At 41.3% G+C, this 61008-nt stretch overlaps 1 protein-coding gene across 3 annotated transcripts; it reads right to left on the minus strand.

Moving 5' to 3' along the window:
* Window positions 1–27735: 27735 nt before the first annotated feature.
* cxxc4 (CXXC finger 4) lies at window positions 27736–60496 on the minus strand. Of its 3 annotated transcripts, XM_085163297.1 has the most exons (3): window positions 59895–60490; window positions 56980–57918; window positions 27736–31691 (listed from the first exon to the last, which is right to left on the minus strand). In XM_085163297.1, the coding sequence occupies exons 2-3, from the start codon at window positions 57802–57804 to the stop codon at window positions 31647–31649; spliced, it is 870 nt and encodes a 289-aa protein (XP_085019423.1). In that variant the 5' UTR covers window positions 57805–57918; window positions 59895–60490; the 3' UTR covers window positions 27736–31646. The 3 variants fall into 3 exon arrangements, with proteins under 3 accessions (XP_085019423.1, XP_085019421.1, XP_085019422.1); XM_085163295.1 differs by lacking the exon at window positions 27736–31691 and having other exon boundaries at window positions 52316–57918; window positions 59895–60496; XM_085163296.1 differs by lacking the exons at window positions 27736–31691; window positions 59895–60490 and adding an exon at window positions 59572–59883 and having other exon boundaries at window positions 52316–57918.
* Between the last annotated feature and the right edge of the window lie 512 nt (window positions 60497–61008).

Below are 61008 nucleotides of genomic sequence, written 5' to 3' on the forward strand. Positions count from 1 at the left end.
TATTGTCTGAGGGCATTAAAAGACCAGGCGATAAAGTAGTAGCTTTATCCAGGGGTTAAACAATCTGTAATGAACTCCGACACCTCCAGGTAATGAGCATTCAAATCTGATACGCAGATTAATGCATATTACTGTGGAATGGGTTAATTTCTTTGTGTGCTGCATCCTGCCACTGCTTCCAGTGAGGACACAGAGACACATGCTCAGTAATGAGAGAATAATGACATCCCACACCTCCAACACCATTCTTTTTCCTTCATAGTCCTGTGACCTGTTCATGGTGCAGGTGTAAAAAAAAAAAATTCAGCATCTAGCTAACACTGCAGATGAGCGGCAACCATAAACAGAGTAGCTTTTTTAAAAGTGGCAGGTAATTTCAAATGCAACTTTTCAAACAGCTCATCAAATATCACCAAGCACACAAACAGTTACTGTTCAGTTTGTCAGACAACGTGTCTGCGACCTACGACATGTGACGCTCTCATAGACGGAGGAAGATGGAAGGAAAACAGGGCAGAAGTGAAAGAGAAGAGATTGTTTTCAAAGGTAAACTTATTAGCTCAAGTGACATTGTATAAACTGGAAATTTAAATCTTACATGCAACGTCCTCATTAGTTTTACAGCTTTTTAATCAGCTCTGCTGAATTGTATTTTGCCAAGCGTCTGAAGTACTTTGACTTTGTGTTGTTGCACAAAAGGTTGCATGAAAATATTAGACAGCTTAGTGCAGGCTAAAGCAGTTTAGTTAGTAGTAATGTGGTGAAGTTTACAGTAATGATGTATGCTGGATTGATACAGAGCAGGCTGTTTGTGCTTAGTGTTAGGTAAAATCAAGGTTATAATATATAAATATATTATGTATACATCATCAGTTACTATATTTAAGATATTTTAGGTGATGCTGCTGATCAGATCCACCTTCTGGATGTGATTCTTTCCCCCGTGCTACACCATCACAACCACTTCCCAGATCCCACTTTTAACCCCTGCTTTTGCCAATGCAGATTTTTCTCACAGTCTGTGTGCAAAATGGTTAAGGGGGGAATATAGGAGAGCAACAGAAGGGAAAAAATGTAAAAGCCTCATAGATCGGATTAAGAAAAAACCTCACAAACTTAATTTTTTGCATAAGGAGCAGGATGGGTGTGGCAGCTTAATCTAACCTCTGGGGCTAAAGTGCTGATATACCCCTTCACTGCGCAACACTCAGGGAGGATTTATTTAAGTTATAATCTTTAAAAAATGTAAGTGAACACAAGTAAACTCCAAGACTGTTCACACAAAACATTTCTACAGACAAAAATAATCAAATCAATCAAACAAAAAATAATAATATTAAACTAGGCCAATAAATCAAACGCACAAATGTCTCACATGATAAACAGGCTGTTACAGACGAATCTTATAGCCTCCTGACAGGCAGCACATCTCTCAATAATTATGCATCATATTTGTGTAACCATTAATATGAGCTCTTACCCAATGGGGCGATAATTGCAGTTGCAGCATAGAGTGTAAGTCGCAGCATTCACTCGTTACACAATCTTCTCACAACAGACATTTTCACTTGTCATAAAGCACAGGTGTTACTAATAACATTAACAATAGCTCTGTTCTATTACAAATAATCCGTGACAGCGAGCCAGCATGAACAACGCTAAAACCTTGAAACTGCAGCACCTAGTCTGATATCATCAATTTTATAATTTACACCTGTCTTTTGTGCGTCTTACATGAAAAGGCCCATTCAGTTTCACTTACAACTCTTTGTAGGATGTGCTCTGTGTGGCTCGTGGGATTGCTGGCAGGCAACACTGGACGAACAATGAGTGGCTGCAGAAACGCAGTGAAAATGAACAGTGTTGGATTAATGATAAAAGTTAGAGAGTGGATTTAGGCAAAAGAGCTCCTACTTTCAGATTACAAATTAATATGAACGTGGTTAAGTGAAGACAACATGGGTTGTTTGCAGTCACATGCTTTTGCTCACACAATTTCTGCTACTGACCTTTCATTCAGTGCATTTAAAGATGGTCTTTCCAGCCTGTGTACTAGATTCCCAAATTACAGCACTGTTTCCCAGAGAGTTGGAAAACATCATCAGACGCCTGCAACGCATTTGCAAAACTTGTGACAAGGGTGGATAAACATGTAGTGTTCTGTAATGCTGAAAACAGCTCAGAATTTTAAAATTCTGAATTTTACATCCCAAAAAACTTATTGTTTATTAGTGAAATGTTAAACAGCTTAGATATAGTAAATAACCAAATAATTGGTCTCCTTGGGAAATGTTTCAAAAAAACAAACATTTTCATATATTTCGTATCATATATTTAGTTATTGTAAGATGTATATTAGGCTTCAAATGATCTGAAATCATTGCAACCTGTTGTTATTTATGCTTTAAAGCATTCAAACTTCATCAGCAAACCGGTTTCCTGATCGAAAATATTTTGTCCTTTCCAACAATAGAAATCATACCAACAAAAATATAAACGCTGTTTAATTGCTGATGCGGAAGGTGTTAATATAGTTGACAGACCTGCAAGCACGTGTCCATGAACAGTGCACTCATTTCCACCATCCTTGTTTTCTCTGGTGTTATTTCTAGCTGTGAGCTGCAGAGGCCCCAAACTCCACAACACAGACACACACATTAAGGCTCCCAGTACAGGATAGGAGGATTATTCTGTTATCCATGGTTGCTGCTGGGAGAGGGTGAGGGATAGAAGCAAGGAAGGAAAAAAAACAGAGGGAGGGAGGGAGAAACAGAGGGAAGGGGAAAAGATCGGTGAAAGTGCAGTGGGAGGCAAGTGGGTGAAGATCTGGTTCAGCCTGAGTGCTTCACTCGTGCAGCCGGAAATGCTGAGGAGGTCAGTCACCATATCCCCCCCCCAACACACACACAGACCTACACACATACACAATCTGCACTCCTTCCACCTCTCCCTGTCATTCAAACCTCCTCTAACCTCTTTTCTCCTTTCCTCCCCTCTCCTCTTATCTTTTGCCGGTATTTCCCTTTCCTGTGCAGCCACGTGCCATTTTGACAAAACAGATTTATTGGTTACGTCATATTTCTTCCCTGTTTTAATCAAATGCCGTGGCGGCGGGCCTGACTCGTGCTCAGATTAATATCGCCATTGATCAGATTGGATGGAGGTGTCCTCACACCCGCTCCAAACACCCCCCCCCCCAACCCCCAAACACACCACACACACACACACACACACACACACATACACACACACACACACACACACACACACACACACACACACACTCCCTCACTCTTTCATTGCAGGGAATAGGGCTTTGCACTCTGAGAATTCCAGTAATGCGCCTTTCCGCCATGCAGCTGTGATTTGAAGCACACGTGCGCAATTCATATTTATGTGCGTGTGTGTATGTGTTGGCTTTCACTGTATTTTGGCATGTGCAAAAGTGCCTGCAAGCTCGCCTGCGTGTCTCACCTCTTTGGTTTTATTCATGAACACTTCTTCTTCATGTTGTTTTTTTCCTGCTGCTCTTTTGAAATGTACTGCAAAAGGTCCTGCAAATGTGCCGCTGAGCCGGGGTCTCAACTTACAGAATTTACGGTCATTTGCAAAGTACCGCGGTGCTTGACAGAGATGCAGAGGGAGAGAGTGTGAAGCTGTGGAGGCTGTGGGAAGAGGAGAGCAGGTGCGGTGGCAAGCTGGTGACAATACTGCACGAGGAAGTCATTTTAACAACCACAACGTAGCGGCTGGGGCCAGTGGCAGCGATCAGCTCTGCTCCTTCCCCCGCCAGCCACCTCCTCCTCATGCACACACACACATAAACACACACCACCCAACCCTCTGCCCCACCGCTGTCATCTCCCGGCCTGCCTGTCACGCAGCTGCACCACACCAATCCCCCACCTCATGTCGATCATGCATGACATGGAGGTCAGGAGCAACCAGCGGTGAGGCGAAGTGCCTCTGTGGACGCCTCCTTCCATCGGCCCCTGGGGTGCGACTGGCCCGGCGGTCTGCTGCGTGCTTTGGGAAATTACCACACATCTTTTGTTGCTAAGTGCACGGGTGAGTGATGAACAGAAGCGGCCTTTGGCAGGTGCTAACTGCAGAGGTGTAGAAGGAGGTTGGAGGGGTTTGTGTGGTGGTGCTGGTGGTGGGTGGGGTGCAACAAGTAAATAAATAAATGCAAATTTTTAAAAAACAGGAAAAGGAAGGAGAGAGTGGTGGGAGGAAAGTGGTGGCTGCTGGTGAAAGGATAGAAAGAAGGAGGGGAGGATGGGGTGATGAGGAGGCTAGAGGGAGGAGGCACAGAAGCGTGGGGAGCCGCAGCCTTCTGATTAAGGGCGAACGACTGCCGGCTGAGGTGGTGGGGGCGGAGGAGGAGGAGGAGAAGGAAGAGAAGGAAGAGAGGGAGGAGGGATACAGAGAACCAGAGTGAGGGAGAGTGAGAGGAAAAAGGGGAAAGAGAAAAAGGAGACAAGAGAGGAAGGGGAGGGGCAGAAGGGACAATTTAACGAAGCTCAAAGGCTCTGCCATCTCTGAAAAACAGCAAGAAAGGAGACAGGCAGACGTTGAGGAGGATTGGGACGAGCTCGTGGCTGGTGTTAACAGCCTGTTAGCTCTGCACTTGCTTCTCTCGCTCTTCTGCCTCTTTGTTTGTGATTGGGCGTTGAGTTAAATTTTGGCTGTAGGCTCTGAAAACAGAACTAGAACTTGTTGATCATCCACTTCAAGCACATTAAAAAGACAATAATAAAAGTCTTAATCGCCTTAAAGAAGTTTGAAAATATGTCAGTATGTCTTGGTGCAAGAATTTTCACCAAAAAGTGTCATTTCTCTTGCTTTTTAGGCCAAAATCTTCATCTGCTTTCACACAATTTTTTTTGCATAAAAATAATCTTACTAAATTATAAGTGTTTACAAGCAGGTGCAAAAACCTTATTGTTTTCCTGGACTATGTCGTTTTTCTTGACGTAGAAGAAGGAAGAGCACAAACAAGCCCAAAGCTAAAGACAAAAGAAAACTCAGACCAGATCAGGATGTTCTGAGTAAATATATATATATGTATATATAGTGTAACAAATTCATGCTGAACTTAGAACAAGTGCCATTTAACATTATTGAGGAGAGGGTGCAAAACCCACGATCACTGGATGAGAGAGAGACAGAGAAGGAGAAAGAGAGCACCTGTGTCATTGTTATGCCTGTTGCCTGGTAACAACATTCTTCGCTGTGCGGCGAATGGAAGCCATGCATGAAGAAAGCTTCATCTGAGGGGAAAAAAAAGAATTCCATATTTCATGGAGGTTTTTGAAGATGGCCTTTCTGTTTGGGATCTATCGCTTCTGTGAGGATTTCAGCATAAACAGGTGTTGACAATGAAATTAGCTTAGAGTCACCCACAGCGTACCACAGCCTCAATATCTCAGTTGGCAGAGGCATTTCAAATGACTGGTTTTACCTGCTTGTGAAGACGCAGAGACACAAAAACGTGCATGCATTTTTACTGTGCTGAGGTGTAAATACATTCTTACAGTTTATTTTGACTCTGTGTCACATAGGGTCGCATATGCAACTGCACTGTTCTCTGTAGGAGCCTCTCAAAGTCAGCGGAGGTTCCTGAATGGCTGCATTTCAAAAGGTTTCTGAGGTCCAGGATCCTTTGGAGTCTACCAAAGGCTGTGGGTTCATTCAAATATATTTTTAGGATGTCTGTTTTTAATCTCCAGTGGCACGGTGGTGTGTTGGTTACCCCTGGGTCCTGGGTTTGAATCCACTGACTGGCTGAGGTCTTTCTGCGTAACGTTTATATATTCCGAGTACTCCAGCTTCCTTTCACAATCCACTGACACACAACTTACACACAACTGGTGATCCTAAAACTGGCTCTAGCTGTGAGCGTGAATGTTTGTCTCTCTGTTATAGGCCTGTGATGGCTGGAATGGGCTTCAGCTACGGTGCATATAAATAGAGATACTTTATCTGCCTCAGGATGAAGTTCAGGATGTGACCAAACCTTATACACTTCCTATATATGTACAACTATAAATGCCTGCCTGTTTTTTCTTGTTTCCATGACCCACCTCCCTTCATCTATCTTTGTCACCCTCTGTCATTGGTCCTAAGAAGGATCTGCCCACTCTGGGGGCCATTTCTGATCCTCAGTGAGGCACAAACCAGAGTCTTAGGCCTAGATTACTGCTTACCTTCCATCTGTCTTATCAGAAATTATGTTTGATGTTTTGTTGTCACCTTTAGATGGGGCAGAAGTTGGCTCTCTAAGCTGTTTAACACTGTGGAAAGGTTTATTCAAAAAATCATGAGCATTGTCCCTAACCCTAATCTCTCAACAGAAAGGTCACACAATTTTTAGTCTCTGACCAGACTCTTGCTGAAAAGTGAGATGTATGCAAACCTCCAAATCTACCCCCTGATATAGATTTTGCACCTGTTTTAAGGTGAAACCTCTCCTATATAGTACATAATTTCAGAAATCCTTGTATTGATTCTTTAAGATAGTCGGTAAAAACAATTATGGTTATCGTCTTCAAAGATACAAAATCCAACCGTCTTCACTATGATGCTTATATAAACATACTTTCCTCGATCTGATACTATCACAGGTACAAATTCTATCATTTCTGCTTTTGTCCAAACTAAAATCCACTGTGTCTTTATTAGCAAGCTTGGTATGGTGCGACAACAATATTAATCATTTCCTGTAAATACTGTGACGACCCTTTTCACCCCTGCTTCCAGTCTGCCTGTCCAGCTCTTTTCTGCAGGTACTGCAGAGGAGGCATGGTCTGTCCACAGTCGCCAGCAGTGGCAACACCTGAGCCCAGTGTGCAGTCCTCTATAAAAGTCCTTAAAGCTCAGTTGCTTGGTGGTTTGTTTCTTCAATTTAAATAAAATGTCTCTTAATTGCCAGTTGTTTGCGCATCTCCCTTGTCAGTACTGCTGTGTGTCAAATGTGTGTATATTCCTCGGAATAAAATCTGACTATAAAGACTGCATCAGCCTGTGGTGCGAGGCACGTCTTTCCAAAAAGTAAGATGCAAAACAACTTATCACATTTCACCTGTGTGACATTTCCTTTACAATATACATTTAACTCATTTTTTGTTTAGGACGGCTGCACATGAAGATTGAATTGGCGTGTTGCCTTTAGGCAATCATTTTGACAAAAGTAAAAATACTCTATATTGGCAAAAATATTCACTCACCCATACAAATCATTGAATTCAGGTGTTCCAATCACTTTAATGGCCACAGGTGTATAAAATCAAGCACCTAGGCATGCAGACTGGTTCTACAAACATCTGCGAAAGAACGGGTTTGTCTGAACTGGTGTTGTGATAGGATGCCACCTGTGCAATAAGCCCAGTTGTGAAATTTCCTTGCTACTAAATATTCCACAGTGAGCTGTAAATGGTATTATAACAAAGTGGAAGTTATTGGAAACAACAGCCATGAAGTGTTAGGCCATGTAAAATCATAGATCGGGGTCAGCGGATGCTGAAGTGCATAGTGCGCAAAGGTCTTCAACTTTCTGCAGAGTCCATTGTTACAGACCTCCAAACTTAATGTGGCCTTCAGATTAGCTCAAGAGGAGTGTGTACAGAGCTTTGCGGAACAGGTTTTCATGGGTGAGCAACACCAAGCACAATGCTATGGTGTAAAGCATGCCCCCACTGGACTCTAGAGCAATGCAGACATGTTCTCTGGAGTGACGACTCACGCTTCTCCATCTGGCAATCTGATTGATGAGTCTGTGTTTGGTGGTTGCCATGAGAACCGCACTTATCTAACTACTGTGCCAAGTTTAAATATTGGTGGAGGGGAGACCAAGGTATGGGGTTGTTTTTCAGGATTTGGGCTCAGCCCCATATTTCCAGTGAAAGGAACTCTCAGTGCTTCGGCATACCAAGACATCTTCAGCAGTTTCATATTTCCAACTTTGTGGGAACAGTTTTTGGCTCCTTCCTCATCCAACATGACTGTGCACCAGTGCATGAAGTAAGGTCCATAAAGACATGGATGAGCAAGTTTGGTGTGGAAGAACTTGACTGGCCTGCACAGAGTCCTGACCCCAAACCCACAGAACACACTCGGGATGACTTAGAGCAGAGACGGCAAGCCTGATGTTCTTGTCCGACATCAGAGTCTGATCTCACAAATGCACGTCATGAAGAATGGTCAAAAATTCCCATAAACGCACTTCTAAGCCTTCCCAGAAGAGTTGAAGCTGTTGTAGCTGCAAAGGGTGGCCTACATTTCTTAAATCTGAGACAGTTTTCTAGTGGTTGTGTTCTCTTTGATGCTATAACAGGACAACACATGGACATGACTTATCAACCAACTAACCAACCAACCAACCAACCAACCAACCAACCAAATGAACAATTCACTTAAAGCTGTGCTAGAATCAGAAACAAATGCTTTCTTGGACCACAGCAGATCTTTATTTAGCATCGAGTTAAATGATACTCGACAAAGATGTCTGGTACTTCTGTATTTATCATCTGTAAAACGTCATTGTGTATATTTGAACCATAAATATGTTTCATTTCTACACCTGTCAAATGAACTGTCAAAGTCTTTTATGAGTTCAGACATTTTCACTTTATTGGGATCATGTTTAATGGGCAGAAAAGCCTTTAAGGTCCTGTTCATGCTGTATACAGAACACTTTCACCCAGAATTATACCCAGTGGGTCTGTTTCAGATTAGAGTGAAACCATGTAGCCGTAGAAATATGTAGATTTGTCAAAAGTATATTGTCCAAGGATTTTATCACTCAACATATAATTTCTAACCTTTGCAGCTGATTCTAATGGGGTTTCTTCCATCTTTCCTTTAGCCAAATCAGGATATGAGCATTTCTCAAGTGTAATGAAAGATCAGAAAGACCAGAAATTCTTTGATTTAACACCAAACAAACAAAAGATCTACAGTGAGTTTTTTTTTAAATAATTTCAACAGTTCAGGTTATATTTCCACATAACTCTCTTCCAGATTTTGTCTGACAGTGGTTTTACAATCTTTTTCTGTCTTCAGTGTGGAGGGTACAATGTGTCCGTCTTTGCTACACTGCTCCTCGGGGACCTTCCACTGTAAGCCTTGCTCGTGAAGTATGAAAGCTGGCCCTTGCTGCAGCTTCTTTCAGTCCCATGACACACCCCCATCTTTGATGGCTGTTTGTACCAGAAATCTCTTCCTACCCCCACCACCACCAGCCCCTATCTACAGTAATGTGCAGTCAGTCAACAGTGGAAAGACCTTTTTGATTTTCAAGGGATAAATAGGTTAAGCAAATTTACAAGCTGACCCTGCTCTCAAAAGCATGTTTTTACAATTTTATTTTACTGGTATATGTTGCACTCGTTTATGTTCCTATTTTTCCTGTCAGTTTTATACTGCAAATACATATCAGTGGCAGTGTTGTTGCCTAATATTTTCACATGTAAATACAGTAAAATTAGCCCTTAAGATATTTTGTGGTGTTTTGCCTTCATTGCACCACTTACTGTCAAGCCACGGGTAATTTGACAGAGAGAAATGATACCATAAATGTCATCACTATATTCCACCAATTTTTAAAATTACCTTCATTGCCCAAAGGATGCTTTTGCAATTACAGGTCACGGATCGACATATTTGTCACTGTTTTGCCTTGAACAAATCTCCATTAATAGAGGTTAAAGTGGTAACTTTATGTTGCTCAGGTCCTGCAGTGCACAGCACTACCTGACACTACTTAAGAAACATTGATATATGACATTTTCCAATCAATTTGTTTTCTTCAAAACAAAAAGATGAAAAAAGCATGGAAACGCTCACATGAAACTGACAAACAGAAGATTGTACAACAAGACAGTCTCCTTGGATGGTGGTGCGCTGAAATAAAGCCCTGCAATTTCTGTCATCCCGTGTCTGAAGGGAAATTGAATGAAATGCTCTGCAGAGGAGGTGGTGGGTAACACATACAAGCCTCAGTGTGAGAGTGCTGTCTCTGTGGACCAGGTTTCACTTTACCCTCTCTGGGGTCAGATTTCACATGCTCTTCACCGGCTGCTCGACATTGCAGTGGAGGTCAGTCCTCTAATGGTGCATGCAGAGACAAACCCGGGTGACATGTTGAAAGAAATCTGGCCTGGTGTAAAATTTTGCATTTGGTCTTATTTAAAAACAGCATATTTATTCTGTTATAAATATGAGTGTATGTGAGGCAGGGTTGTATTAAAGCTAAACTTTTATTTCCGGATCTTTCTGTTTGATGAAAATAACTGAACATGGACACAAATCTTTGTGATACAATCCTTTCTTCTCTTTCTTCTTCTTAATATTAATGCTGACTGTGCTGTAGAATACAATGACTTCATCCTTAGGCAGATTAAATATCATTTTTAATATCATCCTCAAATGTGTCTCATTTAAACAACATTCACTAGCCATTTTATTAGGTACACCTGTTCAACTGCTTTTTAGCACAAATACCATTTTTTTGTGGCAACAGCTCAATACGTTCATGCCGATGATCTGATCTTCAATAGATGTGGGGAACAAAGGTAACGTAAGAGAATTTGAATATGGCATGGTTGGTGATACCTTGCTGGTACACAACCACCTCTAGGGTTCACAGACTATTGGTCCAAAAATGAGAAAACATCCAGTGAGCAGCCAAAATGCCTCGTTGATGCCAGGGGTCAAAGGAGAAAGGCCCGACTGCACATAGCTGATAGCAAAGTGACAATAAACTAAAAAGAAAAAACCCAAAGCACTTATTACAACCGTTTCTGAATACACCACATGTCGAATCTTGAAAGAGATCAGTTACTGCAGCAGAGGGCCACATAACAGATTCTTAACTGGGAAACTTTCTAAGCCATAATTTTTTCAGCTCTGTTCGAGTGCTTTTAATTTGAGTTCCAGATTTTGTTTTAGGAAATTTGTATAAGTTAGTGTATATTCATGTAGCCTTTCAATCATTGGTATTCAGCTCCTGCATCAGCGGTCATCTGGTAGAGGTATTTGTTGACTGTTTCTATTGGCTGGCAAATGGTGACTTAATCAAGCAATACTGCTGGAATCAAAAATGATTTTCAACTAATCTCGTGGCCATCATGAGCAAAGGTAACGGCTTGGATGGCTGCAAATGAGCCACTGCCTTGAAAGCGAACAGGCTAATGACACGATTATTGGCTCATCAAGGTGATATGTGTGTACATATGGGGCTGTGTACATGTGTTTATGTTGAACGTCGGTATGAGTGCTTGCTGGAGGTTGGTGGTGATGGTGGGCGTTGCTGGGCACATCTCAGCATGATAATAAAAGCCACCGCTGTTGTCACCAAACTCAGCCTCGACGCCCTGCTTTTAAGTGCCGCCTCTATTCTCAGAGAGCAGCAGACACATTACAGAGAGGGGAGAGAGAAAAAGAGGAAGAAAGGCTCGGGGAAAGAGAGACGGGGAGAGAGAAGTGAAGGGAGTATCGAGGCCTGTGGCTGAAGGATTGATTTTAAATGTTCTGCAAAGGCAGTGTTTACTATCCTCTCTGGCTAGCCCCCTGACAGCGTCAGTATCAAAACAAGATTTGTACCCCCCTTCTTCCCCCATCCAGCAAAAGGGGAGAGGAGGAAGCAGGAAATACTTTAAATGATGATTCTTCTCACTGGCCAAATGCTCACATTGCCCTCAAAAGTAGTACGGCTTGTGTGCACCATTTGACAAAGTCATTTTTACTTCCATTGTAAATGCAAATGTCAATAAACAACATCAATACTCATCCAGTACTCAGACTGTAGTACAGCCTACGGGTTTGCCATTCAGTGAGGTTCAAACATCCAGCACTGCCTATGAATATCCTTCTGTTTTGCATGTCTTTCAATAAATTCTCAAATTATTATTGTATGTTTAAAATCTTCAAAACGTGAAACCTCTAAAAACAACACTGGCATGTCTCAATGAGAGCAGCGCTTAAGCTGCACCTCGTAAATTTGTGCAAAACCTGACAACTCATGTTATTCAGGTACGATTTAACACTGTTCAAAGGAGCAGGCATGCTTAGCCTTCTTAGCATTCACCTGCTCCATAAATGTTCAGGGGTCAGATGACTGTAGAAGCAGTCCTTGGTCTTCTTTGGTTAAACAGTCCTTTAAGGCTTTGAGGCGTCATTACCCTGCTGCTTCTAAAAGATGCAAATCAGAGGGAGGGGCGTGTCTCTAAAGAGCAAAGTCATAGTCAGGATGGAGTTGATTCAGTGCAGATGTCCAACTCCAGACGAGTCAAAAGAACTAGAAACATGAATGCTTCTCAGCTCATTCACTGTGGGTTTCAAAGCTTTTTTGTAATTTTTTTTAAAGTGGTCTTGAGCAATACTTCTCCAAATTTTCCAGAGGTCTTTCAAAGGTTTTCTTTGGACATTGGCTGCTTTGTCCCTCATTTTCAATCCTGTCCTAAAACCAGACTATTTGTAAACTTTAAATCATTCGAGCATAAAGACTGAACTCAATGAATGAAACAATGTTGTGTCGACACATAACAGACAACATATCAAGAAATTAATTTCTCTTGCTGAATTTCTTAAAAAAAATGCCAACAATGCCACAAATTGACATAAAACAGTATTTCTGTACCAACATGGTGATTCCCAAAGAGCTATTAGCCAAAAACCTGGTGTATCGTGGGATGGTGTGCAATGTGTCCTTAAAGAAATTGAGAAAGCTGCACAAGTGTGGAACAAAAGAAGAAGTAGCAGGCCTAAAAACGATCTCCAGCAGACGATCAGCACCTTAAAGTCGTGTCCTTAAGGAGCAGGAAATAAGCAAAAGACCTACAAAGACCTGACACAGGACCTGATAGATGCATCTGGACCTTGAGCTACTCCATCTACTGTTCACTGAAGCCTCATCAGAAATGGTCTCAGTGGAAGGGTGGCTGTCAAGAAGCCATGCTTAAAGAAACAGAGAGAAAAGGCTGAGGTTTGGCAAATTATACAATAATTGGGTTGAAATCCGTGTGAATGCATGTTATGGAGTGAAAGCTGAAAACGTGCATTGTCCATTGGGTTTTCATCCAACATCCAATACCATCTGCGCCAACAGTGCAGTAAAGTTAGAAAAACACACAATGAAACACCATCAGTCATGGATTGGCCTCCCTAGAACCCAGACGTCATTTTACTGAAGCAGTGTGAGATTGTCTTGGCAGAGAATAGAAGGAAAGGCACCCAACATCCAAAGAAGAGCTTTGAATGTTCGTCAACACGTCTGGAGAACTAGTCCTGAAGACTACTTAAAGAAATGACAAGCAAGCTTAACTAAGAGCTTTCAGGCTGTATTGAAAAATAAAAGTGATTATACCATTGACTGTCAAGCTTGTTACAATTGCACTGTCGTTGCTTTATTTACTGTATTCCCATGTAAGTTTGCACAGCTTTCAATAATTCTCTGCACCTATTACCCACTTTCCCCAATTTCCCAGCAAAATATAAAAAAATAGGTGGCTCGAGATTTCTGCACAGTGCTGCGGCTTAACAGATCCTGCAAGGGGCTTTACTAAAGCAAGCCCCAAAAAGGAAATCGAAGCACCTGAGTGTCAGCTAAACCTATAAGTCATAGATCTCAAATCTGATCTTTTGTTCAAAGGAACTAACATGGTCAGTGGAACAAATTTGCTTAAACAACCACTTTCTTGGTGTTTTTTTCCTAGACTGTGTGAAAAATTTGGCAGGCACAAATGTTATATTTTCAGCATCTCAGAGGCCGCTTTCAAATAAAAGACAGAATGGCCTATTGTAGCGAATGTTGTGAACGCTGGCAGGAAATCAAGCAAAAATGGTTAACTGGATTTGAAGGAGAAAATTCCCTTTCATGCCACGCGGCCACACTCATAATTATCTGATTGTTGCCGACCATTAGGAATTTGATTTATTGTTCTTTGGCAGTCAGGATGGAGGTTTCTCACCCCCGCCTTGGACGTGTGTAAAATGCACAAGTCTGGAGGGGCTGAGGAGAATATGGGGAAGCGAGAGCCATATGTCTGTGCTGTCAGAGAGCCACTTGTTAGAGGAAGTTTAGCCTCCCTGTGCCTCCAGCCACAGCCTTAATTATTAACAACATGTCTCCCCTCTGAAGAGCTGTGTGAGGGCGGCTCACTGAAAAAGGTGCTTTGGAGTGTGGGCTGCAGGATGCCAACTCTCCTCTGGGTACTGAGATATTCAGTTAAAGCAGTGAAGGTTTTTGGGAAAGTTGCTGGTTTGTAGATACTTATCTCCCCCTTTCCTCTCGTGTGAGACTCGGTAATTGAAACTTACTTGTAAACACATAAGCAAAACCAGAGTGAGTCATTTTCTTTTACATTTAAATCAAGGCAATCATCATCAGATCTCTCTGTGCCCATGAAAGATGTGAAAACGATAACCTTTGGGGGTTTGCATCCAGGATTTTTCTTCCTGTAAAGTCATTAGAAAAACTCAGACTTTAGTTCTCGGAGTGATAAGTGACAGGAAGTCGTGATCTGCTAAAAGTTCCCCTGATATTCAGCTGTAAACTGTATGTGATTTTTAAAAACCTAAATGTTGTGTGAATGATTTAATTGGGGCTGTCAGCAGGGATTAATCTTGTCTTTCTAATACAGACGACAACAAATGTTTAGCCCTCGCCATCAGCTGTAGATTCTGCCTCAAAACATAATTATTTTTTAGGCAAAAGTAAAAGGCAAAATCATAGGGGAGCTTTAAAAACCCCTCTGGATCTTCACTGTAAAAAAAAATAAAAAAATTTAAAAGGTAAATTAGGCTGAATGAGTAAAACCTTTCTTCCTGGAGCTCCCTGTACTGGCACCAGGTCGTATCTGCCACTTTTTTAAAAGACGTTTTAAAAATTTGCTTTTATAACTAAATGTCTAAAGTGGATGTACCATTATCTAAGCATCAGTAGCGTCAGTGTTGACTAATAAATTTTCATATTGCTGTCTTATTCTCCAATTTACAGTCTCACTAAATCCTGATGATACAAATAAGGAGACTTACTGTTTTTCTAAATGTACTCCAGTCCCTTTTCCCTCTTTTCCATAGGCTGTTTGGTTTCACCTCACACTTTGTCAGCTATTCGTTCCAAAATATGGGAATGCTTTTCAGTTGGAAATGTAAAAAATAGCCTACAGACCTTAAGTGGTTACTTGATATTTCATCAAGTATGTCCCACAGAAACATGGCTGCACAGAGCATCTGTTTGTTTGTTTAGCATCCACATGGTCTATCGGCAACCTTTTGTAGAGTCAAAAGGATTATAAAGCTTCAGGGAAGCCCTACCTTCTGAATGACATGAGTGTGTAGTGTCGCACAATTTCTCAGTCCAAATGTCCAAATTGGCCCCCAAATTGCGATGGTTTGGAATAATTTGTGCACTAACTAGCGAGTGATGTCACTGACCACATCTGTCTTTTCACAGTCATGGTAAAAAGAAAGCAATCAATTTTAAGGTTTTATAAATCAGGAGTTGATAAAAAATGATCTACGTCTTACCAGGTTTTAAAATTAGGTAAATACAATCTTAGAATAAAAACAACACGTGACATATTGTACACACTAAGGTCCTACCACAGCATTTCAGTCAAGCTGAAGTCTGGACTTTGACTTCAGCTTGTCTCTGTCTCTGTCCCCGTCTCTCTTTCCCCGAGCCTTTCTTCCTCTTTTTCTCTTAGTGCGTCACTCCTCCACCATCATGCTTGACATTTGTGATGAGGTGTTTGTTTTTGTCAAACAGGGTGCTGTGCATTATGGCCAAACATCTCCACTTTGGTCTCACCTGCTCAAAGGTTATTATTCGTGTTATATACGTGTTAAGGCTAAATCCATCACTAACTTTAACATTTGACGTCCTAACTGTGGCCTGTAGAGTCTAAGATGTACCACTTTGGGTTTTTTTTCTAGTCTCTCTAATGATTGCAAGGTGTCTTGAGATAAATTTCCTGGGTTGTCCATTTCAGGGAAGATTGGCAACTGTTGCGAATGTTTGCCATTTGTGAATGATCGGTTGAAGGATGGACTCCAAATTGTTTGGAATTTCAGCTGCTCTCTTCTTTAAGATCATTGCTGATTTCTTTCCTCCTTGGCATTGCGTTAACAGACACCCGAGTGCCCCAGAAATGCAAAGAGCTAAAAGTTCTGCTTTTAAACGTAACACATGGTATGTCCTGATATGTAAAACATTAGAATTTAACAAGTGTACTTTCTTTTCACCATGCCCATATGTAGCTCAGCTAGTGAGATGCTTCTTGTAGCCAGAAGTATTCACAATATAGATGATTCACAATGATTCTGAAGTTGAAAAGAACCCACGAGTTGAACCCCTGTTTTCAGTCCTGTTGAAGAGCAGAGTGATGCCTTCAGCTTAGAATTAGTTTGGCTAAAGTTGTCATGAGGGTAGCAGAGGTAGAGCCAGTACACTCAAAGACAGATGTGCAGTACGGCACGTGGTAGCAAACAAATTACAATTTAATTGCAGGAAGTAGCTCTTAAAACTACAGTTTCTCCAAAAGCATCCACATCAAACCCAGAGATGATTGGTGATAGAAAAATTGAAGAGTTTGAATTTTTAAATAATATTCTAGACCTCAAGATAATTTTTTACACAACACCTTAGATTTACCAATACACTGCAGATGGTGTGATGCTATGAAAGTAACCGATCTCGAGATGCCATATAATCAATACATGCCTATTTTCATTGGAGTTGCATTGTAATTATCCAGCAATAAGTCAACTGTAATTATCAATTACAAAGTCGAGATGGCTTTATTGAGTTTTTATTGAGATTGAGTTTTAAAGCCAGAATTAGGTCAAGATGTTAGGTTCTTGTTAGTTGCAATAACAACCTCAGATATCCACATGTGTGCATCATCCAACGAACATCTGCAAGTGGGCTGAAAGAATAATGGAAGTAAAGTAAAGCAGGCCACAACATCTTTTGATGGTGCAGATATTTTATCTATGAATAAACAGGAAACAAAATGTGATGTGTTGTTCATAGGTCAGTAGTTGAGACACGAGGCAAAGATATGGAGATTTAGTGATATATTTAAGAAAATATAAACACATTACCGCCCCCAAAAAGCACCGCAGCCAAGTCAGATTTCCCCTCTGATTTTCCTCATCTGTCCCCAGAGTCAGTTGCCCATTAACACAGTGTAACTCTTTGACCTTTTCATAACTCTCTTGTTATTGGTCTTTGTGCCCAGAACAGCCTGAGGGATATGACGGTTAAAAAACACAGAGCATCCTTCTGGTCTGCATCAGAGCTCACCATCCCCCATCCCACAGCCGTTTAAAAAAATACACATGCAAAAGTCTTAAATCTCGTCTCCCAGTTTTCAGTCAAATGCTGTTTCTAATGGAGCACAATGTCTCTGTAGCCGATCACGTTGATGGTTCTGCATTTTTAAATCAATATCCCAAAATAACTTTGTGAAAGTATGGATTGGCTTATTACCTTAAAGCAGCCGTTTGTCAAATTTAAATGGTAAAAATCATTAGTTCAACAGCCCACAGCTTAGAAGCTGTTAAAATGTGTTCCCTTTCATTATTTGAATTGAAAATGATCAATCAAAAAATATTTAATGGAATTATATGTAATCAAATAAAATGGCTTACACAGCTGTTACATTAGGGGTTGTAAAATAGCATTAAAAAATGTGTCAAATAAAGACCTGCACTGACATTTGTGGAGCTATTTTTGCATGGATGATACGTTAGTGGCTTGTTTTTAGTCCAAAAAGTACTGACAAAGTTGAAGTGTAAGCACTGTAATAGTGGGAGGAGTTGCAGGGAGTGTTTGCAATGCCATTTATCTTTTGTAAAACAGCATCGGAATCACAAAGTTGGCCAGAAAGAGACAAAATTATGTGATTTCAAGTACCGCAGTGCAAAGATCTAACACCAAGTTGCTGCAAAGAGGTGAAATTCTGGGAGTGCCTTGGACTTACAGTTTACAGAGTTTACATCATGCCTAATGATTAAAGTGGCAGTATACATCTCCACAGGAAAACAAGCCGCTTTGTTTGCAGGGAACCAGATTTTGTACTCAGTTTCAAACAGAATTGCACATTGAAAACAAAGACTGTATTTAGCAAATCTAAATTCTTGGTGTCTTTTTTCTACAAACAAGAGATTATGCAATCAGTGTTTATTTCACAAAGATAAGTTTAAGCAAAGACTAAAAGCTTTTCTACTCTCTGCTCTCATTTCTCTGCAATTAAAAGCTGTATGTGACTATACAGGTGGCACGGACACGATGGGGAAAAGGACAGGTAGTGGTTCTTCGCAAAAGTTTTCCAAAAAGGCATACGTTTATCCCTTTTTCAGTTACGTGGTGCTGCTGCCTGATCTAGAACCAGTTACGTGCATTATTTTCTTCTCTTGAAACTCACCCCAACTTCTGCAAGTAACACTACATAACAGTTTGTTCCCAAACTGTTTCCACATGTGGGGTGAGTCTCAAAAGACACCAAAGCAGAACTGGCAACGTGTCAGTGAAAAATAGGTTATTGAAACTCCCACGTGAACCATCATCAGCACTGAGAAATATTTGGGAAATGAGGAGACATTGTCCTGTTTTCATCTCCTTAGTGCTCAAATACTTCTTGGTTGGTTTCAGTGGGGCAGTGGCAGCACTCACGCACCTGTGATACACACCTTTATTTATTAAAACAATATACGCTAATAATTTATGTAAAAATGTAATATGTTATGTTGAGACGCCAAATGAATCCAATTTAACACATTTATTGAAGCTGGCACGGCCAAAAAATGAGCTAAAACAAGACTTTATTAAATTGTTTGCCCAAATCTAATTTGATCTCTCATTTCTTATTTGTGTGTTTGTAGCAGATAAAACAGGAGGTAAGCTTATAGCTGAGCTGGTCTGCTCATCTTTTTCATTCCCGTCACAAAAACTTGCCCAGCACCTCACACACATAGACACATGCCTGCCTGCATATGCACAAAAAAAAGCCCCCCGACACACACACACACACATGCGCTCTGACATACAAGCTCACAGAGCCCAGTGCTGCGGAACAGCCATCAGTCAAAGTGTGTTGGCGCTGCAGGTCCGGGGGCATTTACATAGATAGATGATGGAGAGATTATGGGGCACAGAGGTTATTAATCACTCTGCTGAGAAGGAGAAGAGGGACTCCTTGGTGTCACTCTTCTCTCCAGGGATGGCTCTTTACCCTGGATATGTCTTTTGTGCCATTTTCAGTGTTCTATTTGCTGCCTAGCTAAACCACAGAGGTATTATAAGTGCCTTGGCATTCTGTATTGCTGCAGGGTAAAAGTACAGTGCAACGAAGTTCACCTCCAGTCAATACCTGCAGGGCTACAGTCCAGAAATTGTGCTGAAATGCAGAAGAACTAATTTTGCCATACTACTTTTTACCTTTTTGCAAGGACAAATGTGTCTACTTTTGCTCTTGATGAAGGCGGTCACACTTTTCTCCTTTCCTCCCCTCCCTTAGCTTCCCTACTTAGCCTCTTGTGTCCTTGTCTAGACTAGTGTTTTTTGTATTACTTTTCCCTGGAACATTCTCTCACAGTCTGTTCTCTAAAACCTAAAAGAGGAATTATGGATTTGATCAACTGGTCCCTGAATGCAATTGACACCCTTTTCTCAACAAGAAGTCTGGGCTCGGGTGAGCCTGAGTGCTGAAGATGTCTACCTATTCGGAACCATGGTAACAGGGTTCTTGCTGATCCGAGCTGGCTTGGCCCTGACTTAACGAAGAATTTAGAAAGTGGAACCGGCTGTTCAAACCCCCACAAGGTTGCCCGCTGGGATTGAAACGATGGGACGAGGCGTGAGTTCTCAAAATGGGCTCATTGAATGCAGCACGGATAAGATCTTGGTGAAGCTTACGGCTGCCGTGAATACTCAGAATAAGATCTCTGAGTGCAGACTGGATTACATCTGGAGGGGCTCGCTCGGAATAACACCTCTGAGCGCAAATTGGATGACATCTTGGGGAGGCTCACTGTGGTCGTGAGTTCTCAGAATCGTCTCTTTGAGCACAAGAATGACAGCATCACAGAGCATAAGTTTGATAACATCATGGAGAAGCTCCATGATGGAGATTGAGAGACCAGTGTTGGAGTGTTAAAGAACAGCTTTGAAATTGAGTTGTTCGCATTAAAAGAAAAACCACCATTATAATGCAGCTATCCCTTCGGCGCCAGCTGTGGGCTTAAGGCTGGAGCCGAACAAAAACACCCTGATAACGACTGTGTTTAGTCTGTTCCTTCCCATTCCATGCAAGGCCACCTGGGTTGGCTGGAAGACTGTTTACTTAGCCTAGCAGGGCGAAGGACACTGTCTTAGCTGAACTCTGGACACGCACACACATACATATACACTGATATGCACACACTCATCCCCCCTCCCTTTCCAAACGCCTTCAATGCTTGTTCCCTCCTGCGGTCTGAGCCCGCGCTGGAATGGTAGCGCTGGGCAGGATGGCTGCTGTGTTTGCTTCGGATTACTTCTCACCCCCCACGCGACCCTGTGGCTTGTCACGTGTTCCATAATGTTGTGCTGTGGACATTTATGTGCTTTTTTTTTTTGTTTCCTGTTCTCATGCTGTCCTACCAGGAGCCCAGCATGAGTAGAGGTCTCTTTTTTTCCTCTTGTGCTTTCCCATTGTAGTGTATATTTCAGTGTTTTTTTCTGTAACGCTACCGATCTCCGACCTGTATCCCCATGTGATGTCTGTGTTGTGTGTGTAAGGTCGGGGGGGCGGGGGGGGGGGGGGGGTTCCTATTTCATGCAGGGCAACCTGCACGTGGCGAAAGCCTTGATTGATTGATTGATTGATTGATTGAATGATTGATTGATTGATTGATTGACGTGGTTACCAGTATATGCTCACTATATTGCATTAATATTTAAGAATTTTTATATTTTATCATCAGTAACTGATGCTCTATTATTATTGTTTACATTTTTTTTGGCCCATCAGTTTCAGTTTAGCTTTGTCCTTTATTTATGTGTACACATTTTTTTGTGTACACATACATTTTCATATATAGACAAATATCAGGAAAAATTGTGGGGTTGGATGTGAACCTCCATCAAAGAAGCTGCTCATTTATTTCCCATTTATATTAAATATTGTAAACATATTTGCATGAATTGTTTTAGCAAATATTTCTTTACTTGCATACAACTCATATTAAAGCTGTAAATAAACCTTAAAGATCCGCTTATATATTTAAATATATTGTGAAAAAATCGTGCTTCTCTGTTCCAGGTCGTCTTCTTCTACAGTAGTTTCACATGTGATTACTCAGAGAGTTAAGTTCTCAATAACTCAATACCTTTCTGAAAATTGTAACCCTGCCGTAGTTTAACATTTAATAGCACCCACCATTCTGCATGGTGTATGAATTTTGAATTGTGAGTGGTTGGAATGGGACACTGTGGGACTGGCAAATGTGATAATGGAGTAATCCACACCGACAGGTGAAGTACTCTGCTCCTCTGTTCTGTTTGCTTTGGTAAACGTAGCCGCTACCGTCTGACCTCAATGGGACCTGACATTTGGACCCTCCCTGTCCTTTCTCCTCATTTGTCCATCTCCTCTTCCCAATATTGGGCTTGTGCAGCAACATGCTTATGGTGTCTGCACAGTGTGATGTTGCAGCGATGACTCTTTGGCCAAGTGGCATCTTTGTTTTTTTGAGAGGAAGTAATGGGTTCATTGAATCACTTGGTTAAACTAGGCCTAGGACTGGTGCTGCAGCTGATAGATGGATGGGTAGATGATGAATAGAGGGGTCGATGCATGGATGAAAACCTCGGTGGATGGATTGAAAGATGAGTGATACATGGGAGATAAGAGAATGAAAGCCACTTTAGAAATAAAGTGCACTGGTAATTTCCTTTTATCCTGATGACATGCTTCTTCCTTGATTCTTATAACCTTTTATCCATACAACTAAGCTGCGCTGCATGAGTCTATTAACAATATAAATAGAATATCTATTTAACAAATTTATTTAGTCAGGGTTAGGGTCAAGAAGAAAAGCCTGATGTGGAGACAGGAAAATATTACATACTTTTATGCAGAAAAGGGTCAAGGTCAGAAAATAAACTACCGAAAAACTTTTTCAAAATAATGTTTAATTTTGTGAAACTTTGTATAATGATATAGACATGCAATGGCTGGCTACACCTCGAACTCTAATGTGTCCACACTGAAGAGCAGCTAAATAACTGACTAAAATAACTGACACAACAAAATAAAACCTGGAAAAAAAACTCAAGAAGTTTACTAAAGTTACCAAAAAAAACAAAGAAACAGGTAAAACAAACAAACAAACAAACAAAAGAAATCCTCAGCCAAGCTAATCCTCAAGTAGTTTTAGCTGTTAGCACACCTTTTGTGCTGGTCCCTGCTTCAAATTTCAGCACTAGTGGAGGTCTATTTCGTGCACTCTAGTATCTGAGGAACTAAAGATCCTCTGGATTAACTGTGTTTAAGAGAAACAGCTGATAAGGCTAGCGCTCCGTGCTAATATCGACTTTATTTTAAGACAGTTAAAACAACTCTTGCCCAAACCTGCAGCTCCTTATATGGCCACTAGTGGTTCCCTAAAAAAGCAAGTAAGTCCCAATAAGATGAAGATGAAGATGATGAAATTAGATGTTGAGAGATTCCTTTTCTCATATCTGGGAAATTCTGCCATTACTGCAGTTGAAATCCTATACACATTTTTGTATTAAAGCTTTAAATGGGCTCAGTAAAACAGCTTAATTTAAAAAAGCATATTAAGTAACTTAACAAACGCAGTTATAACTGAATTAAAAGACTTGAGCAATGTCCAACAATGTCCCCCCACCAAGTTATTTCTCATAGATGCTAACCTGAAAGTGCTACTGGAGCCTGTATCTGTTCAACCTGCCTGTTGTCAAAAATGTTGATGGTCTGATGAGACTCGAATTCTTCTGCAGCATTCAGACAGTATGATCAAAACTGAATTAGAATATAAAAGCATGGCTCCTTTTTGTCTCGTATCATGGCTGGTAGTGGTGTTGCAGTATGGGGGATATTTTCTTGACATCTTTCGGCCCCCTTAGTATCTGTTTAGCTCCACAGCCTACCTGAGTATTGCTCCTGACCAAGTGCATCCTTGCCATTTTCTAATGTCTGCGTCCAGCAGGACAACACACAATGTCACAAAGCTCAGATCATCTCAAACTGGTTTAATTGAATTCACTGTACTCAGATGGCCTCCACAGTCACCAGTAACATTCTCAAGCCAGTACAGGTTCTTGGGAATGTGATGGAATGGGAGGTTCACATCCCACAGTCTGCAGCGACTGTGTGATGCTGTCATGCCAATATGGACCAAAATCTCTGAGGAGTGTTTCCAGCACACTGTTAAATATATGCCATGAAGAATTAAGGCAGGTCTAAAGACAAAAGGGTGTACGGCTCAAGACCAGCAAGGTGTATCTATAAAGTAACTGAATGATATGGAATTATACAGATGTTGTATTAAGTCAGGATGGGAGGTTTTGTGTTGAAAATAAAGGGTAATAAGATGATGTTTTTCTCCTGCTTCCATTACAGTTACATTTTAGTCAATTAAAACATATTGGGAATTGAGTAAAGACAAAGTGTGGGATGAGGAGGATATTGTGACTATGGTGGGGTATCTCCTAATTTCCATCTTTTCATTTGAGGAAAAAAAAGCTAAAACTTTTGTTTGAGTTTTTTTAAATAACTGTGCCCAGTCTCATGTTTTTAATTATTTATCATGAAACAAACGAACTGTCCCTTTGTGTCAATCATGGACATAAACTGTGGATTCCAGCCGTTCGGACAAAGATTACCTAATTCCTTGGAGGTTACTGTGAGACTCCAGCTGGCAGAGGATTTGACATGATGTGGAGAAATGTCACCAACCAGTCATGATACAGATTGTAGCAATCAATCAATCAATCAATCAATCAATCAATCAATCAATCAATCAATCAATCAATCAATCAATCAATCAATCAATCAATCAATCAGCAGTGTGTGTGTGTGTGTGTGTGTGTGTGTGTGTTTGAGCACAGTATTCACCCGTTTACTCTTCCAGGTCAGCATGTAAAAAAGGAGACGCACAGAGACCCTGAAAGCATCGCCTTTCACATTCATCAATTACCGCACGCGGGTGTGTTGTGTCTGTCAGGAGCAGATGGTGTGCGAGTGTGCGTCTGTGGGTGAGTAAGGCAGGGTGAAGGTGTTGGTATGCATGTGAGAAACAGAGAAAGGTGATGACAGAGACAGAGATAGAAATGTATGAGACAGAGATGTACAGATGTTTGAGGGAGATATGCACAGGTGTGTTACACAGGGGGAGGACCGGCGTGCTCGACCGTCTCACTGCGCCTGGTGATGGCTGCAGGATAACTAATCAATCTGTACCTGCCTCAGAGAGGGAGAGAGCAGGGAGGAGAAGGAACACTCAGACAAGATTAGTGGAGAGAGATCATGTCAGCCGTGCACACTGCTGGCTTCACTGCAGATCCTGTTTGTGTGCTATTTTTTCCAGGCTTTTAAGATAAACTTATGTATTAATACGTTTGATTACATTTCCTTGGAAAAGGGAAATAAACCTATTTATGATGCTTTTCATTGTGTGTGTGTGTGTCTAAAAAAAACACGGATATTAGTCATGCTTGTAGAACCCAACACTTAGTCACTTCATATTTTTCCCAATTACTCAAATTCCTTGGGGGTGCAACCAGAGCAGTGAAGTCAAGTGGAGGCAGTGAAATTATTTTAAACGGATAGCTTATTTAGCTTATAGTGAAATATATATTTAAAACAAAATGCCACCTTTTTGCTGCATTTTTCTGGGGGGGTAATACTTCAGCAGAAATTTTCAGAGATGAGCTGAGACAAAACAGCCCCAGAATCTGATTTCCTTCTCCCCTAAACTTTCAGAACTTTGCAAATCTACTTTCCACCCAAATGTTGCTTGTGCAAATCTTGCCGCTTCCTTCAGTGGGGAAGATTTTTTTCCTTCCTTCTTCTTCTTCTTCTTCTGCTCCCTCCTGCTCTTAACAGTGTACCAGCGGTTCTAGGGGCTGTCATATTGCATCAGCGCACTGCTGATTACTTCCACCTTGTCTCCCTCGTCAGGAAATGATTCTGACACGCACTCACACCCTGCTTTCTCTGCATCAATATGCGTGCGATGGAAAAACTGCAGACAGTAAATAAATAATGAAAGACAAGGTAGGGAGGAGGAGGAGGAGGAGGAAGGGTGGGGGCTCTCTTGTGTCGTTCTCTCTTGGTCTCTTTCTCTGTCCTCTGTGTGTGCGTGCGAGTGACTCACTGTGGGAAAGTGCTGTGTGCATTGTGCGAAGGTACCTACGTGCATCGCAAGCATCTGCAGCCGTACAGTTTTCCTTTTAAGTCGGAGACGGAAATAAAATTATAGGATTTATTACACAAACACTCCTGAAATGTTTGAAGGCACTGACGACTGCCATAAAGCTTTTAAAGATGGCACTAACCTTGAAATTAGAACATCAAGAGCATTCATTTTGACTTCCTTGAAATAGCATATTCGTTTCTATTATCCACTATTCCAATCAGGGCTGCCCTTTCTTAGCACTTCCTCACCTCAGGAAGGTCTTTGGAAGTTTTTCTTCCTGGTGGCAAGATGTAAGTATGCCAGTAGTGCAGCGCAGGAGCATTTTCAGTCAAAGTCCCTGAAGGAATTATCACAGACACTCTGCATTTCTGTGGAGGACACAGAGAGGGTAAGCACATCTGATTGGCCCACTAACCCCCGGTACCCAGTGGCAAGACTGGCATCAGAGGGGCCCGCATACATGTCAGTATTTATTTAGATGGCAGGTGATTTACAGTCACCCTCTTCACTCATAGCATTCCGGGTACAGTTCAGCAACCATGCAGCCCTTGTGAGAATATCCTACATCTTCATCCCTTCATCACTCCAGTCCCGTAAAACGTTTATGTTGATGCTGTAATGACATCCACACTTAATTAATATTTAGTTGTCTAAACATTCATGCCATCCAGTTTATCAAATGACTTCAGTTCCACATATGCTGCAGCGTTTGTCTTGGATAATGTTTTGCAATTGGGTTTTTAATTCATGCTTCGAAAAAATAAATATGAAGAAATAAAATGCACATTGTTGCAGGCCAGCCTTCCCACTGTTATCAGCATTAGGAAACAAAAATTAAGCAATCGGGTGAAATTGAGAAGTCTATGATATCATTTTCAACACAAATAGAAGCTAATTTCAATGATTCTTCCCAACAATGACGAAAGACACACTATTAAAGGAAGTCACATTTAAAATCATCTTCAGTGACCCAGATGTCTTTGACAGGAGTTGGTGGACATAAAAGCGTAGTTGATCTGCGTCTGAAGAACAGACAACAAAATATTATAGACTGATTGGTGATGTTTCATTTAGTTTGCCTACTATGGGTTTTAAATCAAACCTCAGTGTTTAAGTTAAAAAAAGAAAGTTAGAGAGGAAAGGCTGATTGGGCACGTGCAGAGGAGGGACACTAGATATACTAAACAACAGGATGTCGAGGATGGAGCTGCCAGGCAGGGGAAAAAGAGGAAGACCTCAGAGAAGATTTGCGGATGTAGTGAAGAAGGACATACAGAGGGTTGGTGTGACAGAGGAGGATTCAAGGGATAGGATGAGATGGAGACGAATGATTACTGCGGCGGCCCCTGCGGGAGCAGCTGAAAGGAGAAGAAAGAAGCATCCTGCATGTACGCACAGCATGTTTTGCCAGATGTCGCTGCATACATAGAAAGCGAGAGAACAGTTTAACACTATCCCTGCCAATGACGAAATATTCCAGCAATCGCCTTTTTCACATCATGCAATAGCATTAAAAATGTAAAACTCTAAAAATTATCCTGGCGGTCTTGAGTGATTAATGATTCATGAGTCACCGGGAAGTTCAGAACAATACTCTGGCGGGGAAAGTGTTAAGGAACAAGAAAGTCTGCATTAGAAGGTTGGGGAGGTGGTGGTGAAGTCAGAAGTTTGTCTGGCAGGAGACAAACTTCTGACTTTTGTCCCATTTGGAAGTTTTTAGGAAGTTTTTTTGCTTCTTTTTTGTGTTTTTTTTTTTTTTGCTTGCACTGCTTAGGTAGTTTTAGACACTAATGCCTTAGGTTAGGTTTAGTTGTCATTTTGGAAATTATATATTGGATTTTCAAGGCACTTTTCCTCTTACAAAGAGGTTACAAAGTGTTTCACAGAAGGAAATTTATAGAATATTAAAAATCTAAGAAAAATAAGGCTACTAAATACTGAAAGCAAACTTTTAAAGCTTTACTAGCTTGTATTTCCAGCTTTTGAAAAATGGTTTCATGAAATAGCTGCTGCTTTAACAAGGTAAGAACACAGCAGGTACCTGGAAATTACAGGTTGCTACTTACCTAGAAAGGTTTAATGCTTCATGGTCAAGCAGAGACTGTGCAGCATCTGGAGGATTGCACATAAGCAGTAAGCAGTGGCCTCGCTTGCAACATGCACAGCATCCTGTGCATGAAGGCAAGTTGAAAAAGAAACCGCTGTTGCATGTAAGACCCTTTTTTGTGTTCCTTGCATCACCCGCTTCACATGTGTAACTCAGCCGGTATTCCTTCTAGAGCTCGTGTGCATGTGCACATGCTCACATGCTCACATTGACTCCGGTGGTCAGAAAGAATTAAACAGACCTTAGTTTTAAATTCACATAAGTGCAGATCTTGTACATTGTGTACTGCTAATAGATACAAACGCCAAAGCTTAAACTTTGATGGCCAAGTTGAAATAAATCAGAACCAAAGCTTTAAGGGACCGTCAATTAATGTAAACCAGACGTTTATTGTCTTCTTCTTACTGAAATGATCTTACACTTTTCACGGTGCTAAGTCGTGTTAAGTCTGACTACGCAAAACTGGAAACTTGTATACCGTGAAATGCTTTTCAAGAGCGTGAACTTCTAGTTTTCTTTTAAGAAGAAATTACATCTTCTGCTGTTTCAGATTGCGCTGCAAGGTCCAAGCACTGCATAAATGGTCATCTCCTGTAAAACATTAAACTTTACAATGTAAAAAGAAAATTCTATAATAAATGGAAAATGGTAATTTATTAATCCTTTGTTCCCTCCATGTTTGAATAAATAGTAAATGGGTGGTTTTGGATGGTTAAGAAAATAAGGAAATTCATTTTAAAACATTCATTGTACTGTATTGTTTTAACAGATTTTTATCGTTCTTTTTTTTCTTTATTACAGTATATCTTGATGCACAATATTAACTGAAAGTGCTATTTAAAGAGGATCTGGTTAACTGTTGTATTGATAATTCTCCAACAATGTGGATGCAAAACATACAGAAAAAGAAGAATGTGATGTTTCACAATGAATGATTTAATTGTTCCTGTATTAACAGGATGACAACCTTCACATCCGTCCATTAAAATAGTCATGTGGGAGCTATTTAGCTTGCACAGCTTTTAAAGGCTCACTAACACACTTTACACGTAGTTTATCTTTTGTAAACAATGAATCTCAGTTGGGGGATGTGAGTTCTGTGCTTCTTATTGTGACTGTTTTAAAACAGATTGTATATATCTGACATGAAACAACTTGCTTGTTAGCTACAGACATCTGATTAAGCTGTTGCTTGCTATACATGATCGAACTTTCTTTTCAGTTTAAAAGTGTTTTCAACCAGAACAGATGAGGAAGAAGTCCCCTCCGTGAGACGTCAGGCGTGTACTTCACTTCAGTCGGCTGACTTTCCATGGTTTATGGCTGTTAGTTTCTTCCAGTCTTAACACTCCTTAAGAATGTGGTGCTACACTGGGGACCGAAGGCTAATGTGCTATAAAAATGCTATCATGTTTTAATAAGCTGCTGGCATCACAGGCAAGGTTTGATAGAGACACTAATGGCCCTGTTTTTTGGAGAAATAAAATCTGAGTGGTAGATGCTTGATGTCAGAAGTTTCTCAGTCCTATTTGCAAGTTTTGGGGTTTTGTATGTTTTCACTCACTGATTTTTTAAAGATGATTTTACTTTTGCTTCACTTGCATTTTGATCCGTTTGGTGACAGTGAGAGTGGCAGCAAAGCTACTTGTTATGGTTCAAGTTGGCTTGTGTTACATTGAGTACCTTTAGCATGTTGAAAAATGACATTTGAGGCTATCCACTGTGTTTAAATGTGACACCAAGTCTATATGTGACCTGTTAAGACTCAGCCCAGTCTCATCACTGCCATGAGACAGAGCACTGACACCCAAGGACACCTTCTGTCTCTTGGACGTCGGCGGCTCTGACGAAGCGGTCCATGACTGAGAATGGAATAGCTTGTCACATATCGCCACCACCCTGCTATCTTGCTAACATGCTCCTGCTACCTTCTCAGTCTCTGTCTCTGCCTCTCCCTGTCACAGCAGAAAGCTGAACATTAGCACTTGGGCCTGAAGACTTTAAATCCTAGTTCCCGAGCAGAGTAGGAGGTGGAGGGAAAGAAGGATTAGAGAGAAGTGTCTCTGATGTTATTTAATCTCACCGTCCAGGGAGTGAGCGAGCCGGCGCACTCCCAGTGCACATTATCAACCTCTGATGACCAGTGAGGGCGGGTGAGGGGGGAACGGGCGCCTTAGATGCCACATTGCCGCCAACACTGCTGCTGCAGAGCACTTCAAGCCATCTTCCAGGCTGTCCCTAAACAGTCAGCAGCTCAATTTGGGTGATGGCAAGCGTGCTCAGTCAGGGGAGAAGTCAGTCCCGGATGATTTCCTCCTTTTCTGCTCGTTCTCCTCTGCACTGACACCCCTCTTCCCCCATCTCAGCTATCGTCCAAATGCGCCTATGTCCTCCCTTTGCCTCCCGCTGCCTGCCCCCCACCAACCTCCGCAGCATTCCTATTCCCGCGCCCTACCTACCCCAGAAACCAAAAGACCCGGCAATCATTCAGTCGCTCAAGTTATCTCAGGAGCCTGTCTCGCTTCGCCTCCCCCCCTCCAACCTCCCCGTCCTCCCTTCTTCTACTTCCCTGCATCCCTCCACCCCTGTGCCCCCCCAGTGCATTCCAGCATGACAAACCACATGGGATTTCACTAGTCCTTTAAAGTCTGCTGCCTCTGGGAACCACTCTTCTTCATGCAACATTTTAGTATTCTAGGGAATACGTGACCGGGGAGGCAACCAATGCAGTTATATGTCTCCCATCTCCTCCAGGTTGTTATTTCTGTTGAGGCTTTAAAAACAGGCAAGAAAGGTAATACTTATCAGGTGATCAAAAGTGATTACTGATTTTTCCCTTTTTTATATATGTTTGTATATTGGGGCATTTATTTTTCTCTCTGTCCATGGTTCCTGCACATAAACGGTTCTACCAGCATTTCTTTTACTGAAGTCATTTTTTTTTTATTTTAACACATAAAAGCATCACAACAACAATATACAAATTCTTAGTAATCTTTAAAACCAAAACACATTTACACATGCAACAATAGGGTTTAAGACAATGAGTAACTTATTGAATAATCGTGTTTTTGGAATGTCTCAACGTTATTTTGCTGGAGGGACTGCTGTTTACGCTGAAGGAGGAGTTTCATCGATCTCTTCTCTCCAGAACAACATCTGGCATGTCAAATATGTGTAGTGGTCTGTAATTAATTCAAAATTTGAATGTTTTCAACATGACCTACAACTCTTTACTGGCATTACTTTCTACCTTTTTGACAGTTACAACCTTTAGTGATCCAAACTGAAAGGAGAAAAAGAAAAAGACACAATGACCTATGTAGTTCTGTAAGGGAAAAAAAAGGATTTTCTTTGAGAATATGACCCCTCAGACAGCAGTCTGACTCAAACATCTGGCGCTGCCACAATCAAATGACGCCCAATTAGAGCTTAAAGAAGTGTAGCTCACCATACAGGACAATGTGGGCCGTTCTGCTCTATGTCCACTCAAACCAGGAAGCACATCAACAAACCCATCACGGGAGCGCTGCTGCTATCATTCGCAAACATATCACACTGCCAGCAACGGTCTAAACATGAGCATGTGGATTGTGGATTACATTAAAAAAGAACAAAAAACTGAATAGGACTCAGTTTGATATAATCATTGAAGTAAAAAATATATATAAAAGGTTGAAGAATAATCATAAGAATAGATTATTGCTCCGCGGTGAAGTGTGTTGAGTTTGTATATCCTCGATCCTTGTGGCCTCTTCCTGTTTGACGGATTCAGGGTGACTGTATGATTGTCTGTTTGAGTCCTTTACACAGGATTGGCTGTGAACCTACAGCCACAACACTGAAAACACATTCATAGACACCAAAAATATACATTATGATACTGTCAAAAGGTACAATAATTACACAGAAAAGGAAATTACAGAGTTAAAACAACACCATTATGTTATCATTTATCTTTTTGTCTGTCCACGTTTTCTTCTTTCATTCTCTCCAAATGTTTCGGGCGTGATGGGTTCTGTGAACCCATGAAGTGCTCCTGGCAGAGAGTCAAGAGTCCCACCTGCCCTCCTAACTGGTGGATTGGGTGGCCACGGCTTTCTTTCTAAAAGAACCACCGAAAAGCTTCGCCATTGTTGACCGGCGTCCTCTGTGGGAGACAAAATGTGAAGGACACATTTTATTTCACAGGTTTCATGGTGATGTCACTGGCAACCTCTTGAAAATAAAACAAAACAAAATTCACGTTCAAAAATCACAGATGGCAATAACCCGCAATGTAAGGAGCAGTTGGGCAGAATTGGCTAGAAACAGCATGGACATTAAGTAAAGTAAAAATCCCAGAAGGGCACTTAAAATGGCCAGAAAGCACAACCACCAAATCAAGTATTTCATCAAAGAGCCAGCCAAGGTGATTACATCCACGTCCCACCCACACCCAAATAATCATTACGCTGTATGAAATATTCAATACAAATTCCCAAGAAGCAACAATGAGGCATTTAATTACTGTGAGCTCTAGCCGCAGTGAGGGGGAACAGTGCATCATTTCAATTTGAGCCTGCGCCAGCAGCCGCCCCTCCTTCTTCTCCCTGAAACCTCTACGCCAGAGTGACAGCCTCTTCTTTCCGAAACTCATTTGGAAGTCAGAGACATAAAATACTGGAGTCTCCAACCAATCCCCATGACCAATTAGCACATTTTTTTGATTTTTTTTCCCCCTGTTGACGGGGGAAATGGTGCATAATCACAACTAAAATCACTTTAGTCTGAGTGGAGAGCAATTTGACATTTTAATACCAAGTGTCATTGGCAGCTTCTTAAAGGCATGCTGATGAGTATGTTAGCACCAGACAGGCGCATGGTCTCAAGCTTATACCGGTTATTGACCACATGTAAAACCTACAGTGTACAACGGGCGCTGATAATAGTTTATATTTAAATTGTATTACCCAAAAGGATTCCAAGCATTTGTAATTATTAATTGTCTGGCATCATGGCACAAAACACTGTTTTTTTTTCAATAAACAATGAATTTGCCTGATAAGTGCCGCAGGAGGAGTAACATTTATTCAGTCAATGCAGTAGGCGGGATTAATGCTGTTGTTATTTGTCATGCAGTGCATTGCAAAATGGATATTTAAGCAGCCTAAATTAGCTTGTTTTCTCCACCAAAGAGGCTGCTCAGTGACAAGTGGAGTAACAAGCTGAACAGCTTTTACTTCACTTAACTTATTAAACTAAAACCAAAGCCAGTGTGTTTACATTGACTTTTAATGTCATTAGACACTGCATGCATATGCTGGTCTGTAGTGATTTTTCATTCAAGAAAACTCCAGTTGCACTAGTATCAGACTGAAGAACAAGTGCAATACATTGGCAATTTGTTTCATATCAGAATAAACAAGAAATTACATCATTTAAATGTGTGTAGAGTGCACTGTCCAACATTATGTGTAACAATAGAGCTAAGACAATAGATTTCTTAATGATCAGATATCAGTCCCCATATATGCAGGGAGGTCACCTGAGCCCACACTTGTGGTTTCTTTTCATACCTAAATTCTGAAAATGTGATAGTACTTGCACCAGTTCTTCCAGAACTGAAGGGGGTGGCATAACGCACAAGAAAAACTACATGTGGAACAAAGAGTTAATCGCTTATTGGTAAAAATGGCAGAGTCAAGCATGAAAGTACTGTTTGAAGTGGAGTCTCCAAACTGCGATAACAAATTTACAAAAAGCAACATGCAAATGATGCTTTCGTGCTTTTCCAACCAAGCGAGAAAATACTTCCAGTTTAGCGAAGCACCTTAAAGACTGGCATCCAAATCTGTTCAAAGAATTCGAGTTGGTTTGGTTTTGGTTCAAACTGATAATATCTGAAGTGTTATAGTTCCTATATTATCCTGAAGTACACATTTCCATGTTGTTTGAGACCACTGTTGTGAAATCAGCGATACATTGTAGACTAAAATGTTAGCAATAGCTAAAGTGATTTACATGCAAAGATAACGTACAGAATCGATACCTTGTAGTAAAAGTAGCATGCTACTTGACAACCACCCTCATTTTTCAGTGTTCTGTCAATAAAATGTAATCATAACATTTTAAAAATAAACTGTCCACCACCACAATGTCAGTGATTTAAAACAACTTTTATGGATTTTATGTTTAAGTACAGGAGATAATCATTTTGTTTTGGTATGAATTTGGTATTGTGAATCATGTACTTCCATTGGTACTCACTGCTAATTTACTGTACTGTACTGTGACATCCTTTTTATATGTATGTGTGCAATGTGTGTCCAGCACGAATTATAGCCTTTTCACTTTCAAGTAACCAAAACTATTACTTGACTGACATCAATGAGAAGGTCATAAGCCCAACTTTTTAACTAGTGCTTACGATGGCTACACTGACACTGCGATAAGGACTTTAATGTCTTCTTCTATGACAAACTTTATTTAGAAACCCACATAAATAATCTTTATAATGAAAAAAGAATAAACATGCCATAAACAGATGAGTCTGCAAACCCATCATCTGATGAGGCTTTTCAGAGCCACCTATGTTATTAAATTAAAGTTTATTTATATACCGCCAAATAACTCGGGGTGATTGCAAATATGCTCTGGTTTTTCTTGAGACATGTCTGGCACAAGGCATTTTAAACAATTTACAGAGTAAGGTACAGATATATTTCCTTTGCGCAAACACATTGCAGTATTGGTACCAAACTTAATAGTAAGAAACCTCTGACAGTGCCGGCATATAGAGAATAGCCATCTGCCCTGACTGGCTGGGGTGAGAACTAATTGATTAACACCAGTGCAACACATCTCTGGGCTCTCATTCACACTATCTGTGGATCACAAATATTCACTCATCAGGTATAATGCAGTAGATGTGGCTTTTCCTACATTTTAGGATATTCTTCCTATGATCTCCTAAACAGAGTCAGCCGTACAGGTACTGGCTCATCACCCCACCTGATTTAGATGCATGCATTCCTCGTCTGTAGCAACCATTTACCATTTTTTCACACCACATTAAGCAATTACTATTATCCTTCTGAATGAGTAATGGTGGAACCCAGAGCAGCAGGATACCATCATCACCAATTTAAACGTGGAGGAAATGAAATGTGATCATGTTTTTAAGGGTCAAGATGTGTTTACACATCTAGTTTGTTTTTTTTACCTAATTGCCATGAGCTGATTGTTGTATCGCTGCAGTCCATTAATTGCACTTTTTCATTTTTTGAAAGCAGTTTTGCTGTTTATAAAAATGCATGTTTTTTATGTGATTTTTGTTTCAAAATGTATTTTTAGAGAACAATGAAAGGTTTAATCAAAGTTACGCTGAGCATAAAAGTCCCCTGGAAAATATAGTGGAAAATCAATTTAGTGTTTATTTACTTTATATTGGGATTCTGCGCAATGTGAACATAGGTTCAACATTTGAGAGTATAAATGATTGCTTTTCTAAACCATTCCCTTGAAAAAAAATCCAAAAAGACAAGACAAAAACACTTCTCAGTAATTAGTACTTTTCCTAGTTTTCTTGATATGAACATTCATCACTTACAGCCAATGTTTTGCTTTAAATTTCCGTTTGAGACAAAAGGATGGAAGCAAAGAACTTAATTTTTGTGGCTTGCAGTGTAACATCTGAGTGGACAAAAAGAATATCACAATGCTATATAAATGCCAATCCACTTACCAAAACTTACACAAGGTTAACCCCCCTCCCACCACCACCACCATCAAACCCCCCAAAAAACCCACACATGGTAGCAGAGTGCCGTAAAAGCTGCTGGTGAATAGAACTGCCATGACACTGCATTTTCAAATTTTACAGATGACCAGAAAAATACTCAACACTTAGTACCATTTTTATATAAAAAAGATAAAAATGTAAAAAAAAAAACAAAAAGTATATATTTCAAGATTCTCTTCGGTAATGCAAACATACAAAAAAACAAAACCGCCGTAGTGCCGTGCTTTAGGCCTTATGTTTCCATTGCTAATCAGAGTTGGTAAAGTTCGTTGCTAGTGTTTCTGTCTAGTAGTTCGTAGACTTTTCTCAGCTTCAATCTGGACTTTAAGAAAAACAACACCTTTTAGACACAAATAATTGTTATGGCTTCATTAGCTTAATGACAACTTAGCAGACCGCTTATGTGGCTGTCGGCTAATTGCTAACAGCTGTCGTATCACCAGACTGACTGGACTGGACAATATCAACATTTCTTTCAGAGGACTGAACAAACTTTACAATGCTGTGGATGTTGTGAACACATCTGCGCATCCCCAGGAGGACATTCATGTCCCGTTCTTTCTCTCTGCCTATACTGTGATGCTCTTGGAGCTGAAGAAAAGACGGGAGGTGAGAATGTTTATCTTGATCCATATTCTCACATTGATTAATCCCTGGTGGAAGTGCGGCTCACCAGAGACAATAATGACCCTAATCTGGGCACTCGGCATGTCTCTGTTTTGTTAAGTTCCCACGTTATCGATCCAGTTGGGCTCTCGAGTGCTTGCTTGGATTCCCTCCCAGGCCTCCGTGCCTCGGCACACTGCAGTGACCAGGCACAAAGAAGGCTCAATTAGTACAGCTCTGTGTCGTCTGGTCCCCCACCTGCATGTGCCTTCAAAGTCGACTGGCAGGAAGAGCTGGGGGGGGGACACAAGAATACGGAGACAAGAGAAAGAGAGGGCGATAAAGACAGGGAGAGGAGAAGGTACGAGCTGATAGTGCTACACCAGGGACAAGGGAGCAACGCCAAGGTTTCACCTCAAATCAAGACGCTGTGGCAGCAGCTCAGCTCACATCAACGCTGCTGCCTCTGCAGCAGAGCATACATAACAACCTGGCTGCAACGACAGACTGAAGGGAAAGACAATTTCCCGCTCCGGCAATGAATGCACACAACAGAGTATTGAACTGGCTGAAGGAGGAGGGAGACATTTTTCCAGACCTCAAATTAACCCCACCACACCAGCACAGTAGGCAGGGTATTCTGACTGTCTGCTGGTGGCTTTGGGTGATAACAACACAGTAAAACTGACATGTGGTGGAATAATTCTCTGCTGATTCTGGTGAGGCAGAGTAAGGTCTCAGGGCAGCATGTGATCTTAACTGAACCTGGCAGGCGCAGTAAACGTTGAAGCCACATCGTCAGCTGATTAAAACAAGGTGGTGGAAATCAAACCAGTTGGACCAAACCAAGCCGAACTCCGACCTCTGCAGAGCCACATGCGTGCAAAGGTGACAAAAACCTCCATCTGGAATCTTAAAAATCCAGGATCCCTATCTTTTCCACACAAATACTGGAAATGCACAAATACTCCCCCCACCCACAAGCCCACCCCTGCGCTGCTCCTCCTCTCCCCTGCAGCCTTGGCGTCACACTGAGCTGGGGGCAGAGATAAACCACTCAAGACGATGAGGATGATAATGGCAGACGCCACAGCGCCTCAAAATTCAATCAGCGCCCAGACGTCAATGCGGATGAGTGTAAAAGTGAAATATGCTCGCCGGCGTGTGTTAAAAGACGCCACACAGGGCTCGCAGAAACAACAACAGGAGATGAAGAGGACGATGAGGGGGGGAAAGCAAGAGGAGGGGAGAGAGATAGTGAGAGAAAAAAGAAAGAGGAGAAGAGGAGAAGAGGAGAGAGAAAAATTAAAATAATGTGTCTTTACTGCTCTGCTTCCGAGCACTATTCCACTGGCATTCTGAGCAGCCCTACTTTAACCACAGACTGTGAATAAATTACCCTTTTGAACTCGGGGTGATTGCAAATGTGCCCCGGTTTCTCTTGAGACATGTCTGGCACTAACCCTCAGCTCTCTGCTCCCAGCCAGCCCTGTCACAGAGGCCCCCCCTGCCCCGCCACCACCACGACCGCTTCACTCCTCTCACTCCCACCAACACACATTCAAGGCTCACACACACACAGGCGCGCGCAACATCATAAAACTTTTAATTCACCGCAATTACGGGTGGATTTTTTTTTTCTCCAACTATAAACTCGCCTTCCCGCCCTCACTTTTTCTTTCTAGGAAATCTCAAGAATCTGCTTGTACTCTACAGATGACAGAGCAGAGAACAAGAAAGATTTTTAAAAAAGGTAGGGAGAGAAAAATCAGAAAAGAGGTAGAATGAATAGAAAGGGGGAAGTGAGATGGAGATATGTGGGAGACAGAAAGACAGAGGGGAAGAGGGAATTTCAGGTAGAGGCATCGGGCAGGTTGTGGGAGTGTGCTGATGTGTTTCCAAATGCTCATTATAACACACGGCCCATATGTTACCCTGACAATACCCATTATTTATTAAGATATCGGCCGGGAACCAGGCCGTACTTCATGACCACAATCCTTTGCATGGAGCTCTAACAGGCTGCAAACAAAACATATACAAATATACAAACTTTTCTTAATTCTGCTTTATTTTTCCTTCACACTGACTTTTCAGATCCATTCAGATGTATAATTGCAAACACTCGTCTTTCTCATACCTACAAACACCTCGCACCTTTGCAAGCTCCAAATACATCTAACACCTCCAAACTACAGTGAGAAAAAACAAACCTTTCAAAATAAAACAACAGTCTGCTTTGATTATTTTAACCCCGGTAGTGAGGTGGGCTAAAAGCAAAAGAAATGTCCTTTCATCAGAGTCGAGGAAGGACGACTTTGAGATCCATCCAAAACACTCAGAACCATCTCCAGGCTGGGTGGTGGTGGTGATGTTGGTGGGGTTTCAGGAATCCAGTCAGCCTTAACTGATGTGTTATATATTGCCTGTCACTTTATTCTGGAGAAATATTGGGGCGTTGCCAAGCTCAGACCTGGAAGGTATAGCAATCCATCACCTGCAACGTTACCGCTGTTAGGAAGGTGGGGGCTGAAATCTCATCTTAGGGCTTGTAGCCAATATTCTAGCCACCCAGTACTGCTTATAAAAACTACCTCTCCAAGGCCGCTATCACGGACAGACCACTCATCTAGGTATCCACACACCGCTGCGCCCGGTGCCGCATCGCCACACCGCAACATGAGCAGACACAGAGCTTAGACCTCAAATATTGCAAATACTTTCTTATATTCAGCATCGGTGGCAATAAGTAGAGAAGTTGGGACTATAATAAAATAACATGAATAATGTGAATACATCACGCATAAATCTGGGTTTTACAGATGTTGTTCAATAAGTTACATCAAAACATAATATTTTAATGCAGGCTAGGAAATGCCCTTATTTTTGTTCAGGATGTTAAGTTGTCATTTCAGCTGTCATTGTCTTATGAATTTTGCTTCTATGTTTGGTTATATGACTATCATAGGACCATACAGGTGCAAACTAACCCTTTAGCGGGGACCTTTATATTGATGCACCAACAGAAGAAAAGGTTAACTGTGAATTCTGTGGTATGCTGTCCCCACCTGCAGATGTTTATCAAAAAATGTTTCTGGTCACAGACATTTCAGCGCTATAGTTTATGTGATTATACAAGGAGGGCTCAAAATTAGAGATAGAAGCAAATTAAGTAGAATGGTATAACCTTTTTCCCTCTCTAAAGAGCATATGTTTTCAGCTGACCACCCTACTCGAATATGCTCATGGCACACAGACAAAGAACCAGAGTACACCAGAATGGTGATAGCACTCCAACACAGAAATGCGGCTACAATCTTTTAACTCAAGGTCCAGCCTTGCACTAGGCATCCATTCGAGCAAATCAGGCTAAGTGTATTGCGGATGTTTGTGAGTAATGAGGAATTTGGGAGTTTTTCGCTGACTAGGCGTGTATGGACTGGGGGCAAAGGGGGGGCGGTGGAGGGGGATGTATGATGGTGTGCTTAAGAGCTGTGCCTGCGAGAGGCGGGGTGGTCACAGGGGGGAGATTAGGCTGAGGGGCAGCGAAGGAAAACCAAATCCATCTCCATCTCAGAAACATCCTAAAGCAGATTACTTACTTCAGTGGGAGAGGAAGAGAGGGATGAAAGAGAAGGAGCAGAGCAGAGGAGCATGAGATGGATGAGGAAGCAGGGAAAGAGAGAGCAATTAGCATAGATGCAATTCTGGCACAGTCCTCTGACTTGATATTTGACCTTCTGCGCGAGTCTTGCCAAATATCGCCCGAGAAGCACAGACGGACCATATGGCAAAGTGCTGCTGGAGGCTGAGTGCAGTGTGACTCCAAACCTCCGTATGCTAATGGGCGAATGTAATTACAGTGCAGTATTCCTGTAGGATGTATATTTTACGAGCCCTCCATAGGAGTGGATTTTCTGAGAGACGGGCCAGGCCTCAGTGGCTTCAGGAAATAAACAAGAGAAAAACGCCTTTCTTTTATCAAACTGTGAAGGAGCCATTGAGTGGACAGCGAAATGGAACAGGCCCACCGCTCCCGAGGCGGCACAGCGATGTGTCTCTTTATGAGGAAGTCAGTGTATGTTGATGAAAATGAAAAACGCCCACAGTCAAACAGGTAAATCGAAGGAGAGTTTGCGGAACTTGAGACTGCGGCTCTCCTCTGAAAGCTCCCCAGTCAGCGATGTCACGGCAGATGTTTTCAATCAGCTGCCAACGGCAAAACACCTGCTGAGCCAGTGACGTCGCTGACGGAGGCTCGACTGGAAGCGCAGGATGCTTCAAACGATGCAAACCAGAGATGGTAGCGAAGCAAAGAAACTCTGATTTCGCCCTTTAAATCTTGAGATGTTAGTCAACTTTGGATACAGAAACAGAACTCAAGCACTTTCTTCATTCTCACGAGATATGTGAAAATGAAGGAAGCAATGTGAAGTGCACAGTGGAGAATTTACATTTTTTTCCCGTGCCTTCTTTTGAAACGGGCAGTTAGAAACAGCTGTGAAATATGTTAAGAGAGATACAACTTGAGTTTTCTTTAAGTGGGTGTTTAGCCTTAAGTTTAATGGCATCACATGCCTTCAATAATTAACAAATATCTTTGGATGTACTAGTATCCATAGCTGATATAAACATAGAGGATCTAAGGTTTTGATACACTATTTGATAGTGTATGAAAATCAAATAACTACCTTGACTTTTAAAGGATAAGCCAGCTGTAAATGACAATTTATGTCTTTTTTGCAACGCTTTTAAGATTTGTTACAAATACTATTGCAAAAAATATTTTTTCTGCTTTAGTTCTACTTCTTTTTAAAATCAGTATAACAAGGACATGTTTAAATTTACCGTATATGTTTGTAAATGTTCATATACAGTATTTATTGTGTTTTAAAAACACAATCGCAAATGTTCAACACATTTCACCTGTTTTTCCCTTTAAAATGTCCTCCTGCCAATCAATGGCAAAACAACAGATGGGAAGTGTTGAATTTCAATATTTACCAAAACGTCAATCTCTCTCTAGCCTTAAGAGAGTGGCTGGATGTGCTTCTGCTGCTCTGCTCACGAGCTTCTCATGCTACACCTTGTGAGTAGACGTATCTCTAAAATCACACGAGACGCAGTACAAAAACTTTAGTGTCAAAAACTGCGGATTGGTGGCATTTTTAAATATTCAAATAGTGGTTGTGTTATTTAAAAAAACTGAACTGTTTAAAAACTAATTTATAATGCTCAAAAAATGTAAAGGGTCACACAAACAAATTTGAACTTTGATTTTTTTGTGTGGTTTTGAACCCGGCCCTCAAATGTTTGATGATTCTTGTTTCCAGTGACTGTTTTTCTGTCATTTGTCCCAATCCAATGTTTAAGTTTTTTTCATTATTTTGAGCAGTATATAGCTATCTGTTAGTGTTCACGCTCAATGACCACTTCATTAGGTACACCTGTTCAACTGCTCATTAACACAAATATATAGTTAGCCAATCACATGGCAGCAACTCAGTGCATTTAACCATGTTGACATGATCAAGATGTCAAGATGACTTTCTGAAGGTCAAACTGAGCAACATAATGAAGAAATGTGGTACGGTTGTTTGGGCCAGATGGGCTGGTGTGAATATTTCAGAATCTGCTGATCTTCAGGGATTTTTCCATACAACCATTTCTAAGGGTTACAGAAAATGGGCCAATCAAGAGAAAATATCCAGTGAACGGCAGTTCACAGACTGAAAATACCTTGTTGATGCCAGAACACAGAGGTGAATGGCCAGACTGCTTCAAGCTGAAGCCACTAGTAACTCAAATAACCATTTGTTACAGCTGAGATATGCAGAAGAGCATTTGTGAACGCACAACACATCAAAACTTAAAAAAAAAAAAGCACACCTGGGGTCACTCCTGTGCAAAATATGGATGATAGGGTCACCCCTTAAGACTAGAGTGTACCCATCTTCTAATGGCTGTTTTTCAATCAATCAATCAATCTTTATTTATAAAGCACTTTTCATACAAAAAGAAAATGTAGCACAAAGTGCTTTACATGGTTAAAAGCAGCCCCCCCCCCCCCCCCCCCCCCCCCCCCCCCCCCCACACACACACACACACACGCACACACTTAAAAAGTAAAATTGGACTGGGTACGCATGAGCCAAGTGAGGAAACACTATCATGGGGAGCCGTCTGCACCGGAAGCCGGTCACAGACCGCAGCCTCCAGGCTGGGCACACAGCAGGAGGGAGGCAAAGAAGCCCCCCAGCCAGGCTGAGAGGACCCCCAGAGCCCCAGCAGCCACGGTCGATCACAGCCCCGGTGCAGAGAGCGCCCTCTGAGGAAACACTGGAGATATGACCTAATAAGAGTATATACTGGGTAAAAAGATAAAATAAATAAGAACGGGATACAATATAAATATAAATATAAATAGAGTAAGAAGATTAAAAAATGAATAAGAATAAAATCAATAAATATTAGGTAAAACCTAAATTAACAATAGAATAACAGGATAGAATAAATAAGCGTAAAATAAATAAACGTTAAGTAAAAGCCAAAACGCGCTGTCACGAAGCTCAAATGATCACAAACTAGTTTCTAGTTTCACTTTACTCAAATGACCTCCACAGTCACCTCTGTTGGATCTCAATCCAACAGAGCACCTTTGTGATTTGGTGGAACAGGAGATTTGGATCATGGATGTACAGCCAACAAATCTGCAGCAACTGAGATGCAATTATTTCTTGTTGAATGCATGCTACGAAGAGTTAAGGTATTTCTGGTAGTAATGCACTTAGAAGTTATTTGATGACGACTATTAAACAATAAAAAGAGTTCAGACCATTAAAACATGCTAAGTGTGTTGAAATTAGATGCTGATACGGTCATGAAAGTGTTGCATGGCATCAACAAAACAATGAATCAAAATGGGGCCCAGTGCTGATGTAACCATGTAAAGCTAGCATGCCACAACCAGGCATAATCATTTGAGAGCAGTGTGCTTGGTGGTGTTGGGCGTGAGCTTTGAAGAACAGTGAAAAATTTACATCACTGTCAAGAACTTTATTTGATGGCTTGATGCTCAAACACATATCCTGATCCCATTTCTGCACGATATCGAGATTTCATACTTGATGATAAATTTGGTGAAAAAAATGGTGAATCAGTTTTGTGTAAATGCACAGTGGCCCAGTAGTTAGCAATGTTCTTCACATAAAGAAGATTTTGGGGGATGATAGTAAAAAAAGATGGATGTAGATGTCGTGATGTCACACACTTTTTTGTGAAGTTCTGGTTTGAAGCCTTGAGAAAAGTATTTTCACCATCACCATCTTGGCTTTTTGTGTACTGACTTGTCAATCGCAAGTTTGTAGACAGTGAACATATGCTAGATATGTCTAACCCTAACCCTTTCCCGAGGGAAATTGGGTTAATGCTGCCCAATTTCCCTCCTGATGAATAAAGCATTATCACTCAATCAATGAATCATGATCTTTCTGAGACTTATAACCAAAATTTACCAAATAAACTTAATGTTTTATACAGTTTGACCTGAAATAAGTGAGCCCATAACAGGAAAGCATTTACAGAGGTCATGTCAGAAAAAACAATTTCCAACAAACTTGTATAAACTGGAAGCCTTTGCAACCACAGCTATGGTCATCTGATGGCCTTTAAAATGAATGCAGATTTAAGGAACCTCTGCTTTGGTCTCACTTTTCAAACCAAGAGGCAATGTTTATCTTTTATGCTGGTTTGAACCTTTGGAATCTTCTTACACTCCAAAGACAGGCAGGCCACATTAACTGGTGATTCTAAATTGGTGTAGATGTGATGAGAGAATAGTTGTCTTTGTGGTAGCTCTGCTGGTGACCTGCCCAGTGTGTAACACACATCTTACCTAATTTCAGCTGGAATGGGCCCCATCCCTACAGGCATATCAAGAAGGATAGGATAAAACAGCATGGTAAGGACTGAAGAATATAGATGGATGGAGACATCCCCCTGAAAAATTTGATGAGCACACTGAAAACACACTGAAAAATTTGATGAGCAGTTTCAGCACCAGATTCTTTCAACCTCGATGTCTGAAGGAACAACACAGGAGGCGCTGCTCTCAGACTCTTTACTTAATCTGATTAGATCAGGCCGACACGTACTGAACCGGACTAAACACACCTCACTGTACAACATATATTTGCACACCTACCAGCACCTTATACTTGTTAATATTCCAGAAACACTGGTGTTAATACTTGTGTCTTTTTATGTTTATGCATTTATCTCTTCGTTTTATACAGTTGCTTTGTTGTCTGTTGTGTATATGTGGCTATGACAACTTAATTTCCCTCTGGGATTAATAAAGTTTCTCTGATCAGATCTGTTACTTTAAATGATGGGTAAATATATCCATACGTTTTCATTTCAATTCTTCAATAAGTGCTACCTTGTGCTAGTTCAGTATTTTCTTCATTCAGACGTCAGCATTGTAGAATATGCAGAATAAGGAAGACTGCAAAAACTCAGCCTTCAAGCCAAAAATTTAGGTTTGGTATTCTGACGTCGTCCAGTAGCACCTGTTCCATTGCTAAAACCTCTCACGCTACATCACAGAATTCATCACACACAACGGACTCATGCTGTGTGAGAGATATCTAGGGCAAAACGGGAGCAACTTTATGCTGCTGAAACATTTCTCAGATGCTGTGCCTCTTCCCTTCATCATGCATTGAAAATCCATGCCCACACAGACGGAGGCTGAGCCAGCCCTCTGAGAAAAACCCCGCGCAAAAAACGAGGGCTCACCTTAAGGTCAGAGGCTGCATCCGTAGCCAGGATCAACTTCCCGCAGCTATGTATGCTAGCTTCCATTTCAATTAGCTTTACCTTAGCACCCTCGCCCAAGTAAGCCAATTTCATACAGGGCTCCAACAAAGCTAACTCCTGTCTGTGAGCATACCCCTATATATGAGGCAGTGAACAGGCTTTCAGGTGCTGCTGAGATTTCAGGAAAACAAAACAAAGAGATGCAGCGGCGAGGTCAATTGAGCTCCAAGACAGGAAATCAGGGCAGTGTGAGAAGCGAGAAGGGCAGGCGCTGAAGGATGGGAGCGGGGGAGGAGGAGAAGATGAACAGGACACGCGTTTTGAGTGTGCGGATACCTGAGGGATCTGGTATGGAAATCCCCAATTTCTCAGCCAAGTTGCAGCCCTTTGAACAGCGAAAGACGTCAGCTAGCACGACGAGAAGCCATGTGGGTGTAACGAAGCGAGGGCTAAGCGAGGCAACATGCTGCCAGTTCTCTGAAATGTTAAATTGAAATGCAAAGTAGGAGCAGGCCTTCTTGTTTTGAGCAGATTTCACAGCATCTGTGTGGGAGCCCTTAAACTTAGAAGGTCCATACGCAGAGCTCTGCATATTTACAGCAAATCAACATAATATTTAGGTTAGGATTAGAAAATACAGACAGCTGAAGATGAATCTTTAATTTTGCTCAGGTAACTGGGAGTCAAATTAATCTGTTCATCAAATTCAGCGAGTAAAAATACATTTCACTTCTGATTTTTTTTTAAATAATCAGTTGTCGTAAGTAAAATGTACTGCTTATACTTGTAATGTGCTGCTCATGCCTTTTTTCGCTTTTTCTTTTTACACATTTTTAAGCAAGATGTTGGCACCGAGCGAACGTAACTAGTACAGCATCAAAAAAGTCAACACATGAAAAGTTACTGTTATTTAAAAATGTGTCCAAAAACCAACAAGAGGTGATCAAAGGATTTGAAGTGAATAGTAAAGCAATCCTTTTTTTTTTTTGGTAAAAGCAAAAATTCCTTTTGCTTTGTCTGTGGAAAGTTTCAGGTTGACATTAGTGTGAACTGATCTGCATTAGAAATATCCAGATGACAACAACAACAACAGCCACAGCCACAAAAATGTGTGTATTAGTTGAATTTTTTTCAGATTAAAGAACTGTGACAGCAGAGCTTTGGAACGGCTTTGATTCGTGCCTCCTCCATACAAAAGTGAATGAGGAAAAAAACCAAAACAAGGTAAAATAATTTCAAATGGTGATCATAGCACGCATGAAGGCCTGCTATTACAAAAAAAAAAAAAAACAGGGAACAGTGGTAAGAAGCAAACCCAGTGATGTACTTGTTCTCCATTCAGTCACGTTATTGCTTGTGAAAAAGCTAGAAAGCAGAAAACAAGCTTCGGTTTGGCGCGTTCAACCAACCACAGACAAAGGGGTTGCATTTCTGTGGTTGTTCCCTCTACATAACTGTATGCAGGACATTTACATTTGTTTAAAACCTTCCTCCTCATTACAGCTGAAAGAACCAATCCAACCCTTAATGCACAGGTTTGCACAATGCATGCTTGAGATTTGGGAGTTGAGCCATACCCATCACAGGATTCTCTGCGTGGGCTCGCATAATTCCAACTTAAGAAGTCACACGCCACAAAGGTTGGAAACCGCTGCACTGCTGCATTTATATACACTGCTGAAAAAAACTGCGAGGCTGCATGTATAAGAAGACTTAATTTGGTTTAATTGAATTTAGCTGAGACACACATACAATAAAAGTTTGATGGTCTCTGCATGTGGAGAAAACCTCCCTTCTGAGGATTAAAGTCATCTAGTTAAGAGTCCAATGACTAATATTCCACCTGAAGCAACCTAAAATGAGGAATTATATAAGGAAGCTTTAGTTAAAACTGGATTTGTGAAAGTTGACAAAGATAAAAACAAGGCAGATATCATTAGTGGGCAGGTAATAAGTCAGGGCTAATCCAAGCACACTCCCACCGGCTTAGTCATCCCAGCTCCACGCTGATCAGACGGTGCAACTGGTCACAGTTTGTCAAAACGCAGCTTGCACTCTGAGCAGATTGAAATCATTTCTCTACTCAACACCACGCCACAGACAGATCTTTTAAGGAGTGACACAAAACCGTCAACAGTTCAATGGTTTATCAGTCATGGAGGACAAAGGGGCTCAGCGGTAAAAAAAAATATCCACCTGATGTCATCAGCAAGTGCATCATAAATCCTATCCTTTGCCTGGGGACCAGAGACTGACTTCACACCTCTGTGACACTCTCTAACCCCAGGGTTTCTGACAGGGAAAAAAACTTGAAATATCTTTCTGGGCACGGTGTCAGATGCTCGGCATGAAATATTCATAATCTGAGAGCAGAGCCACAATAGAGGAGGTGGCAGCATGCGCGGATTTGACTTGCAGAAACTGAGATGCTTAAACCACATTGACCGATTTCTCCCATCACAAGTTGTCACTCACAAATTCACTTTCACGTCAGTTTTTCTCGGATGAATGGCACAAGGCCATCTGTCATTTGATGCCTTTTAACTTATACGCATAAACCCTTTAGTGCATCTGTCCAGCTGCATTGCTTTTTTTTTTTTAACGTCCTGGATCCTTATGCTTTAAGCCATACAGCTATACTTGTATAACCTGGACATTCTCAGGTTTGTGTTTTTCAGTAGAGAAATCATAAAAGACAAACTCAACAAACCAATGTTGTGAATGTGTCTCAAAACCTTACAATTAAACTCAAATACTTCATATTTTTGGATGCGGTTTAAGTTTTGTATACGTCATAAATTTTTGCATAAACGGTCTTTACCTTACAAATAAAGCGCCTTGAGGCAACTGCTGTTGTGATTTGGCGCCGTATAAATAAAATTCAATTGAATTGATTGAAGATTTTAAAAAAAGGATCAAATTAACACTATTTTTATGGTTTTTACCTACTGTTTGTTTCGTGATAGCTCAAGAACATGCACCTTGTTTGATGTCCCATTCTCTATAATCGATTTTGAGCTGACGATGTTTGAAACAAACCATACAACCGAACACAGTATAATACTGTTCATGGATTAATTATGTCAAACAAGTTTTTAGTATCTGTTATGACATCACAGTGGTTATAATGAAGGGAAATGACTTCCTGTGGAGGCTGAAGATTAATTAAATAACACCGTTATAAATAAAAAGCGCCGCAGAGCATGAAAAGGTAGCAGTAGCTGGATATGTTATGATACCAGAAATTTAGCAGCTGGCGTGAATCTCGTTAGAGTTATGACATACCCAATTTGATACAATTTACTTTACTAGCTCCTTTATTAAAAAGTAATTTTAAATTACTAATGTGGTGGTGGCAAAATGTTAACATCAGAGTTTGCTGACAGGACACAAATTGAATATTAGGATGACTGCCAAATAACCTACTAATGTCACCAGGGGGGATAATCACAGAAAGTGTAAAAGTTGGACGTATTTACTGCCACACAGTGTTTTTGTGTGTCCCCACTGGAAGCCTTTGAGGTGAACATTTACACCAAAACGAGTAACTGAGCCCAAAAACTCGGGAAAGCACCAGAAGTTTGGTTTGCAACCACAACTATTTCCATCTGGTGGCCTTCATATAGAATGTGGGTTCAAGGCACTTCCATGTTAGCCTTAGCATTTAAATAATGTTAGCCATTGCAAATATTTTAGCCTATGGAACATAGCTAATTTAGCTGTACGGTGGCAAATGCACTGCAACTTAATAAAACACTAGCAACTAGAAAAAATGCTTTAAACGCACACAAAGCACAGCAGAAGTTAAATAAAACAAAACGGATATTTAAAAAAATGCCACAAAATCTCATATAAAAACAAATTAAATAAATATATAACTCACACAAGACAAGGGAAGTATTTTATGTGGATACAGTAAGGCGATGGATCATCTACGAAGTTTCAAGCTAACAGTAAACGGCTAATACCAAATATGTATCTACAATATTGTATGAATCGTGTGATGCGTTGGTTTCTGTCATATTATTGTCTCCTCAGAAACACTTCTGTTGTGTTTCGTGTGTTTTCGCTGCATTAGAAGTTTGGTACTAAAAGGTAAATACCATGCAGTTTCAGTTCTGGTCACATCCGTAGTAGTAGTGCTTCCATTTCTGGAAGTATAGGCCAAATGAGATGGGCATTGTAGAAGAGATCCTTTAAGAAATTTCTTATATGATTTGTTTGACATATAAAGATGCCTTAATGCCCACTCACATCCTGGGCCATCTGACCAAAGGAAATCACATGATAGGTTGGGGTTAGGTTTCACAGTGAGCTCACCCGAAACCTTGGCTGATTGTGACCTACACTCATTTTCACACCTTGGCTCGTGTAGAGGATCATTAGGGGGTCCATTGTCCCTCTTGGGGGGACACTCCCACAGGCTTAAAGCTGGGACTCTCCACTATTTGACCCTAGAACTGAAGAAGCTTCTCGGATGAAACGTCCTCAAGCAACTAAAAGAAGTCTGGACGCTGTTGTTTCCAGGCTCTTTAGATGACATTTAAGTGAATTCATAGCACTTTCCTTCTTGTCTGTTTATACAGAAAGCATCTGTACTCCAGATGAAATAATTCTTTGCAGGATCTTCATTCACTGGCCTACAAACAAAAACCCCTTGATATCAGGATGGCAACCAAAGCCACAGTGGTAATTAATAAAGGCTGCCTCTTAGTGTCTTATGCCTTTGACGCCAGGAAAAGTCAGAATGTTTGATCTACCATGTGTTAGCCATGCTGGACAGATGATAGAACCAAGCGATTTACTGGTTTAAAGATGGCAGTTTATTTTGAATGGATCAGGCCATTGAGGAGTCATTTTTCCTACACGGTCGCTTGTCTTTAGTTTTTGTACCAGGGTAACGTGGTCAATAGCTTTAGTATTTAAATCGTCTACTCTATCCTGAGGAAATGAAGGAACATTGTATTTGGAATGACAGTGCAGCGTATTCAGAGGGATGATGAACAGATCACAGGGAAGAGATGAAATGGTTAAAGGTTTAGGATGTGAACAGAGCTGATTCACTGACATGTTCTATGAAACCCAAACAAAGTGGACAGCCATAGGGTTCATGTCTGTGTTATTGTCACTTTATATTAAAGTATTAAATAACAATTTTATCATAGCTGATGTTTAGCGATAGCCACTAGATACATGGACACATACAAGGTAAGCTTACAAGCCTGAGTCTCAGTTAGTAAAAACTGTGTAACAGTATATTCAGTTATGAATAAAGTTTGAGCTTTATGGAAACTGAATGCCGTTTTCCTCTATAATACATTTTCATACAAATTCTGACACAAAATTCTTGAAAGTGTCTAGTTTTCTGGAGCTTTGTGCAACTGTGCCAACTACATATAAACTTTAACACCTCTTTGTTACAGCACACTTCTTCTCATACACGACAGTTACATGGCGTGTCTGCGATACTTACTCGTGCATCCTGCACCCACAGCACTGAACAAGTTCCTCATTTATTCTGCAGACTTTCTGTGTCAACAAAAGACAGGTAACGGGTCATGTGATGATGATTAATGCAACTCAAAGAGTGCTTTTATGCTTCAGGCCTACTCTTGTGCATGTTATATCTGACTATGCTGATTGGGTTTGAGCCAAAACACAGTTAACCTGATCTCAACACTACTTTTTTACACACACAACTTTTACTAGCATATCTGACTGGTCAGCACTACACAAAGTTGTACACTTAAAATACAGCATGATGCCTCTTTCTGAAAAAGAATGAGATTTTATATGAAGCTGGTTATAAGAAGAAAGTAACCGTGATCAATGCTACATGCTAGACATCTCACACTGAAATCTCCTGAATGAGTCCTTCATCTGATTCAAGCAAAGCTCCAGTGGCTTTGTTTTTTTGTGGTGGTGCCACATAATTTTACAATGTCACAGGCTACCATTATCACCTATGTCCTTGCCATTACCTTGTCATTTTATGTATGTCTGTAAAGTCACAGTGGATAACAGCAGATTGAATCAACTTTTCAACTTGTCAGTGCTGCAGCTCTTTCAGCCTCAAAAAAAAAAAAGGAAAAAAGTGAAGGGACAGGTTTAGGCTACTCTGATGCAAGAAGGTCTTTGCATAAAGACTTTTTTTTTGCAGAAATATTAGATCTTTATTCCTTCTGCACACATCCTCAATTGTTTCAATTGCTAGCTTTGACTTAGATTTATTTCAAGGTGCTTAATTTGGATTTAAATGAAAAAAGGTCAAAGTCAGTATGAAACCGTGACATTGGCCAGAACTGCACTACAACTGAAATGTATAATGAATGAAATAAAATGAAGACTATAGGCGAGTGATTGAAGCGATTAAATGTGGCAAGGTTTGTTTTTTGTCAGAAGGTAGCCACTAAGTTAGAACTCCTGTTCCCAGTCCACAAATGATCATTTTCCTGTGTAGTTCACTTTCCTTATAAGGACAATGTAATAATACAGCTACCTATTACATGTTTGATATAACCACAAAGAAGCTGGTTATAGGTATTGAGGAATAGCTCACTGGAACAGAGGAACGGCATGTCTAATCATTCATTTTATCCACTGAATTAGGGCATTATGCAAAAAAAAAAAGAAAAAAATAGTCAAGAACACGGCATCATAATAACACGTTGTTGCTCTCCGCTCAGTGAAGTCCCCTGATGCAATTACTGAAGACTTTTTCTCTCACACTTTTTGGTACACGCTCTCAGTAATGACGAGATACCTTTTAACTTCTCAGCTAGAGTCATCATCAATAATGTATTCTCATCTGTTTAAAATTTAAAGTGCCACACATTAACGTCCTCCCGCACCTGCTCTTTCACGCTGTCCACCCTCTGCTGAGCCGCTGTTTTACCCCCATCCTCGTCTCCCTCTCTCTCCCTCTTTCTCTCGCTCTCCTCTCACTATAATAAAGACAATGACAACGACTTCTCTTTTACCGCCGAACTAGGGATGTTAAATCAAGCAGGGGCAGAGGAGGCGACAGACCACATAATGTAAGGGCATCGTCCGGACGCCTCCAATTACGCTTTGGCCTTAATTGGTGACAGTGGCAGCGGCGATGAATTCTTTAACAGTCCTGTGCGGTTGTGCCTTTCCGCGCGCAGCGAAGACCTGAGGAGGACAGCTACTCACTGCAAATGGAAGCTGACAGAAAAGCCACATGGCACAACCAATCTTGGGGAAAAAGGGCATGACAATGACTAAAGGGGCCCGGGCTCTTAAGTAGCTGAGGGTAGCTTGCAGGAAAGATGTGTATAATTAAGCGGTCTGCGTTGTGGTTCAGATGGCAAAATCCCATTGTCTTGACAGGAGCTTACTGTTGCCCTTTAGGTGGAGATGCGCAGCAGCGTACGGTCTCATTTTTCCTTCCCTTTTTTTTCTTTCGCACCCCCCCTTAGACCTCTGCGACCAAATTAATCTGCAGTTTTAAAGCTTGAATAAATCCAGTAAGTTAGAGATCTGCAGATCTAAAGGCTGCGCGTCCCTCGGGCTTTTTCTTTCTATGCTTTTTTTTAAAAAAAAAATTTCATTCCCTCCTTTCCTTTGCCCATGGAGATTGACTGGAAGCACTCGGTGTTATCTCCAGGGAGGCAAAGGTTGGTGGGAGGGGGGTGAAGGCTACAGATTTGTCCTTATCTATTCTGAGCACACCTAAAACAAATTAGACCTGGCTACCGTTGCTTATTTGGCTCCCGCACTCTCATTAAGGGGCTGAATCCAAGCTATTTTACTCAAGGTCCTGCTTCCTACCATTTCGGGCCTTGTCTTTTATCACAATAGTAAAGGTTTCCAGGCAGCCATGCCACCTTTTCATCTCACCCATTTCATGTAGTCGTATCAACACAGCACAAAGAACAGAAGGAGGGAGGGAGCGAGGGAGCGAGGGAGAGAGCGAGCGAGCGAACATCTCTGTACGCTGGGATGCTGTTTTCCTGCACATGACTTGATGCTGCCCTTTGACATTTGTTAATTGAAAGAGGAATCTGTTCAGCGGGACTTGGCTTTGTCCTTTCCTGCTTTTTTTCCTCCAGTGTTATGTTGCTATTAAAATAGCAGCCTCTCAGGATGTTATTTCAAGTAGATTTCTTTGTCATTACTATTTTATTAATGTAAAAAAAACAAAACCTACAGAAGCACGCTTTAAGTAAAATTATTCCTGCCGGTATACTTCCTGCTTCACAATAAGCTGAACTTCCATTTGGAATTAAAAGGAAGTTTCTGTTGAATTATATATTTGCAGAAGGCATGGTAGGCATTAAATCACCGATTTACGGTCTTTAATAGTGAGAGTCATCGGGAAAAAACCATACATTATAAATGCAGCGTCAACAATTATGTAAAATTCAACAGCTGAATTTGTAGCACAGCTAGAATATCTTGCAGGAACTGGTCAGGATGGTCAGGATTCAGCCTGGATTGCTTCACCGTCTAGTGCCATGCTATGTATAATAAAATCTATGACAACTGAACTGATAAATTATAAAGTGTAAGGACAGAGTCCAAAGATTTCTCAGAAAAATAAATGTTTTAAAGGTTTTCTGAGACACATTCAGTTCACACGCAGAATTGTTTATGAACATGATCTTGAACAGAAGCACCAACGATTCCCAATAAACTGAATGTATTTAGATCTTTGAACCCCTTGTTGTACGCCACCTTAGAGATAATATTTCTCAAACATGGGCTCAGTGTTCTGATATAAACCCGAAGGGTTAAAATAAATGGAAAGCAAACAGAAAATACCAAAATATACACAACATATGTACAAACATAATATTCTAGTAGTAAGTAATATAAGATGTGATTTTGGCCTTTATTTGACACCCAGGCCTCTGCAGCACCTTTGGTTTGGGTTGACAGTCTAAGCAGGTGAGTTATAGCAGCATCCTGGTAACACAATGGCAATTTTGAGACTCTGAACTATTAGCAGAAAGATGAGGCTATGTTCACTACAAGGCCAAACGCTGTATTGGGGGGGCGGGGGGGCGGGCGGTGTGGAGTAAACATAACTACAAAGAGTGAAATTGATACATACATATATATTTTTACGTACTTTAATTGTTTTGTTCGGTGCAGCACAGTTTGTATTGTATCTTCACTGACAAACATTAAGAAATTTAAAATAAGACTATGCAGAAATAAGAGCTGGAGTGAGGCAGACAGGTGAGGTAAACAGAGGTGAAGATGCAGCTTACCCTCATACAAGTATAGCATTTGAAAGTTAATGAAGGACCTCTGAGCCATCTGAGCTAAAGCTATGCAAAGGTAACTGCTCAGGAAATGTTAGGTTAGATGAGATTCCTCTGCCAGACTAATCCATCCTGGAGCCTGAGAGCAGCACAGAGACGGAGCAGACAGAGAGCAGAATCTGCTGCAGAACAGCACAGCGGTGACAGAGGGCAATTCTCTAGGGCCTTGCATTAGCGCGCTAAATTAAAGGGGGTATTAGATTAAATTGGCTCTCCGATTTCAGGGGTGTGAGTAAAATTCTGATTTGCATTTCCACCGCTGCTTAAGATATAATTAGTTCAGGGTGATTCCCATGTGGAAAACACTGACAGCCAAATCTAACTGGCTGCCAGTAGCTTATCGTCTCTTCCAAGGCAAAAGGTAGACTTGGCTCATGTTCAGTGTGTGCGTTTGTGACTGCGTAGTTAGATGCTAGATTGTGTGTGCGTGTGTGTTTGCGTACATCTTGTGTGTGCGAGAGAAAAAGAGGAAGAAGAAGAAAAGGTGACACGCGGAGTGCAACTACGTGTTACAACATGTGATGCTGCACATATTGCGTGCACCATTTGACTCCTCACACTTCTTAATAAAATCCCAACGAACCCCGAGCGTCGTCAACAAGGCGAAAAGACACCCACTCAGCGCCAACGTACATAAAACTGCACAAATTCACACCTCTGAGATGCCTTTAAATGCAAGCCCATTTACACTGCAGAAGGCGCACCTGTAATTACAGTTCCAGAGTCAAAAATAACAATTAGCGCTGGAGAAGTCCATACTAGGAATTACTGAACTAAGAGAAAAAGCTTTTAAATCCAAGTTAGGATTTGTTTGGGGGGCTTCACACCCTCGGTAATTCTAACCTTCTTTGCAAATGGATGTTTTCCAAAAAGTGATGCTACCCATGGATTATGAGCTCAGGCTCAGCTTCCTGGACACCTGTTTGGAACACCTGTTAGTACATCATCTATAGAGTCAGCATCCGATGAGCTTCAGACTGACACCTCGGTAATATCCACATCCAGCTCATACTCAATAACCTCCTTAATGGCCCATTTAATTAAACTCTTAAACCTTAATTTTTTTGCCCCTTAATAGCAGAGTCTTGTACACTGTATGACAAGTCATGCGTGCAGTATGAGCCCACTACTGTTTTCTAAATCTAAGCTTCAGCATGTTTTAAGAGAAACATCCAAACCTGACACATTTGATTCTGCATGACACCACCAAACATTTAAAAATATTTAAAATGCAAGCCTCGAAAGTCTCTTTCCTAAACAGTTGCTTTTTATATTTGTAATGTTTGTCCTTTAAAATCATTGTCTTTATCCCCACTGTGACAATATTTCTACTTGTCTGAGAGCAAACCATCTCAGTTCATAGACACCCACTATTGTTATGGATGTATTTATTTATTATTTATTGAAATCTTGATTTCTCTTCCAAAAAGGTTGAAATCCTCCCACTTCACTGAGAGATTCGTTCACCCTGTTTTCTAAAAGAAAACAGTGAGAAAGGGTGAATGCACAGACATGCACTTCATACACATGCCATGCAATAAATGTATAACTTCTGAAATGATGCAGAATTTAAACAATAAACTTTGATGGTGTGCCTTCAGAGCTTGCGTGTAACAGCTGATCAGTTTAAGGGATTAAGTTGAGTAAAACAGACATGTAGATTACTGTGTCGTTGACCAAGAAGCAAAGCTTTGGAGGCTCTGGACTGGAGAAATTGATTACAAGGTGCTAATGTTGCCAGGCTGTGACTGAATTGATGGAAAATCTCCATGTGGCAAACAAAAGTGATATTTATGATAAATACTAAAACGTTACATCACAGACTTGGGCACTGGTGGAGTCAACATTGTATTACTGAACAAGTGTGAGAACCAAACAAGAATCAGACAAACTGATGTCTTGACTTGACTTCAGATTTAGCAAAGCATACATCCATACATGGTGTTTTTCCTCAAAGATTAGGCAATATTTCAGAATTAACCTTGTTATCCTCCCTGTGTAATCTCCTGATTAGAGAACAAATTATCTGGCACTCTGGCTGCATTTGGTGGAAACTCATCCATACAGGCGCATGTTAAGTCATAACCTCAGGATAATCAGAACCATATTTGCAACTCAACATTCGTATTCCGCCTGTGCACCTGATAATCAAATGTCAGCTGGTAAATAGATCAATTAAAACAAATCTTTAAAAACAATTCAGCCCTGTGTCCTAATGAAGCCTCTTGCTAGCTCTCAGTTAAGCCGATTCCTAACATGTTTTTCCCTTTCCTAAGTGGAGCAGATTATTATTATTTTTTTATGCATCATGCCCCAGACTGATGCATAATTGCCCATAATGGCGTAAATATAATGTAAAATGACTTTATCTCCACCCCACTGTGATATGCACAATCAATTCATACAGGATAAGTGTGAAGGGATCAGTCTGGGTGCTTTATTCCCCTCCCCAAATAAAACTTGGGGGATGTTTTGAGAAACGCCATCAGCAGCTCTGCCATCACTCTCACCATCTCTTGGTGGTCGGAGGCTGAGGCTTTGTGAGATATTGATTCTCCCCATCCAGAGACGGTTTCCATAATTGGTTAAAATGACCGGGTGCAGAGAGAGATGGCTCTCTGCTGAAAACCATTTCCCAGCCCTGCTTGGAGCTGAGCCAAGCTCGGGGTTGTTCGGATGCGTTCCAGCCCCAGCCTGACTGGCAGCAATTAGGGGTGTCTGAGCCAAGCTCAGCTTGCGCTCCGCACAAACACCCCTAATTACTGCCAATTAGGCTAGGCGGGTAGGCAGATTTGAGAAACCGGGGGGATGTTCAGGCATGGGTGGGCATGGAAACAATTTTCAAGGGCTTAGAACGTGACTGGATGAAAAGGTTAATGCTTTGGAGTGCAAGGGGATAATAACAAAAGAAGGGGAAGCAGAGCCCCGGTTCTCACCTCCAGCGATGAGCCTGGCTTCTTTTTCAGCTCCTCACATTTCCTAAATTTGCAGATCTGGTGGCCCGTTTTGCGGTTCCGACAACTGCTGCAGACACCACAGTTGATTAGCCGCCTGCAGGGTGCACAGACCCCACACCTTTTCCTTTTCTTCTTTGCTGGGTTTCCACTGGATGCTGAGGAATTATTCTGTGGGCAGTCTGCCAGATTGGCAATTTGAAACGCACTGTCTGTAACGGCTGCTGAGGCTGCGGGGGAGTGAAGGGCTGTCATGACGATGACCCCGGGAGGTAATGAGATGCCCCCTAAAGCCGGAATAGCGGAAAAAGTTCCAACGCGTTCTGGGAGATTCATTATCTCTGCTTCAGCAGCGCCGCATTTCAGCTTGTTCATGCATTCTCCTGCTAAAGGTCTGCAGTGTTCGGGGGATAAGGTAGAGAGGAAATTATTATTTGCCATTTGCAGCGTCTCTGGCGGCACGCCAGGCTTCCCCGGCCTCTGGGAGTCATTTCTATGCATGCTGGTCCTATTAGGGTTTATTGCCGCTGATTTCCTTCCCCAGAGCATGGCGTTATCACAGTTCCAAGGGGACATACCAATTCTAGCACTGGGAAAAATGGGCGTCGTGATGCGGGCAATCTTAGCAGTCTGTGGAAATGCCCCATTGGTTTTATAAAAGTTTGCAAAAGACCTGTACCTTTCCATTTCTGCATTATAATCCAAAAGCTGGCTTAATCCACCATCCTGAAGATTATCCTTTTGTAGCAGAGACACATCTGCATTCTGTCCATTTTCAATGCAAAGTGCATTGTTTATGTTAGACATGGCTGAGGAACGGTAGTCAGTGTTTAGGAGAAGAGAGTGAGGTTACAGCGGCCTTCGTCAAAGTGAAGCTGGTTACGAACAACGAGTTACCATCCTGGTTTGTCTCCTCCAGAGCTAAAAAGAAAAAGAAAACAAAACAAATGAGAAGAAAAGAGACAAATACTTTCATCCTGATCACTTTCCACTTCTCAATTTCAACTTTTCTCTGAAAAAGAGAGGCTGATATTGTGAAGAATCCTCTGGCACAGTGTTTATGCTCTGACAGTATAATCACAAAAAGTCATCAAGTGACAATAACGTGATGGCTGTGACAGACCAACGTGTCATTATTATTATTGATAGAAAATTTTTTGCATGTTTATTTAAAAAAATTCTCTTGCCAGGGTCTTCTTACATATTTTCAAGAAAACTCAATCTGCTGCTTCACAGGATAAACACAAACATCTGGATATGCAGCAGTGCATTTAATAAAAACGTGAAAATTTAAATATTCTATCCAAAATCATATTATTTTGGAAAAGTTAGAAGCGAGCCTCATGTCATGTGAAGACATGCACAAAATCACATTCCTGCAGGAGGTTCTTAAAAATAATCTGGCTTGGGTGTGAGGATTTACAGAGTTAAACATTTTCAAATCTCTTGATTTTCGCCTGTAGTAACCGTAATTGCAAAGCTGGCCCATCCCTGTAAACAAGACTCTGACCAGCCTGAGCAGCAAGTGGTATTCATTCATGGCCAGCTCTATTACATTTACTCTGTGACAGCGCTCAGTGATAGCCACTGGTGAATTTCCAACCAGATCATGGACCAGACCAACTACAGTGTCAGCTGCCTCAGGACGGGACCCATGCATGTGTGTGTCCATGTGTGTGTGTGTGTGTGTGTGTTTGTGGGGGGTGGGGGTGCTCCATTTCCTCTCTCACTCTCTCTCTCCCCCAGTCTGTCTGGATTTGGTTTCCACAGATAAAAGCCCATTAGACACATCTCCCCTACTTCCATTACCTTTTTCTGGGCTTTCTCTCTTAATTGCCAAAGCTGATCCATTGCTAGAACACTAAAGCATTTCAAATCACTTCCATGGTGCTACCCAGCAGCTGTCTTGAAAAGAATGAATTATAAATATGCACACACAGAACAAGAGGTATCACACTGGGTGGCATTATCAAAGTCCTCAATATACTAAAGTGTATCCACTACTAAACATGCTCAAAGAGTCAAGCATTTGTCCCGTTAACCTGACACCAGATTATCAGGAGAATAAAATCTAAATAGTGTTCCATACGGTTTTATATAGATATATTTTTTCTCTCTTTCCAGCAATTCTTGAGGTCTCGGTACACTTTACACTTTTAATTTTCACGAAGCAAATGTGAGAAGACGAGTTTTATCCACCATAGTCTCCAGATCTGGAAGTTCAATGTCAGTGTGGCATCTGAAACAACCGCCAGCCACCCGTAAACAAAACCTCCTTGGCTTAATGATCAGCCCTCCTCAGGGTCATTATTACTTAATCAATTCACCCCTGGAGCGAAATACGCAGCCCAAAGGCAATCAAGTCACGGACATTGATTTTCAGCCTGTAAACAAAGTTTAGAGAGACAGAAATGTTCAATACTCGAAGCTGGAGAGACAGAGGGAGAAAGAGGGGGAGAGGAGAAAGATAACCAGAGAAAGGTGGAGAGTGCGAAAGGGAGACCGAAGAAAGAAAAGTAAAAAATAAATAAATAAATAAATAAATAAAACACGTCCGGTGATCAGCAGCTGTACCTCTGCTGTGCTGCACAATGATGCCATTAATTACACCCAGCCTGGTCTGAGCTAGACATCCAGATCAAAGGTCATGCATAGATAATCCGGAGAGGGAGTGCGGTGCAACAGTGCGAATAAAAGCCCCATAAAAATAATCTGACACTGGCCGGATCACTTGGCAGCCACACGGACACAAATCGGGACAGCAAAACGGGAGGGTAAAACAAATGCAACCGGACGCCAAAATAAGGATGGACAAACACTCGGAGCGAGAGGGAAAGCTTGAGAGAGAGAGAGCGAGAGAGGGAGAAGAAGGGAGAGAGGGAGAGAGCATCACCTACCAGGTTCCTGTTGAGAAGAGCTCCCAAGATGCTACCAGCCGGAGACCGTGTAACGGCACATCACTGCGAAGGGATACGCGGGGGGGAAATAATGCAAAGACGCGAGAAGACGCACAGACATAGGCTGCCGGAGGAGAACAGGGAGACTGTGTGTGTGTGTGTGTGTAAGTGTATGTGTGTGTGTGCTGAGAACGCTCAAAACAAAAGGATCATTTTTATCGACTTTCTGGACACGCTAGGGGGGGAAAAAAGGTTGAAAAGTGCATAAATAAGCCAAAAGGTGTCGGGCGAAAAAGAGAGAGAAAGGGGAAGCGGAAATCGCAGAGGTGGTTAGGTGTTTCCTCTCTTCTTGATCCGGAGGCTGTATTGTGTGTGTCTGCCTGGTCTCAGTTCAGCCCGTGTCTCCTGTCGCTGTGTGTGGCTGATTGGTGCTGAGGTGAGGAAGCAGGGATGTGGACACCTACTGATCATTGGCTGGAAATTACTATAGAAACACTCGGGAGGTGGGAGGGATGGATGGCTCAGGGCGCCCTACAGGGAGAAAATATCTACGGCAAATATCTGCGTCTTCAACCCTCGTGGTGTCCTCTTTCACCCCTTTATTTTGACAAAAACATTTTTAATATACTTCTTTAATAATGACACATTTAGAGAGGGTGAGGGGGGGGGGGGTACGCGTCTTTTAATAAGAGTTGGGGTAACTTGTCAAATTAATTTGAATGGAGCTGAGCTGTGATTAAGATAAAATGCCTCCACCAACCCTCCCCCCGTCCATCGACAGCCATAATTACCAAGACCTCGAGGATTCATCACACTCTAAGTCCTGCCTGCTCACCACCCATGTCTACACACTTCCCGTTGACAACAGGATCTTGCCTGGCACATTTTACACCATGAGTCCCAGTGTGTGGCAGTCCCGTCCGATCATGTTGATGCTTGGGTTATGATGGGACCTTCACCTTTGTAACCCCATTCTTGGTTTTAAGTTACTTTGCATTATAGAGAAAAAGCAAATACAATACACAATGTTTGTCTTTACTGTTTCAATAAAACAGAAGGTGAATAAGATATAAACTTATCACCAAAAATTAGGAAATTTGTGTTTGGTTGATTT

Source organism: Neolamprologus multifasciatus, chromosome 6, assembly GCF_963576455.1.
Source record: "Neolamprologus multifasciatus chromosome 6, fNeoMul1.2, whole genome shotgun sequence".
NCBI lineage: Eukaryota > Metazoa > Chordata > Actinopteri > Cichliformes > Cichlidae > Neolamprologus > Neolamprologus multifasciatus.

What these genes read in the sequence shown, in the direction of transcription:
- cxxc4 (XM_085163295.1), bottom strand. Translation starts at nt 57,804, where the DNA reads ATGTCTAACATAAACAATGCACTTTGCATTGAAAATGGACAGAATGCA.